The sequence below is a fragment of the Megalops cyprinoides genome, chromosome 5 (assembly GCF_013368585.1).
Source record: "Megalops cyprinoides isolate fMegCyp1 chromosome 5, fMegCyp1.pri, whole genome shotgun sequence".
Lineage (NCBI taxonomy): Eukaryota > Metazoa > Chordata > Actinopteri > Elopiformes > Megalopidae > Megalops > Megalops cyprinoides.
In genome coordinates this window covers 6,247,745-6,319,833 of record NC_050587.1, presented here as the reverse complement: position 1 = coordinate 6,319,833, position 72,089 = coordinate 6,247,745, and the positions used below count along the sequence as shown (strand labels likewise).

General features: G+C 42.0%; 2 protein-coding genes and 1 long non-coding RNA gene across 4 annotated transcripts; 2 read left to right on the top strand and 1 right to left on the bottom strand.

The window, feature by feature from the left end:
• Nucleotides 1-18,109: 18,109 nt before the first annotated feature.
• Nucleotides 18,110-23,724, bottom strand: LOC118778221 (PR domain zinc finger protein 8-like). Of its 2 annotated transcripts, XM_036529644.1 has the most exons (4): nucleotides 23,496-23,724; nucleotides 21,546-21,767; nucleotides 20,235-20,466; nucleotides 18,110-19,512 (listed from the first exon to the last, which is right to left on the bottom strand). In XM_036529644.1, exons 2-4 carry the CDS (start codon nucleotides 21,765-21,767, stop codon nucleotides 18,341-18,343), a joined length of 1,626 nt encoding a protein of 541 aa, XP_036385537.1. In that variant the 5' UTR covers nucleotides 23,496-23,724; the 3' UTR covers nucleotides 18,110-18,340. The 2 variants fall into 2 exon arrangements, with proteins under 2 accessions (XP_036385537.1, XP_036385536.1); XM_036529643.1 differs by lacking the exon at nucleotides 23,496-23,724 and having other exon boundaries at nucleotides 21,546-21,773.
• An 8,876-nt stretch (nucleotides 23,725-32,600) lies between these two features.
• LOC118777384 lies at nucleotides 32,601-34,042 on the top strand. Its single transcript, XR_005004961.1, has 3 exons — nucleotides 32,601-32,684; nucleotides 33,248-33,336; nucleotides 33,591-34,042. It is a non-coding gene; the product is annotated as an uncharacterized LOC118777384 (long non-coding RNA).
• A 1,687-nt stretch (nucleotides 34,043-35,729) lies between these two features.
• On the top strand, nucleotides 35,730-68,329 carry LOC118777819 (anthrax toxin receptor 2-like). The gene is made up of 17 exons (XM_036528993.1): nucleotides 35,730-36,205; nucleotides 37,770-37,841; nucleotides 38,607-38,678; nucleotides 38,934-39,015; nucleotides 40,189-40,293; nucleotides 40,396-40,464; nucleotides 41,057-41,137; nucleotides 43,843-43,903; nucleotides 44,002-44,097; nucleotides 46,592-46,661; nucleotides 50,041-50,119; nucleotides 50,265-50,360; nucleotides 53,704-53,748; nucleotides 54,182-54,277; nucleotides 56,154-56,321; nucleotides 56,525-56,605; nucleotides 68,135-68,329. The coding sequence occupies exons 1-17, from the start codon at nucleotides 36,060-36,062 to the stop codon at nucleotides 68,171-68,173; spliced, it is 1,458 nt and encodes a 485-aa protein (XP_036384886.1). The 5' UTR covers nucleotides 35,730-36,059; the 3' UTR covers nucleotides 68,174-68,329.
• The last annotated feature ends 3,760 nt before the right edge of the window (nucleotides 68,330-72,089 follow it).

Sequence of the window (72,089 nt, the reverse complement as noted above, 5' to 3'; positions counted from 1 at the left end):
GATGAGAAAACAGGTGTGCAGGATGGGCTGCAGGTGGTGGGCGTGGCAGCTGGGCAGATAGGCGGGACGGGAGGTGGAGCGATGGGCTGAAAACAAAGCAAAAGCACATGCACAAACAAAAGACACAGCCACACTGACAGACAGGAAGACAGAAGCAATACAAGCAGGACATCACGCCTAAGTACTGACAAAATACAAAGGCTATTTTGATTTAATTAAGCAATAGTCTTTACTATAGACTCAAGTAACACAGTACTGCTTTATTGGGAATTATGTTTCCACACTGCAACATGTCATTTTCCTGGACAGGTGGTTGTCATCTAAATAAGTTACTATTTGTTTGCTTATCCAGAGGGGAATTTAGCTTTGCCCATTATCCATTTGTACAACTAGATATTTACTGACTACCTTTTACTGGATATCTACTAACTACCTTGTACTATCTACTAACTACCTTGTACTGCATATTTACTGAGTACCTTGTACTGGATATTTACTGGGTACTGTGTACCAGATACTTACTGTGCTACGCTGTCATGGTAATTTCTGACTTTCAGATTATCTTCAGGAAGTGTAGTAATGGTGAAACAGTGCTTTGTGGTATTAGGTTTCATGAGAATGCTTAGTGAATGTGTCCTGTCTGAGGCACTCTCTGGGTCTAAGAGAGAAGGTCAATGATCAGACCCCCCCCCGGAGTGAGAGCTGATGATCAGAAAGTGCATCAGGATTCTCCCACTCTCTGTGGCATTCCAGGGCTCATTAGACAAATCCAGCTGTCCGCTTTGGTTATTCTGCCTGAGCCTGCCATACCTTTGTGCTCTTTCCAAATGGGCTCAGAAACAGCATCCAGGCAGGAATCTGGGCTGTGTGCAGGGCAATTAGTCAAATCACCATTTTCTCCCCGATATATGATTTCCCTGGAGGCTAGCGCTGTCATGAGGCTCCATGGCCGTCATCTCACAAACACAAAATAGGGACGGATACAGTTTGTCATAGACACAGCTTAGTATAGATTCAGGTGTGTTAATGTGCCCGTTCATGTGAATGGGAACTCAAGTGCTCATTTTTTTCAGTTTATATCTATTGATATTGAGTGTCCAGGAACTGTCTTGAAGCTGCAGTGGGTGTAAAGTCATTGTATGGTGGAATCATTTCCCTCGTCTCAGTATGATATTATTTTGAGGGTTTTCAATCAGGACATTATTTGAGAGAATTTTGACAGGTTTTGACAGGATTTTTCACTAATTCCTCAGTCACTATCCATTCAAGCCCTGTATCAAACAAAACAAATAAACATCTCAATAATAAGCAGGGGACCAGCTGCTAATGAATGGTTGTGTACCTATAGTTTCTGATTGGCAAATGGGCTCAACATTCTGATGCCATCTTAGCCCAAGCATGGTTAGACCTGAAGCAGGAAGGAGTTTCTGACACATTCAGTGAGGGGAAATGGCCCATAGTGCAGTAAATAATTGCAAGCTATTGTTAAATTGTGCTCTCACTCTCACACCATGCAGACACTGTAACAGATTCATCCTGTTCAGACAGGCCCGCTCTGAGCCCGCTGAGTCCCCAGCCAGGGCACCTCTCTGTGGTTTTGGGCTCCCTGCCGGCCCCCGTTAACCACGCTGATGCCCCACGGAGGCCCGTCTGTCTGCTGACCTGCTTTTCACCCGTGGCTTTGGTGCTGGCCTCCCACAGTAGCCCACCCCCCACAATGCACACACACGCACACACACACAAACAGCAGTTTACATAAGGAGGGAGAGAGAGACACAGAGAGAGAGATAGAGAGAGAGAGAGAGAGAGAGAGAGAGAGAGGAGACAGACAGAGATGGAGACAGAAATGGAGAGAGAAAGCAAAAGAGACACTGAGTGAGCGAGCGATTGATCCACCATGCCAATCATGCTCTGACAGGGACCTCATCAATCTTAGACTCTCTGCGACAGTGACTGCTCACAGATTCCCACAGCCGCAGACAACCTGAAAGCAGTGGGAAGAAGATAAATCAGTCACACCAAGAAGTTCCAACAGGGCCCAGTACTCCTGTCTCAATGATCAGAGCTCATTGATGCTTGTTAGTGTATGCCACTTTACGCATTCAATTTGTATATTTTAAAGTTTGTTAAAGACTTCAAAACATATATGATCCATCTCACTTTGAATCAAATTTAACTCTTAAAATGCCCACTCACTGTATCTAACACTTGTAGCAAGATCACGTTTGTTTGAAAATAGAGAGGCAAAAAGCACCAACCACCAACCAGGGCACAGCATTGAGTGGTGAGATTGTTGAGATGGTTGAGATGGAGTGGTTGAGATGAAGTCAATTGAAATGGCTGTTGTCTCATGATAGTCTGTTATGCCAGACCCATTACGGCAGACCCAGCATGGTTGATCTGGTATGCATGTTCACAGCCCAAATGACACACTGAAAGAACCTTAATTGATAGAGCAGAAGATTTCAGAGAGAATGGATTACGTAAATTTGGTGAACTGCATTAATTCTGCTCTGGAAATGAGAGTCATACCAAACACAAAGGGCACCTCTATTCACACTCCTGTAGTTAGTATTTTGTAATCCCTCTGAAGCCAGACACACACCTCATATAGGGTTCTACACATATGACCTGTCCTCACCCACAGTGAATTATAGAGCATTAGACATTACAACATAAACATTAAAATACATTCAATATATCATGGAGCACACTCAGATACAGCCAATATAGACAACTGCAAGCAACTACCTTAATACCGTAGAGCAGTATTAAACAGTTTAAAGCTTAAATACAAATGACAATGTCATTATGAATCACAGTTACCAACTGCTGACCATGGCTTACTGAACCTCACTGCAACAGGGTTCTGATGCAAGGTTAACGTTTGGCTTTTTTTCCCACAGAATTAGAGAAAAATAGCCATCACCTGTCTTAAAAACTGTTTAGTTGAAAATGATTTCATGAGATTGTTTAAATGTTTATTTTGTAATTATGTAACATGTTATTATGTAATATGTACTGAATCCTATGTTAATTTCCAGTTGCAGCTTTACCAGTTATTGAGCTCAATTAATCAGGTTCATCTTCAAACTGGTTAATGGCTAATGAGCCCCATCTGGCTGGTGTGGTGTGGCTGGCATGAGGTTAGTTGTTACCTTGCTGTGGCTTTACTCTAGCTGGTCTCTGTAGTTTGTGCTGAATTTTTAAAATATAAGTTTGCTTCAATTTATTAGTCAACAAGTACTAGTATATATGCATTGTACTGTGGGTAGATATCTAGACAGTCAAACCAAAAGAGGTGGGGGCAGAGCCTAGCTAGTGCTGGGAGAGGGGGAGAGAGATGGCACAGAAAAGATGTTCAAACAGCATGCTCAGTATGATCAGGTTAAATTTGAGAATTAAAACCCAAAATGATAAAAGGTGAACATACAGTACTACAGGTGTCTTTTTGAACAGAATATTTAACCTAAACATAAAAGGCTGGGAAGTGGGAGATTTTCAAGGAGCACTCATTTAAAATATAAATCAAAGGAAGAGCACTTCTGCAGGAATGGCATGCATTCAAATGAAAGAGGAGACTGCGGGAAGCATATGAATTAGTGTTCATCACTGAGGCAAAAAGACAAGGCTATTTTCATTAATGGAATCTCTACAAACTTCCCTCAAATGCCAGACAATTTGATTGTGTTGTAAAGATGCACTCTTTCATGTACCTCTCAGCCAATCAGCTCTAATGGATGAAACACAGGAGAAGGGAAGACACAGAGAGGGGTCAACCAAAGCCATGGGGAGTGGTTGAGTAGAAAGCCCCGTACGATTTCAGTCTTATTTGAGAAACTGTGGGCAACTGAACTGTGCTCATCCTTATAGTGAAGACTGCATACCCAAATTTCATAATTTCACTGCATACCCTAATGTTCGTACCATTGTAAAAGGTTGAAGCCTCCCCTTCCCTGGAAAAAATTGCTCAATGGGCACATTTAGCACATTAGGGCACAGTATCTGGCACCATGTACTGGCCACTGACCAGTTGCAGTAGTACAGCTCAGGACCCTGTGCTGCATAGCAAACATGCTATGGACATGAAATGCCCTAATTGGAGGTATACTAAAGGCAGTGTTAGTCTCCTCCTGGTTTTATTTCGATTCAACGCTTTCAGGTGCTTGCCTGGCAATTCAAGAGTATCATGCTTCAATTACAGGTAAAATTATTGGAATTGAAATACTCCCTTTAATTAATTATTATCATTTCATAGGAGAAAGAAATAAAGTAAAAAAAGAAGAATTAAAGCAAAAGAGGAACAAAGCAAAAGAGGATGGTTTTCAGCCTGGTCCAGACTGTTTCATATGTAAGAAACAAATCACTGTTTTTTTTTGGGGGGGGGGGGGGGGGTGTGCCCTTTTGAATTTTTTATATTGAGTGTTAGAGCACCTGTAGGACTAAACTGAAATATTATTTGGAGGGAGACTTAAATTTGATTAAATCTCAGGACAGAAAACAACTGTTGAGTCAAGCCTTCTTTTCCTGGCACTCCTTTAGAGAAACGCATTCTCAGGGAATAGAGCAGTCTGGTAGTGCATTAGATACACCTGAGCAATGCTGCAGTAAAAACCTGCTGTTATCACACACCTGTTTGCTGTGGCTCAATACAAATCAGCTGGAATGGCTCTCCTAGGTAATCAAAAGCACAACTCTCCATCCATCTTATTCGGTTCAGAGAGGATAACTGCACATGCTCATCAAATTCTGTTTTGTTCCCCCCTAGCTGTGTAAAGACAGGAAGCGACAGACCAATTGTGTTCAAAGCAAGCATGGCAACTGTGTGTAGCAGAGAGAAAGGTAATTAAAGGTGATAACTTGGAGAATGCCAGAGTAAGCTGCATTGTAAAATATGCAGCTAAAAAGTTCACTATGACACGCAAGCGCAAACTACTATCACACCTGGTACTCCTGTGAAGTGTGAAGCAACCCTGCAAAATGCCGCCGTGTCAGCTCCTTTGGGAACATCTTTACATCAGGAAACCTCTCAGTAACAACCTACTACACAGGACAACCCAGGCTGCACAAAGCATTTACAGTAACAGGCCTGAACCAGGAGAAGCCACATACTTATACTGCAGGGAGCTGACACACACTCTCTAACCACACTGCGCTGGAGAGGATATTCAGTTACCCGTGAGGCCGGCACCAGAACCACACGCTCTGGCAGTTGTGTGTTGTGATTGGTCAGCTTTGCCTCTTTAACTAGTCACAGTGCAGAATATCATTCCCACATGGATGTCACTCTCAGAGGGAACGATAACGAGGGCTGTGTGCTAAAATGTGTGCCTGAAATATTGTTCACTGGTGGAATACAATATCAGCTCTTGTATTCATTCTACTGTACATTCCTCATTCAGCTGTGTGATGCTAAACTTCTGCCTCCAAATTACTGTCTCATACTGCATATGGTAATGATTTTGAGTGTGATGTAATGCGATACAGACAAGGGAGTTGTGTGATTTCTCAAGCAACTCTTAATTTTCTGACATATTGAAAAGAAAAACTAGCACGCCACACGGCACTTTATTAGGCCTGTGTGTGCATCTTGACCCACAGTCATGACAAGCAATGTCTGCATGGCAATGTCAATGCCACTGACTTTACACCCTGAGCCTTGCTGTGGCCATTGGGAAACTGCTTTTGTAAGAGGCTGTAGCAGACCATTTAAGTGAGGTGTAGCTGGCATCACATGAATGACTGAATTCATCTCTACTGTGAGCTCTGCTTGTTTCCTGTTCCGATAGCAGATTCATCGTACTGAAACTCAGCATATGCTTTTTTTCTGTATTGGACAGAAAAGGACAGCTGATGTTTTACAGTGCTGATGAACAAATTGGTTTCCATAGCTCTCCTCTCCCCCTGAAACTGCTCTGACTGCAGGTTGAAGTCTCACTCTCTCATTTACGTAGTGTAGTGATTGTTAAAATTATCATTTCTTTTATCATTTATAAAAAAAACATATCATTCACAACTGATTTTTTATTTTAAGATTGTTTTATGAATATGTTCCATATAAAGATATTCTTTGCAGTAACATGATTCAGTGGGTATGAAATTTAATACAATAAGTTGCCAATGAGTATATAGGGCTTGAAGTCTGAGGAAGTGGTCCCCCCCTTTGGGAGGATGGCACGTGTTTATTGATTGTGCAGGGATTGTCAAAAAATTCTCCTCCCTAATCTTTGTTTGGAACTTCAATAGCATATGAAGGATGCCAATTTCAGTATATTACAAAGAAGAGACAGCCTGGCTGCTATCAACATCTGAAAAGGCAGTGATTGACAGTGATAAATGGCTGAAATGGAGTACACACATTCCATATTTCACTAAGACACCAAGAGCCTTCAAAAGCCTACACAATTAATTTCCACTTTCACACACAACATTCCACCCCTGCATTAGTGATAAAGCATGCTCTGTAGTCTCAAAAAATATCCAACAAACATTTCCATTCTTTTAAAATGCCACTTTCAAAAAGTTTCAATTTACACAGACTGAAATACCAAACTTGCAGAAAACATTCCAGAACGAGCCACATTCCACTGGCCTGTGTCAAAATTAGATACACACAAAGAATAAACCAGCCCTGCATCTTTCATAATGAATAACTTTATAAAATATAGATATGACAGGCTTGGAAGCTTTTTACTTCTTCAGTGAGGGGACATTCAATCCTTTCAAACATGCTGTGTTTTCAGGCCTACATGTGTCTCCCACAATGCTTTGGAAAAAATACAATTCAAAAGCAACATTAAATTGCACATCATGTTTGGAGATATACTATGGATGTAAGTTAATAGAGCATTCTCTTCAAAGTAGCCTATTTGTTTAGCAGATATGCATATTTCATTTAACAAGGCTTTGTGGTAAAGACACTATAAGTGACATTTTATAAATTTAGCAATTGCAACAGTATTCACAATTTCTGACATACCGTAATATTGCTGAAGCAGTTTAGTGTTAAGAGTTGATAAAAATATTCCAGATTGGTCGGTGGTCACTTTATTAGTTGGATGTCAGGAGGGCCGGCCTGACTCATAAGTGAACTAAGCGCCTGCGTAAGGCCCCTGTGGCCATCAGAGGGCCCCCAAGATGGAATGGAATAATAAATGGAATAGCATTGGTATGATGTAAGCAGCTACGACAAATAAAATTGATAATGGGTGTGTTAGATTTACAGTAGGTGTGCGAATAATTAAGAATTGACAATAGTCAATAGTACTGGCAGCGCCAAGGCGGTGGGGGGCCCCCAAATCAAATTCTGCTTAGGGCCCCAGTTTCTAAAAAACATCATTGTGATGCACTGGGATACATCCTCAGTGATGTGCCTGGGGTCATGGGGGGTTTCGGGTCTTTCAACATCCGACCCCCTCACCTAGGTGACCCAGCCGGGGTTGATCAAGTCCCGGCTTGCATCCCAGCAGCAACAAGCCATGGGTCTCCCCTCTTCAACCACAGTCACCTTGTGGCTCTTTCTGTGGCTTCAGTGATGGCGCGTATGGCTCCCCGCTTTGCTGCTCCGTTCACCCCCAGCACCGTCAGTGCCTTGCAGAGGGAGTGACCCAAGAAGATGTTGGTACTTGGTCAGTTTCCTCTTATGGGCTTCCTCCATGTGTTCTTCCCATGGCACAGTGAGTTCCCGCATGATGACTTGTTTGGTGGAGTCTGAGAAAATGACCATATCGGGTAGGAGTGTGGTGTGGGTGATGTGCTCTGGGAATCTGAGCTGCTTGCCGAGATCCACCCCCAGCTGCCAGTCTGGGGCTGTGGAGAGCAGGCACAGTCTCGTTTGTCGTGGTGGGGGGTCCTCGCCAGCTTTAAGGAAGGAGATGGCACTCTTCTCAGGGTGGAATTTGCTGGCTTTGATGGCTGTGCTAACCGCTTCTGCAACCGCCTTGAGCACCTGGTCATGGCGCCAGCGATAGCGACCGTCGGCCAGGGCCTTAGGACAGCTACTCAGAAGGTGCTGCAGGGTTCCTCTACCAAGACATTGAGGGCAGGCAGGTGACTCAGCCTTTCCCCACGTATGGAGATTCGTGGGGCTTGGTAGGGTTTCATAGACAGCCTGGATCAGGAAACTGATGCGATGGAAGTCAGACCGCCAGGCTTGGGCATAAAGGCTTGGGCTGGCCCTGATGTTGGTATTCTTGGCTTGGATTGCACCATTAAGGGGCAAAGAAACCCAGGCACACCCTGAAGAAAAGAGGAAGAATGGAGGGAGAGACATGCTGGTAGAGGGAGGCAGGACACAGGACGCAGGGAGAGACTGTGCTGGCAGAGAGAGGCAGGATGCAGGGAGAGACTGCGCTGGCAGAGAGAGACAGGATGCAGGGAGAGACTGCGCTGGCAGAGAGAGACAGGATGCAGGGAGAGACTGCGCTGGCAGAGGGAGGCAGGACGCAGGGAGAGACTGCGCTGGCAGAGAGAGGCAGGATGCAGGGAGAGACTGCGCTGGCAGAGAGAGGCAGGATGCAGGGAGAGACTGCGCTGGCAGAGAGAGACAGGATGCAGGGAGAGACTGCGCTGGCAGAGGGAGGCAGGACGCAGGGAGAGACTGCGCTGGCAGAGGGAGGCAGGACGCAGGGAGAGACTGCGCTGGCAGAGGGAGGCAGGACGCAGGGAGAGACTGCGCTGGCAGAGGGAGGCAGGACGCAGGGAGAGACTGCGCTGGCAGAGAGAGGCAGGACGCAGGGAGAGACTGCGCTGGCAGAGAGAGGCAGGATGCAGGGAGAGACTGCGCTGGCAGAGAGAGACAGGACGCAGGGAGAGACTGCGCTGGCAGAGGGAGGCAGGGCGCAGGGAGAGACTGCGCTGGCAGAGAGAGACAGGACACAGGGAGAGACTGTGCTGGCAGAGAGAGGCAGGCACGGATGGGATTGAGGTTCACTGGGGCCTGGGACAGTGAGGGTCAGGTCTAGGCAGAGGGCTGCAGCAGAGCTGTGGAGAGTTAGCAGCTGGGAGCCGTGCTGCACTGCAGAGTCTGACGCTGTGCGCTGTGTTTGGGAGGAAAGCAGAGGAGCTGAAGAGAGGGAGGAGTGTGGGGACAAGACGGGAAGAAAGTGACCAGGCCGGAATCAAGTTCTGCATGAGCTGGATGGGTTGGAATGTATTCACGAGGAGGCTAGCCGCAATGGACTTGGGATGGTCCAAGTGGGAGAGCCATGTGGCCTACATCAGTAGATGGGTGGGTTAGGTGCTAAGAAGAGAGCCAAAAGGAGGGGGAGGTCAATGCAAAGTTGGATTTTCTATGATAGTACGATACAGTTAGTTGTTTCCTCTATGATAACACTGAAAGAGGGACCCTCTGGATATGGAGATTGTGTGCATGGGGTAATGGGTGGCTGGCCGTTCATATTCATGATGACTAATCACTCGAGAGCCTCTCTCCACCCAGTTCCCCATAGCTTTGCCATGGTTACCAGGGAAAGCCCTCCTTCTGCAGCAACAAAGGGGTCCGCCCTCTAAGTACAGATCCACATTATTCCTGATTCATATTCACAGTCACACCCACGGCACTGCCAGTGAGGGTGAAGAGGAGTGAAGGGCTTTGGGGGACACGCACTGAAGTGAAAAGAATAAGCTATCAAAGTAAAAGTGTGATCAAATTACAGCAGTCAGAATACAAACCTACATCAAATGCACTGCGGCTGAGTGATGAGGAATTCATCACTCCAGGGCCTTTGAGGGGCCCATACAGGACAGAGAGAGCATCGGTATTGTAGCATTCTGCCAGGGCTCAGTCTCCATCCACAGTCATGAGATCAATACCATGCTAACATGTAGGACTTTTGTACACTACTTATATTTCCCAGGCAGGAAGACCACACTATGACTGTTGTTGCAAGATGCTGCTGTTACTACATATATTCATTGATTAGCCTCTGTTAGAGAGGGGCCCATTACCATGAAGCCTACTACATTTGTGTTATTAAGCTGAATAGCTTAGACAGAGACTGAGGTGTCAGAAAGGTGTCAGATTCTTTGTATGTGCCTTACACTGTACTTACATGGTTTTAACAACTGTGGCAACTGCTGTCTTTAAAGCTTGCATATAGCATTTAAACTATAAATTAGTTCATTTATTTTGCTTTCCATGTCTGTATCTGCAGCAGTAATATACAGATAAATGTACACATATACTGTCTCAATAATATGAACAGAGCTCCACCTGAAAAAAAAAAAATCAAAAGGTGCAGTGATAAATGCGCATCCCCAGAACTCAATCTCAAGACAAGTCAAAAAAGAACAAATACTGTATGAACTGAATATGAAGTACGTTATTTATACTGAATATGAAGTAAGTTATTTTTCTACAGCTTACCACAGTGTCCTTATTACATCTGAGCTGTACTGCAGACTATAACCATAGTGTTACAGGACACAGAGCGCTAATGAAACAGTCAGTCATGCTGTTCTGATTCTGTATTTACATCCACAGCCACAGCTACAGTGCAGCCACTCTTATGTAAGACAGGCATTCTGCCCTCTTTGAGCTGAGATCACTTCTGGGTGGCAGAGCGCTTCAGCCTGACTGACTCATGGTAAATAATGGGTTGGTTGTAAGTATGTTACATCATACTGAACCACATACTTGGATCTGTGTGCTGAACTGTGGCCCTTCATCTGTGTGCACCTCGTCACAGTGCATTGCATTAACCGAATCACAGCCGGCTTCGAGAAATTCCTTTCCCTTTCATTTGGCTAGTCATGTGAGGCTTTGTGGGGAAAAATATGTACAATAGACTATGATTTAAGTAAATATTGTTCTCCAGGTCTTATAAATACATAGTCAACTTGTGACTGTTGGTGGCTGTCCCGTTATTACTTTACAGCCCAATCAAACACATTCTTCCCGTACTGGCCTTCTCTGAAGCGTAGTTATACCCGGCTTATGCTGAGCATTTTTGTGTTGTTTTGCATGTGATACAGTGGAAATGTGAGCATATGTGTAGACATTTAGCTTTCTATGTAACAGTGTATCATATAGCGTCTGTTTAACTACTTGGTATGTATGTTGAGAAGATGCACTTATTCCCAACCCCCTCCCAGTTGGGCTCGCTGTCCTGGAGAAGGAGCCCTACAAATTCTCCATGTCCCCACCTGCAGCTGTAACCTGTCCCTGCTGATTGTTCATGTCCTACAGGTTCACGTGTAGCTTTAAGCTGTCCCTGCTACAGGTAGACCTGTATTCCCCACTCAGAGTACCTGCACTCTGTCCTCACTTCAGTAGCCTACTCCCCACTGCCTGTCACATAGCTGAATAAGAGCAAGCCTCAGTTCAAGCTGTACAGCAGGCTGTGTCAGTATGATAAAGCAGTCTTAGGAGTACTTCATTCTCCAGCAAATACTGTCCATTTATGGAAGAAAAGATAAAAGGAATATATATTTTTAACATCTCAAAATATGCATCATGTTGGTACGCACTCATTGTGGACACTCAGTGTCTGCCTGTTTTACCTGATTATGAATCCTCTTTCAGGTGCCACTGAGACTGGGACTCAGAGGAAAGTGCTGCAGTTCAGACTGTGTGTTGATGTGCCAGAAATTGGCCAGTGTGAAGCTGGTACACTCATTGTGTACTCATTGTGTGAAGTCAGTCAGTCTGTACTCTGGCTCCTTTATGAGAAACATTGTCATTTTAACAGAGCTTTACTTATTATTTCTAAATACAGTTTATACACATCTTTTTTCTTTGAATGACTCTGTATTTTAATATTAGTATTTCAGATACAGTTGCCAGACTTCTAAGGCCCAGCACTTTTAAAGGTACTGCAAGGCTATATATGATTGATGAGCTGTTGGCTGGCTGCATAGCTCCCTGGTCAATAGCGATACAGTGGTTGCCAACATAGTGTCTCTTAATGTAACTTAAGAACAGGTTGGATATGGCCCTATTGGCCTGAGTGGGAATAGTTATTCTGGAAACAATAAAAGCAGACTGTGTTTCTGAACAGGATGAGGCTGATTCCAAACATGCCCACAACACTGGCCTCTGCGATACCCCTCAACTGGCTCTGTTTGCCTTAACATAATAGCTTTCCTGCTTGGTTTCAAATGTAATGAGATACTGAGCAATGAATCATGAACATGTCTGACTGAATCATGCAGAATAATTTTGTCTGTATTCTGGTTACTGGCTGTCAACTTAGCTGGTTTGCAGGCTAACTTCCAATCTTGGTAAACATATCCAGTATTAAAAGAGCCATGTATCCAAGAGATGAGTGTCATCAGGAATCATGAGTTCTCATGACCAGAACTGAAAATCACAGTTCTAATGCCATTGATGTGATTTGACTTGATTTCACTTATTTAATAGGATTATGTTTTACAATGAAAAAAGAATCATTTTTCAAGTCCGTTGTAGGTCATGATGTTCTTAATATTACTCGTTATTAAAATCTGAACAGAGAGGACATTTAATCCCTACAATCTCCACAATCCCATCATGTCTGTCATTAAACAATTCACATCACAGTAAGATTATTTTTATGTAACTTTCTGGGGAAAAGGGGGATGTGGATGAAATGAGCTGATGTGCACATGACATAAAAGGAAATTCATATTAATAACACCAAAATAAAACCTCCAAACACCCAAATGAAATAAAAGCTTATACATTTTATGGAATAAACTACCTTATACTATAAAATGATTGAATTTGTATCATCATCCAATCAGTTTTAACAAAAATGTCAATGTTTATTCACAAATAATGTCACAGCTCCAAATCTGACATTTATTTTCACCTAGTCCAGTTAAAAGAATAACCCAGGATTGATTGTCATGTGATCAAAGGCATGAGCATTGCCCTAACCCACACCTACTAGCACTAGAGGACGAGTCTGTGGCTGGAGTCCAGAGTTATCCCATAATCCCTTAAGCACTTCGGAATGACATCCCTCAAACTGGTGATAGGATAAGTGAAGCTTTTCAAAGCAATAACCACGCAATTGCTTTGAAAAGATGTGGCGTTCTGGGCGATTGAAAGCCTCGCTCTCCACAGAGATGTCTGGGAGTCATGACAACAGCTGTAGCTCTGTAGCTGCTCAAGGCAAGCGTACAATAGCAATGTTTTTCCATTTATATTCTGGATGTGTGTTTTAGCCACCTCTCTGCTCTGCTCTCAGGAGGTTACATATTACTCCATGTACCACTTTAATGGTAATGTACTGCTTTTCCTAAAAAGCTCCCAAATTGCCTTTTATTATTTCAGAGTATCTTTACCTAATACATTCTGTAACTCCCCATTTTAAAAATAATGGATTAATTAAATAAAAAAAAAAAACCTTCTTACTTTTATGTTAGAATGGAGTCCATTGAGTGTAAAGTCATCTCTGCAAGGAATATGGCTGGGATTTGGGTGCACCCTCCATTTTATAGTATATGCTGTCATCATTGCCATTGTGTTTTTCTATTCTGAAGTCATGAATCAATCACATGCATCACCCACACGCCCCTGGGATTACCATGTCACATGTATGCTATACAGGATGAATCGAGGGGAGCTGATGTACACTTATTCAAGACTGTGAAGCTGCTAGCCAATGCTTCTCACAAAACAAAAGAACAGAAGGACCAAACTTACAAAACAAACAAAAAAAAAAAATCTACATACATACATACATACATACATACATACATACATACATACATACATACATACATACATACATACATACTCAGCCTTAGCCACAAGCACCACAAACTGCTCACAAGTCTCCTAGCAGTACCGACACACCTGTATTTAATGTGCTTCTGATTAGGCAGGTGTAGTCAATTAACCAATGGCTGGCTTCACATGCAGACAGGTAACTACAAAGACAAACAGTTATACAATCAACAATGAACAAATTTGGATGCAATTGATGAAATGTGATTTGCTATTGGTAGATTTGAATTGAATTGAAGACAAAGGGCCCTTGAGCATTTAACATTTTAACAATCAACAAAAGCTAACAATTAACATGCATTCAGCTTCTAGGGGAGGTGAAGGTTCTCCTTCACAAGGAATAATCGTTTCTTTTTGAGTATGAGTCAATGAATTCACTTGAAGTGAACCCAGGTGATACTCATAATGTCTGTTTTACATGAAGTAAAGAAACCAAAATTACTGTTGCTTCCATAACCCTCATAATTTAATAAAAAGGCATACAAGAGGATGCAAACACTTGCTGCATTTAAAACTGTAGTTTCATGAACAAAAACAAACTAAAAGTCACCCTTTTGTTTGTGACAGACCAAAGCCTGGCAGCCTGTATGGGTCATTGTACTGACTAGTGCTAATAAGTGACAGTGACTACTCTGCCAGAGTTGTGCAGGTTGAGATGCGTGGCTAGCATTGTAGTCTCCGGAGTCTGCACAGCATCTGAGATATATGTGAGTAGCCTCCGAGCAGCATCTGAGCAGTCTCTCAGCAGTGTCTGTACAGTGCCATGCTTAGGTTTATCCCTGGAACCGCTCAGGCACTCCTCACACCAATTAGAACAAACACATTAATGACTTGTGACCTTAGAGTCACATCAAGATAGTTCTGCCTTCCTCCCCAAGATAATCTGCTGAGTATTAAGATAAATTCATGAAAATTTCTCAGACAAGAAAAAAACAATGTTCCTGCATACCATTATGATATATTTTATGAATTGTACTACTAATAATGCCAGCAAAATACAGCTTTTCTTGATTCGTAATCGATGTCTTTATTAAACAACATGGAACATTTAGTACAGGATAGTATCTTTTACTGTAGAAAGCTGAAAGATGCTCTGCCCCAATAACACATACTTACTACTTAAGAGCATTTTTTATGTAGTGTTGCCATCTAGTGGTGTTATGTGGAATTGTGGGAAAACTGAAATGACTAATTAACTGTCCATTACCCTTACAATGCAGCCATATTAAGTGCAGTTCCATAGTCTCATATTAATATACCCCATTTAAATTCTAGACATAAATGTCTGCTCTCTGCAGTTTTTATTGCAGTGATTCATTGAAATTAATCTGAACCAGAACCAGTAAAATCTTTACATGATCGACTAATTTTGATTTCATGAATTAAACTTCAAGACATGCCACTCAGTCTCTGAGAGAAGTTTATTCATTTCATGTTTTGTGCTCATCCCTCAGATCCATACATTTAAAGCTTATCTTTAAAGACCAAGCAGGAATCCCTTAGTATTCATTTCTGTTTGCAATGTATTTCTCTCGTGACTAAAATCAGATGCACATCTGATGGTTGAGTCCAGATGCTGTACTGATTTCTATAAAAGGATATTTTTGATACTGAAACTATTCATGCTATAATGGTGTCCAGTTTTGGATGTGATGTAAGGAATCACTATGGTCTTGCGTGAAGCCATGTGAAAATACATTTTTAAAAGAGAGAGAGAGAGAGAGAGAGAGAGAGAGAGAGAGAGGGAGTGTGTGTGTGTGTGTGTGTGCATGCATGTATGTTTGTTGGAAGTCAGGGTAATTACACAGAGATAACATTTCATAGTCAGCTGGGTGGGTGGAACATGCCATTTAGACAATCTATGAAACAAATCATGAGCACTAAACAGATTAAGCAACTGAGTTTGTGAGTTTGTGAAAGGAAACAAGCATGCAGGATTCAAGTCTTAGAAATTAGATTAACCAAATGAGTGTAGAAACGCAACTTTCCGCTACTGTGAAGTCATGAGTGATCCTTAAAGACATCACCCAAGGGAGACAAGATGGCTTTGTGGTGAGTATGATCCCTGCCGAACATTTATGTGTCTCCTGAGATGATGGCTGTCATATCAGATTGATAGAGTCACATACACAATTGGATAATGTAAATGAATGATGTCACTGTAGGCTCAGTCAGGTCTTCATGCTTTACTGATGTAAAAAGAATAAGTTTCATACATTTCGGTATATTTTTATTTCCTTTAAATAACATTTATTTTTGTAGTACAATACATACAATAAATTCTTATAAAATGTTGTTTATTATTTAATGTGAAATGTTTGTGTGTGCATGTGTTAGGAGCACCATAATAGCCAAACACAGTAAGTGTTCAGTGAGAAGCCAGCAGGAGAGGGAATTACAGCACAAAGGACTGAACTGCACACTTCTGCCCACAAGGGGTGCTGTGTAGCTGTTTTACACAGCGGTTTCATACCACTGATCTTCACAGTCAATGCATCTGCGTTTACAGGTACAGCAGGGCAGTTACTGTGTATTGATCAGTGATGTAAGAATACTAAAGGAAATTGTTTGTGTACTGTTGTAATATTCTGGATAAGAACATCTGCTGGATGTCATAATATAAATGTAACATTAAATGCACTCACATCTTTCACGTCAAAGTGTCTACTGAGTGACAAAAATGTAATTGTTATGAATTTGAGATGCTTTAAATACAGTGTCCCAGTGATTGACTACAGTGAAAGTTGTTTTATTAACTGTTTTAAACAATGCTTTTCATTGCTTTTGTCATCACATTGTACAGTATATAAATAGTTTTTCCTTCATCTGCACTATAATGTTAATGCTCCACAACAATGACGCAAAAGAAAGGATGTGAAAATGCATGGAAATATTCAGTGGCAATACACATGATGGTATTTCTAAATTGGCGTTCTACTGGAAACATTTGGAAATGTTAATTTAATGTTGTTTAAATGATTTTTAATGAACGATGTATTCATTAATTGCAGGCCAGTCTGCCTGATTAAAATTTGAAAGGCTGCTAATTAAAACAGCTCCATTGTTTTCTGCTTGAGTGAGGAAACTCAGGTGCCTTTGAATTTCACTGGAAGAGCCCTAGGGGCAGTATTTCACTATCAAGAGCGGGATGTAAAGATTTAGCTACCCGATTATTACTGCTGTCATGGGGTTAGGAAAGATTTACTGCAGAACATGGATCATTACAAGTGCATCTCATTATATTTAAGGCTTTAATCTACTCCAGGAGGTTCATTAATAAGTCCAAGGTATTTGATGACATATTATTCTTTTAAAATATGAATTGTGCAGTAAATGTGCAACTCTACTGAGACAATACAACATGGCGCTAAATAATGTCCCATATTTTTAAAATTCTATTTAAAATCCTGAGCCGCCACCTTGTTCTTGGGTAAAGACACGTAAGCTATTTGCACACAGACATCAAGAGCTTATAGAGTCACCACACCTGATTTATCACATCTTTATTAGCATTATTAGCTTATCAGTTTTCATTCAACATCAGTGGTAGTTAGGTCTCTGTGTCAAAATGTGTTGTGTAAATTGGGTGACCTCCTAAAAAACTCTGTGGTCTCTGTAAATTCCCTTAGCTTAAATGAGCAGGGCACAAAACTGTTTAAAGTATCCATTCATATGCACAAGTATTTCAAAATGCAAATGTTTAAGCAAGCGCTGATAGTGTTTCAGCGCTCATCAGGACACGTGTATATTTAACTTGACAATCTTTCTGCTATTCATATATCATAACTGGTTGTGACCTTTTGACCAATGTTGACAAATGTAGACCAATGGTAATACCTAGATTGCTCTTATCGATCAGATATGCAGCCCTGGTCACAGAGTGCCATGGGCATCTGCTAACATGTTCCAGCAGGGTATACATGGACATCTGATCACATAATAAATAACTGTCAACTGAACCAATTTAGCTTCCCTCCTGAGTTTAAAAATGCTGTAGAAATGTATACCTGACAATCCAGCAGGATTATTTCTGAGACAGGGCATGTCTAAACCAATGTGTACAAACCACTTCACCCATACTGAAAACAGAGGTAACACAAGAGCAATGGAGCACACACCTGGGTGAAAATAAAGCTGCTTTACTGGCAAGTATCCAGACACACCAATGCTATTCCTCACTGACTCAGAATATGCCACTTTGTATTGAACCAAAACTGCTATTTACACTTTACATTACAGGCTGAATTACATAGGCCCATTATGTAACATGCACTTTCAATATCATCATTCAAGATCAGAATGCTGTTTGGTTTCAACACATAACTTTTTCACATAAAAAACATACTGAAACTAAAGTAACAAGATTATTCATTTTGTCTGTAATATATTCCCACATTTACATACACCATTGTCCCTTATTTATTTCAACAAATTATAAGTGCTTCATCTTAGAAATAGATTTGTTTTGCATACCTTAAAACATGATACTTCTTGGAACAAAAAGTCTTGTTTGTGAAAGCATGTGCAATCCTGTTGTATATCCAGTTTTGAAACAATCTGGATGCAAGACACACAAGAAGAATCCATCCAAAGCCCACCCCCTCCGCGCTCCCACCTGCCCTGCAGTCAGTTGTGGGAGGTCATGTGACGAGAGAGGTGATGCCGCTCCCTGAAGGACTCGTTGCAGATGGGACACCTGAGTTTCTCCTCTCTCCGCCTCTTCACCAGAGGCTCCAGGGCCAGCTCCTTTTTGTGGTGGGACCGCATGTGGTACACCAGGTCAGAGGTCATGCGGAAGGAGGCATTGCACTTGGCGCACCAGTTCTGTGCTGGCAGGCCCAGTGAAGTGAGGGAGGGGGGCAGGAGCGTCAGGGCGGGTGGCACCTGCATGTGGACGGCGGCTGCCGCTTTGGGCCAGAAGGCCGTGGTGTAGAGGAAGGGACTGTGCTTGGCGGCCTGCAGTAGCTCCACGCTCGGCGGCTTGGCGGCCAGGTGGCCAGCCGGGTAGAGCCTGCCAGGGTCCCCCAGGGCAGGGGGGCAGTCCGTCGGGCGCAGGAGCTTGGGGGTGATGGTGAGGGGCGGCGGCTGAACAGCGGAGCGGCCTGGCTGGCTGAAGGCGCTCTTCCTGTCGGCGGAGCCGGCATGTCGGGGGACAGAGCTGAAGGCACTGCCTGCGGAGGGGCCCTCCATGTGCCGCTGCGGCTGCGTCTCACTCAGCACCTGCTCTGCCGCGCCACAAAGCCGCATGCTCCCCCGGTTCTCCACACCAGGACTCAGCTCGCCGCTCTGTTTCAGGCCGGCCAACGTCTTCTTCACCTCTGTGAATGCGCTCTTCTTGCTCTCTATGGGCTCGGAGCCAGGGGGCGAAAAGGACCGCCTGCCCTCCCCCAAACCGAAGGCCTGTCTGTACTGGGGGGCTGCGCTCACTGAGTCCTCCTGGGCCGTGGGGGACAAGCTCCTGCTCCTGTTCTCCTCCTCACAGAACTTCCTCTTGTTCCTGCTTCGGATCTCCGCGTCCCTGTCGCTGGCTGGACATGTCCTGCTGTTCTCTAGGTCCCTGGCTAAATTGTGAAAGTCAGTGGCAGGTTTGCTGTCCTGTGAGGGGGAGTGCCCCTCTGATTTGACCATCTTAGGGCTGGAGCTTACAGGAGCCTGATTGACACGGTCACCCTCACCATCCTCATCAGCACCGTTAATGCTCTGCAGTCTCCTGGCACAGCAGAACCTCAAATGGGCCAGAAAAGGGAACTCAAACTGGAAATGCTGGTTGCAGTCCGGACACAAATAAGGGGGTTCCCCTAGACCAGACACAAAAGGTTATGAGATTATCCTCAAATTGAGTGAATTTTTAAAAACTACGACTAAAAGTGAAATGACATACAGTATTATAATTCACACTCTTACGTATATTTTACTAGAACTTCAGTTGTAAGTATGTAACGCAATTCATCGACAGCTTTGTCTTCATGGTGAATTCTGTATAATCTTTAATGAATCAATGGTTTATTTCTTTTTATCTGCAAGAGCACGGAAAAATACCAAAGATATTGTCTAAGGAGTTTACATTCAAAGAAAGATACATCACATGCCAAGTGGTGATGACTATTATTTTCAATCAGACTTTTATCATGTTCAATCACATCAACGTCTCATCACAAAACAGCCTGCCCATTATTTTCAATTAATCATTTAATAAATCATCAAATACATTTAGTTTCTATATTTCTGCTATTTCTCACACATCTTGTATGTTTTAGTTGAACTGGAATTCAGTAGTAATTATGTAGGAAAAATGAAAAAATTGTGTAGGAAATGAAAAAAGTAACACTTCCTAAACTATTACTCATTTTACAGTTGGACCAATCCCTACGTAAATGAGCCCAGAGGTTTCTTTCCAATGACGAAATGGGAAACTATCACATCACTGAGATACACAGCAGACATGTGATCAAGGCAGGCCCAGGGAATGATTGACCTTTAATGCAATATGAACTGGTCAGAGAGTCATGTGGCTTCATACCCTTGTTTTTTCCCAGCCCTCTGCTGGAGCGCAGCAGCAGTAACGCGCTTAGGTCTCTCCCATACCAGACCAGCAGCTCCTCATCCTTCTCGATCCTCCTCAGCGATCTGTAGAAGAGCTGTCCGTTCTTCACGTAAGCCTCCAGGTTCTGCTCCTCGCTGTCCCTGGCAGGCTGGACCAGCCGGAGCCACAGCCGGCCCTCCGAGGACCCACACGTTGCCGAGGTGTCCACCTGCGCAGCCGCAAACACCAATCAGACTAACCACTGCACCTGTATCACACTGACCACTGCACAGACCACTGCACCTGTATCACACTGACCACTGCACCTGTATCACACTGATCACAGCACTGACCACTGCACCTGTATCACACTGACCACTGCACTGACCACTGCACCTGTATCACACTGACCACTGCACTGACCACTGCACCTGTATCACACTGACCACTGCACAGACCACTGCACCTGTATCACACTGACCACTGCACCTGCACCACACTGAACACAGCACTGACCACTGCACCCACACCAGACTGAACACTGCATTGACCATTGCACCTGTATCACACTTACCGCTGCACCTGTATCACACTGACCACTGCACCTGCATCACACTGACTACAGCACTGACCACTGCACCTGTATCACACTGAACTCAGCACCTGCCTCACATGCATATGTCGGTTCTCTTTTCATATTGCACAGCTTTGCGACACTGGATTAGTACATGTCATATTGAATACATATTGTATATGTTATGTCATATTACACAATGGGCAGCAGTGTCGGGCTTGTGTCCCAAAGTTTGCCAGTTCAGCTACCTGGTTGGGCACTGCTGCTGTACCCTTGAGCAAGGTACCTAACACAAACTGATCATGAAGATATACAGCTGTTTAAATGACTAACATGCAAAAATTAAAGCTTTGTAAGTCACCCTGGTTGAAACCACTAGGCACCTGCAATCTAATTCAAGTAATGCAGTTTAAATTTACGTTCATGCTAGTCTTGAGAGCTAACACCAGTAAGAACATTATATCGCGTATTAATTAAAGTAGTAACGGTATTTGTTCGCTTTTCCATTTCACATTTTAGCCATGTGCAGACTGTTTCCTTGAACAGCAGTTGAAAATGAAGCTGGAGATTGAAGAAAGGTAAGCAAAAAAGCTCTTTCAAAAATCAATTATACTGTAATTGTGAATTTTGAAATATTGCGGTCTACAGTTTAAGCAGGAGTTGGGGTTTTGTGTTATTGGTCGAATGCAATAACCTTTTAGACTAAGTAACGGCTATTTACTGAACATTCTTACTCTGAAGATGTAAGGCGCCGTTCGCTTGTCCTTGGATTTTAAAGCGATGAAAGCAATGCTGTCGTACAAGGACGTATGGCTCAAAACGCAGGGTCCGAAAATAGCATTTTCGGGAATGTCACAAGTGGTGAAGACGCTGGTGAACATATCCGTCAGGCACTGCTGCATCGCCTTGGCGTCCCCTTCCCACAGCAGTTTGGCGGAAATGGGAGCCTCCATCATCTGCATTTAAAAGAGACATCATTAGGTGGGTAAAAGCTCTTGACAAGTGGAAAGCAATCAGAAAGAGGCGTGAAATGCATCTTGTTTTGGGTCGTTCTTGTCCAGGTAAATTAAAAGAGCCTTATTGTTCAGCCTGAGAAAGGTCTATTTAATTGCTGAATAGGCAAAGTTTAAAATGTTTTTCGTTTATGCTTAAGCCAAATAATGTCAGACTTGGAAAAGTTTAGTTTAACATTCACCATTGTCATTTTAGGCCTTATATTAGTAATAAATATTTTCAGTAGTAGTAGTGTTTATAGTAGTGATTATAATACTTCAACATTGGATGAATGTGTTATAATGTAAATGTTCGACGTGGCTCTGGGTTCGTTGAAAAATAATGATCAATGGACGCAGACCCGACAAATCTATCATTACACGTCCTGGGGTCCTCTGCAAAATGAGAGAAGATGTCGAGTTTACTTTAAGGTGACTTTAAAAGTCCATTTTCAATGATTTAGGCACCTACAAGATGGAAAATAAAGGCATGCTCATTTCCATAATCCAGCTCTTTTCCTTGGAGACTAATTAAGGCGAAATGCTAAGATTTTCCTCCCCTCATTTTACACAAGGATAATGGATGCATTTGTTAAATAAAACGTTATGTGGTTTACACACACGCGTGCCGAATGTCTACTGTTTCATTTAGCTGCATGTTTAATTACTTGTTGGAAATAAATTTGAGTCGGTCTGAAGAAAGGAGAATTAACCCATTGGTTTTCTCTCGGTATACGAATTTGCTGTAATAACTAAATTATTAACGCACTTATATTTCTTTCCTTCATTCATTTATAAACACATTTATATTTCATTAACCAGGTTTACTATCTCACACACCTATGGTTCTCCTGTGTTCAAATTAAAGTGTATGCTTATACGAGTCGCCCAGTGCAGTAAAACTCATTATGCTACTTTAATAAGTGAAATATTAGGGCACTATAAATATGTATGCATATTTGTGTTATGGATGTGAACACTGCTCATTTTACTCACTTACTGGTAACCACAATAAACGACTATTAATCTACATGTAAAATATTTGGATGTAAAATCATTATTTGCACTATTACTAGTAGATCGAATCGATATGTGCCGAAATTGTACTGGATTATACTGAATTGTATTTCAATACCATTGTTTTGGTATTGAAATTGTCCTTTTCGATTTGTTGCCTGATTTTTCTGATTATGCGCAATGTATAAAACATTAAATTAATGCCTCTGCCGCTGCGCAGGTACATGAAGAGTTCCAACTTGGAGTAGTCTGTAAGGAAAATTTAAACGTTAGAGTTGTCTTTCAGAAAGTAATCCCCTCCAACTCCACCCCACTCCCCAACTGGGCCCCCTCATTGTATTAAAGGTCGAAGTCTCAATTCGGCGAGCGAACCAAGCGGTTCAATGAATATGCATTTCAAGTAATTCTAATAATAGAACTCTAAATGCATGTGCACCCCATTAAACGGGGGAAATGCATTCGTTATTGCAGCGTTTACTGAGGTGTCGTAAGAGAAAATAAATCATAAAACCAATCAGTGAATACAGCATGCATTTAGTTACTGGTAAATTGCACCTGATTATAATACGCCGAACTCTAATTTCTGTATAGAAGCGCGTACGGCACTAAGTCTACAGCTGGCTGTAGCGAATGTTCATTATAAATTGATCTACGAAGAAAAACAAAAACGGTTACCTTCTGGGCAAAGCAATGTAATCCACAACAACCAGGTGACGCTGGATTCAGTGCGATCCAGAGTGGCTGCAAAAACCAGACTTTTTCCCCCCCGTTTAGTCAGTGCATCCCACTGTCATCGGACAGTGACAGCGCTCGCTAACTCCCGTGTGTTCCGCGAGCTGGGAGAGTGGCGCTGATAAGGTCGCGCTGCGCGGGCTGCACTGGCACACAAACGCGCGCACTTTTGTTTGCTGCTCATAATCTGCCCAATGAGGCGTGCCAAGGTCTGTCTCCTCTGGTTAACTCTTCACTGGCCGACGCTATTTAAGTGACATTTACCTCAGCTTTACACAACGTCATCGTCGTATTCTCATATCCTAATTTGCAATAGCAGCAGCTAACATCCACTCTTTTGACGGACTTGAGTCAAATTCCAGGGTCGTTCTGCATAAAATATTAAACAGAACGAAGAAGTGCAATTATGCAGTTAGGCCTACAACAAAAGACTACATAATGCTAACAAAACTATGGCAACACATTGGATAACAAAAATTATGTAAATGCGCAAATTATGGCTGTGTGTTTCTTGTTCTTCATTCCAAATTTTATACACATTGTTCTGTTTGATCAGTTGACTATGTCAAACTCTGCCCACAACCACCCTGTGAGGTTTATGAATAATACAGTACTTATGTTTGTGTGTGTTTTCCTTCATACAAAACAAAAGAGATCAACGAATCAGATGAAATAGCATGTCCTGGAGTTAATTAGGTAGTTAACCCTTGAATGAACTTTGGAGCGCTCATTAATCCCATCAGTGCAAAACCTATCAAGGTGATCTTGTACTGCTTCATCAGCCTGGTTTCCTCTTTGCAGTGCTCTGTATTTCAGATAAATGATTTCAGGTGAGGTTTGAGGCCATTTCAAATTCTCAAATTAAGTAAATGAAGTATTTCAAAAATAGAACAGATGCCAAAGAATGCTACAGAGTACAACACACCATCTCATTTAGTATTACAATTTTTATTACAATGTCAAATGACATTGGTCTGATAATGACTACAGTTAATTAGGTCTACAACTATAACTACTGTGGTAAAAGATCAATGTCATCACTGTATATTGATAATCTCTACCTGCTTCCTCTGAGTTTCTAAATACGTCATTTATTACCACAGACCTTGATTTTGGAATTCTGTCACAGTACTGCATTAATCATCTTACACCATCCATGTTGTCTCTCTCTCTCTCTCTCTCTCTATATATATATATATATATCTGTTTGATCAAATTTATCTCTCACTGGATAATTGTCTGCCTTTTATTGGTTATTGGAGCAACACCTGCTTAATCAGCAGTACTTAAACACAGGTGAGTTGAGCAGTTGGTTTTGTTATGATTTGGTTGGTTCTTAAGTTTTTTATGTTCTGTGGCACATGTGGTAATTATTTTCTGATAATACTTATGGTGATGATATTAATGGTATTTAATTACTCAACTGGCACCATGTTAGTAACTTTAAAATTGCTTGTGTAACCAGTAATCCCAGAAGTGATATGTGTCTTTATTCTGGTAAATTTTGGATAACATTTTTCAAGGCTTCATAATTTCAAACCTGCTTCAGTATATTGCTTCTATTCTGATAGACTTTACAGCTAGAATTCAAATGCTACAATAAAAAATGTAGCTCACAGATGCAATTTTTAGTGGTGGAATTTGCACATCTTAATCATGAACAAATATGTATTTCTCTTTTCTATTATTAAAATATTTCATTTCTGAGGTGAAACATTATATACACTCACCCTGACATGTTTAAGATGAGAAAATGTAAATTTCTGTATTTGCTAAGAAAGACTTACTTTACATGAAGTTCTCTGTTCTGAAGCTTCTAAAAGTGGAACTCTTAGCAGTACCCCCCCCCCCCCCCCCCTTCTTTCTCTCATGTCTGTTCAAGCCTCATCAGGGCCTTCTCCATACAGTACTTTGAATTAAAACCACAAACCTCAGCCAATCAGGGGCCACCTGCTTCACTCTAATGCAGCTCTTAGTAGCAGACAGAGGTCACACAGACAGAATAGATGTCCTTTCATTGTTCTGCAACAAAAGCCGTATAAAGGATAATGCTTTGAGCAGCCTTGCTGATTTCTTATGTATACCATACACTGAACTGTTGTAAAACGGTGTGAAAGAGAACTGGAGTGTAAGCAGAACATTGCTGAGTGACTCAGTTGGCTAATTGTCCAGTATAATATGTGGAACACACTGTATGCAGTACATAGCCATCTGTTATAAAGGTAACTGAGACTTAAAAACTTGAAATAATGAAAAAAAGTAGTCATTTGTTCCTTCTATATTACAAAAAGGAAAATGTATTGCTAGACTACAGATTTCATAGTAGATTTGTAGTTTTTGTTGCTTGTTTAAAAATAACAGTCCAGCATATGTAAAAATGCAATTATGTAGTACTGTTCTATGTGGACTAAATCTGTCTATTCTGCATGTATACTATATGTTAATGTAATCTTGAGCTGAGTGCTGCTATCCTTAATGTACACGGATCATTCATTCATCCCGATTCATTTCTATTGACTCTGGTCGCTTCTTTGCTGCTTTTTGTCCTCCAAACATCGATCTCTCTATTCAGGTTACGGAAAGTTACTGACGAATCAAAGACGGGCCTTAAACTCAGATTTTCTTCTTCCCATAAAATGCAAAGTAAAGTTTAGAAATATTATATAAGCATAATATTATACATTATATCAAAACAAGTCTGTTAGGGCCAAATCAAATACTATTATTCTCTTTCAGCAGTCTTCTTCAAAAATCAAAAATTTATCAAACCATTGCTTACACCATGTGTGTGTGTGTGTGTGTGTGTGTGTGTGTGTGTGTGTGTGTGTGTGCGTGTGTGTGTGTGTGTGTGTGAGTGTGTGCGTACGCGTGTGTGTGTGTGTGTGTGTGTGTGTGTGTTTGTGTGAGAGTGTGTGCGTACGCGTGTGTGTGTGTGTGAGTGTGTGAGTGTGGTGAGAATAGGTGAATCACTGTGCAGTACTGCTGCTGTACTCTGCTGCAGCTTCCGTGTTCTTTCCGATGGAGGGCAGAAGAGGAAAGAGAGAAACAGCAGGAGAGGAGCTGAGCATGTGTCTGAGAGAGGCCTGTCCCAGTCGCTGCCTGCCTGCCTCCTCCCTCCCTGCCCTCTCTCCCTCCCTCTCTCCTCTCTCTGTCTGCCTCTCTCCTTCCCTGTTCACAGACAGTCCTGCTGCAGTACTTGGACATACATCACCACATTCTCATAATGTTACCTTCCAAACTTTACCCTGGTCAGTCTCTGCTCAAACAGATAGCATTGCATTACTGGCAGTCAATCTTCTGCTGATAAAGTTTAAGGTATGAATCATTTATGATAATAATTATAATACACTTTATTGTATAGTACCTTTCTAACATTTAACAGAAGACATGCTTATACAAATGGAAGTGACAGCAAGACAAATATATGCATACATACATACGCATGTACATACATAAATCTGTCTGGCATATAGCTCTTTGGATGCCATATGTTCCAGTTTCATTTGACTGGCACCTAGGCATATGGTGTCACCTGTATAAGTGCTGTATATGGTCACCTCAGTGTCTGCACTGAAGTTCCTCTGTGCAGCCCCTCCTGCTGTATAGTACAGGTACAATGCAGGGTGCAAACAGAAGATTTCAGTTTGATAAAAATCAAGGAGATAGGTAGAACAGATTAAAATGCATGTGCATGCATATTACTTTCTTTGGCTGATTTCATTCTTTGGAGCAACAATAACTACCAAATTAATGCAAACAAAAACAACTGTGCCTGGCAAACTCTACCTTCCCAGAAACACCCCTTTGATTATTTTCAGAGTGCTGCACTGTAGAAATAAAGAAATACCCTCCTAGCAAAAACAGTTTTGAAATGATTTCGTGCAAATTTGCTGGCAGCATTTACGTGTACTTTTGAAAAAAATGTCAGTATTACTCTTGGAAAAGAACTCATGCTTAACTCTGAGTTGCTTTTGATATGACCCTTGGACCAGGTTTGCACATATTGTTTGTTCTTCAGCAGGTGTCTGAAGTGGTGTTTACATGAGCTATGCTGATTTTGGCTTGTTCAGTTTCTGAACTCAACAGCAAACAACCCAGTGCTCTTACTCCTTTAAAGCCCTGTAACAGTGTTCGTTAACAGACCGCAGTGGATCCTCTCCTGTATTAGTCGTCTCCCTGCCAGGCTGCCAGACAAGATCAGGGTCATGTGCCACACTGAACCAGCATGGTACGGCTTCATCTTCCTCTGCCCCACGGCTGTCTGACTCAGGGAGTGGAACTGTATCTGGCAGGGTTGGACTCCATTCCCCCTCTCAGAGTCAGTATCACCATCTCCTACAGCCAGACTCCGTTCCCCTCTCTTACAGACTCAATATCACAATCTCACGGGTAACAACTACATTTTACACACTCTGCTATTTCAACCATGTTTCTTTGACCCTCTGTACTGCTAGCAAGTCAGTCATTCCCATTGTGTTGTAGCTAAAGGACTGGTATCAATAGGAATGATATCAGGGTTACTTTACATGCTCAGTTCTCAGAGCTGGAGGATGGTAGCTTCTACATTATTGGTGTTAATGGAGGCAAGCACCCAAGGCTCTTGTAAAATATTAAGATTATTCTTACCATTTTTCACAATTTTAGAAGCAAAGGGGGAATTTTTTTTTTCTGTAGGCACGCACTCATGTTACCAAACTGCCCTGTGTATGTATGCATGATATAGTGTATTAAATGCACCGTGGGAACCCTAGCATTTGCTTTTCATGTGATAAGTGCAGATTTTTGAACTATTTGTTTTCAGCTGTTTTGGTGAAGAAGCAATAACAAGTAACAGAAAGAGTCTCAAGAAGATCTGTAAGTGCCATGTGTTACTCCAACCACAGCTAAAGACCACAGCTCAAACACAATCACTCTGGGGTATTACATGAGATGGTTTTTATGGTGATGGTGAAGCCTCTGACCACACATACTCTCTCTCCAATATTCTCTCATGTATGCATGCTTAAGAAAAAACAAAGGGTTGTGAGGCTCATTTCTCTGCAGTAGTTTATCAAAGCTGATAACACTCTCAATCTGACTGTGTTTATGAAAAAAGCTGTCATAACATAGTGGCTGAATGAAACCAAAATTTATGAAATCTGAGTTTTGAAAGTTGACAGTTGAAATTTCTCCATCAACAATCTTCCTTTCAGAACATGGAACAGGTCCTGTAGATGATTAAGCAATTGACCAAAGTTTCATGTGTGCCATAGCTTGGATAGTACAAGTTGTGAATACTGCTTTTCAGTGACTTCTTTGCAATTATTAACAATTTTAAGGTGTGGTCCCTGAAAGCAGCCACAGCAGAGTGGCATGATGGGAGCATGGGTACCCTGTCTGATCTGAGTCTGAGATTGTTTTTGTGTTACAGAGGGTATAATATTACAGGACATTCTTTTCAGGGTGGAGGGAGCCATGCTAACGAATTCCAGACAGTGAAAACATATCCGTCTAACCACGCAATAAATATTGATAAAACAATGATTCATCTTTTATTGCAGGGAATCCCAAAAGACATCAAACAGACTACACAGTGTGCAGTGTTATGTTCTACAACCCTTCAGTAATTTATGATTTGTGGTTGGCACATATAGGGGCAAAAAGCCCTCGTTCTCTTGCAATTCTGCAGGGATTGCTAACGTGGTATTCGATAAGTGCTAGCACCTTCTATCCTGTCAAGAAAAGAGCACCACAACAACAAACCAACTACTAATAGGTCAGATTCTATCCACTATTAGCTTCTCAAAGATGCTCATGACAGATCTGCATGTTTTTATATGTTTAGTATTCCTCTGTAATACTCTATTGGTATCACTGGGGTAACAGTCATTTGTTGAGTAGGTTTCTAAAGTGCCTTAACAATATTATTGCCATAACACGCTGAAAATACGCTGAAAGTGTAGATTACAGAGATATGTTACATGTGAAATAACATCCTGCACTATAGGGTTTATATTTAATTAACTATGTGTGAAGTACAGCACACATGCATCTTCTTTTTCTAACAAAAAACTTGTTATTCCCCAAATGTTTTAATGCTGGGAAAACTGCTGCCCTTCTTTTTTCTTTAGTATGATGTGTCTGGACTCAACTGATTGCCCTCATATTTCTTTGGTATGATGTGGCTGGCTAAACTACTTGTCTACCTGTTCCCTGGGTAAATGGCGGTGTAAGATGCTGTGCTGATGCAGGCTTTTGGGAAAAATGTAAATTACACAACCAGTAAGCTTCCTCTTACTGCTGATTCAAGGCTTTTTAATCAATGTCATATTTTTGGCCCTGGGAAACACTTCCTTTTACACAACTATCAAAAGGTTGGGTGGATTTAAACAGTCAGCAATCTCCAGCTGCCCACTCAAGCATGCATCTTTGAGCATGCATCCCGGTGGCCTGTCTCGCAGTCAAGTACAATCAAACTTCCAATGAGCTGCTCCTCCCATTCCCCATGACTGTGTCCATGGTACTCAGCATTAGCCTGAAATGGTCTGACATGCCCTACAGCACAGCCTCCAGTAAAATTTTACTAATACCAGCCAGCACTTACTGGTGTCATTCAGCACAGGGTGGTTTAGAGGCTGGAAAACATCCATGAGAACTTCGGCCATCATCTGCCCGAGAAGAACAACTCATCATCTGAGCTCATTATCTCAACTAATCACATTAATCATTCAAACAATCAGTAAGAAAAAAGAGTGTCACATGTTGCCCTTTCTCTGAGGAATCTCACAGCCCTAGATCTAATACAGAGACAAATTCTTGACTGAGGCAATATTTAATCCCATCAGTATAATGCATTTTTACTATGTCTAGCATTCAGACCAAGCTTTGAGCTACCTGACACTATAAAATTACAAGGCCAACACACATAGAGGTCTGAGTTTCAGGTTTGCCCTGATGCCCCCTCAATCACAAAACAACTGCAAGGTGCATGGAATGATCCAATAGCATAATGCACTGTATGCATGTCATCTACACATCTTACAAATCACCAACCTCATTTTTCATGAATTGCTCCAGGACAGTGCAAGCAGTGCACCTTAGTGGCTTTTAAATGATTTTATTATGCAGTCTCAATTGCCTCTGAGGTTCAGAAACATTCAGTTTGAGGAAAAACAAAATCTAGAACACTGACAGGTATATAAACATATTTGGCCCAGGATGTGAAATTTGGCGGACAGAACCTCTGCAGCTGCCTGTCATGCAGGGAATAGAAATGGATCCAAAAACAAGGAAAAACAGCCTCATAAAGTGGCATATTTTCCTTTAGTTCACTGTACAGGGCTAATTTGCTAATGACCTATAAGGTGTTACAGTGTGCACTGTTATATTTCATCATACAAACCTCCTTCAGCTGAATACAGATGAAACATCTCCCTCAGACGCATTAATGAAGTCTGCAATACATCACTATCCATATTTGTTTTTTGCTTGTAGTTGTGCCAATCAGCAAGCCTAACTAGATGATACTCTGAAATATATGTATTTTCATCTGTCATTGTTGGAATGTGAGGACACCCATTAGTGTACTGCTGTCATCTCTAGGTTTCCAATAACCAAGCAAAAAGGTTTAAATACTTTTCCAAAGCAGTGATATTTACTCATATTTCTCTGCTTTTTCTGGATATATTGACTGACTTGGAGTGAAGTGCCGCTTTAACAGACAAGCCTTTCCTGTTAAGTCAATCTTAGCGTGAGGAGTCCGAGCCTGGACTCTGGTGGTGTGGGATGCGGGGTGGGGGGTGTGAATGCCACACACCAGTCAAGAGCGGCCTCTCCTAACTGCTCTAATGAGAGCTCTTTACAGGTCAGGCTTCCTGAATGCAGATCTGTCCGCTTCGATTTCCACCAGGCCTATACCAGCGTGCTTACTGGAGGCTGTTTGTGCTGAGGGTGGGGGGAAGCTCAGTAGACTGCTCTCATTAACTCGACAGGCTTGGCCATGCAAACAACGACCTCTGTCCAGCCTCGCTTGTCTCTGTCACAGATGCATTTACTGCATAACTGAGAGGGACAACAACTGATGTCACTGAAGGACTTTTTCTGTTATCTTGAGGTCAGTCACTTGTTTTTGGTTGTTTGTTTTGTGGGGGGTTTTTTTGTTTGTTTGTTTTTTGGCCAGATGTTTCCCAGAATTACAATACATTTCCCAAAAAGGCAGAATATTTAATTTTCCATCAAGAAGGAATATGTAACAACTTGTTTTAGCTGTCATCTCCCTTGGCTTACACATTAAAGATGTGGGTTTACTGTGTTGTACTGTGTATTTAACCTTACAGGCAAGGACAAAGCAAACTTCGCTGTGCTTACATAGCCACAACTGGGAATGTGGGAGGTTCTTACCCCTGACCAAAGTATCTTAGGTATAACTGTGGTCACGTTCTCTGGCTCCTGATTGGAACTTGTCTGTTTGGTTCTTCTTCGTTCCTGCTGCAGTGGTAGTTACCATGTATGACACACAGACTCACTGGTGAATTATTAGAGGCGGTTAAACCTCCCATGACCTGTGCTGGTATCTGGGCAAGGCCTCCTATTGCACTGCATTCCTTTCGTGACACATGGTGTGAGGTGGAAAACGCTGTGAGACCGGAGAGCCCAGGATGATAGATTACTGTGCTGTGGGTGTTCAGAGGCAGCCAGGTTCATGTGAGTGTACCAATGCCTCCAGCGTCCACAGTGGGGTCTCACTGTCCACTTGTGAGCTTTTGGTGTGTTTGCGAATACTGTCACATCTTGTGATATTCATCCTTGTAAAAATAGCTGCCATTGTCAAAAGCATTTAATTCTTTAAATATGTTGTTTAAACAATAAAACACACTGAATCCAATATATTAGGACACAGAAACAAAGTGTTTTGAAATCTGCAGACATCAGAACAGTCTTTTCTCAATCAGTGATTTACTGTCAAATCAAAACTGTAAGGAAATGTTCATTATCTGACAGTGTAGATCAGAGCAAACAACTACCAGGTTCAAGTTAAAAATCAGCCAATGAAAGCTTGGTGTAAACAAGAGAAGTATGTGGAGCCCCAGCTGTTTGCATTTGGCGTGTTTCATTCCCTCTGCTATTCCCTAATCCCTGACAGCTCTCTCACAGGTAATAAATTAAACTCTGCCTTCTGTCCTGGAATTTATTTCTTAATATGTTTATCAAGCTCAGTGGCTTTCCTGCTACCTGTGCTGGTGTAAGAGTCAGGTTGGATACATTCTTTTATCGTCTATTTATTGGTTAACAAGACAATCAATTTATTGAAATAAAGCGTGTTCTTGGTTTGTTGCATTGTAAAATACATTGCTGTAATCAGTTAATCAAAAGCTTACTAGTCCAACACACACTTTTCTGAAATGCATAGTAAGATATGCCATTTATGGTCATCAAGCAATATAACAACTAATTATGATTTGCTCAACTATTTATATATTTTTTTCTGATTCACTGAATAATTGTACTCTGCATACCAGCCTTTTCAAATTTCCATGTGTGGTGAGGTTTGGTTATTTCGTAATGCAATATTGTATGCTGCTGGTGGAGATTTTGCACACATTGCACTCATTAGGTTTTTTGTTCATTGCAGTTTTAGTTTACAACAAATTTTTACAAGCTTTTCACTTGCCACAAGTTTTTAGTTGTCCTGACCATGTTCTCCTCTACCCTCCGAGATGGGTCCATCACCCTGGACAGCACTATGTTGTCCGCCTTACAGACTGCCATGAGCCTCAGGGTGACACAGGACAGGAGGCTGACCATGGTAAGCAGAGCCTCCAGATTCTTCCTTACCAGAGTTTAAGAATCCACCCCTTCCTCATCACCCACTCAGATCAAAGCCATATCCTGTCCTGCCTGGACCACCATAGCTCCCTCCAGGCTGTCTCCCTGCCTGCAGCTCATCCAGAATGCTGCTGTTCAGCTGATCTAGAACATTACAAAGTACTCTCACCTCTGTTAGTCTTCCTTCACTGGCTACCAGTAACGGCTTTTATCTTTTTCCACATGTTGTTGCAGGGCTACCAAGCAGCAAGAGGGGTAGCTCCACCACACAGTCATGCAATCATCAGACCATGCGCACTGGCCAGACCGCCCTGCTCTGCAGCTTGTGCTTGGGCCTCCCTCCCCTGTTGGGTCACACTTCCTGCTCAGGTCTCCTGTCCCGTCTGGCTTTTACACGGCAGTATGAGCTTCCTGCAGTGATCCAGACAGTGGGGTCACTGGCCATTTGCTGCTGCTGACTGCAGACCCACCTCTTCAGGCTTGCTCCCCTAACTGTTATAACTCGTAAGTCTTGCTTCTTTGTATATCAATTTTACATAGGTGTGTTATGCTTTTCTGAGAGCTGAACATGGGGAATTGTCTCAGATTATGAATTCAGCATCTAGCCAGTCCAAATCAAGCTAGACTCTGCATTATCATTTCTTTCATCCTACGCAGTCTTTCTCAGAATGTATTGTACTGACTTCTGCAATTACATGTGCTACTATGTGTGCATCTTATGCTCATTAAACAAAATACCATGTCAGATTAAACATTTGGTTTTGTTTTATGTTGTTTGATGATATGCTTATCGAAGGCCTTCCAGTCATTTCTCTGCAGAGTGCTGTCCTGGTATGATAGGCCACCAACAGTGCTGTTTCCTCTTTGGGTTTGGCACTGCGTCAGAGACTGTATTGTTCTTGTTTAGATTTATCAAGATCTCACCATACTGCAGCTGTTCATATTGAATGGCTTCAATTCATATTTTTCTGAGAATGCGTGGGGTCAGGGAATTTAAATCAAAGTCTGATACCACTGGCCAGCACATAAGAATAATTCAAAACAATTACACATAAACAAATTGTGTCCATTATGATTGTGATACTTCGACATGAAATACTTTCCTTCAGGAAGTGAGTCAGTGCCATTAGCACTGCAACTGTGGATGTCCTTCTGTATCATCACGGTGTGAAATCACCAGGTGCTTCTGTCTGTCTTTAGGCAATGTTCAACAAAACCCACATACCTCAGGATATGACATATGTGCACAGTATGTATAGGTAGGGGCTTGCGAATGTAGAGCTCTTAAAGGAAACGCATCACTTGTGTGGCTGTCACCTTCATCTTGTAGCCCCATTGTAACTGCTCCAGTTGAAGTATGTTTCCATATTTTACCAGATATCCTGTTTCCACCATTTGTGCTGTATTTTAAAAGGGCTGTGAGGGAGAAGGGAGATGAAACTGATAACAACTGATAACAATAACTACAGAGACATTCTTTGTGCTGTTTACTCACTCCCAGTAATTAACAGCAGGAGTATTACAAATTACAACACTCAAGGTTATCAATAATACTAAACAGAGAAATGACTGCATATATTCTTGATTCTAAAAGGTTTATTGGTTATTTACTAATGTCATTGTGGCTTCTGGAGAGAACAACCAATGATGGTCTGTTTACCTGCTGGTGAGACCTTATCTTCCAAGCTACATGAAAACTAGAGAACCATACAGTACATATGATAACCATTCAGTATATATTGAGTACTTTTTCCACAAAGGCTGCCCTCATCCCAGACCCGTGTACAGGAGACAGGTGCAGCAGAAAGCTCATGTTATAATCAATTGATGTAGAACCACAGAGATTTACTCAGCTGCTAAAACTGCTGGGTGATTCAACAGCTATGCTCAGTGGAATAGTCAGAGATTTTGGCAGGGTAGCAGGTTACACCTCTGTTTGTGATAAGGGCTGTGGGACCTCTGCTGACCCCAGACAGCCAAGCCCTGGGCCCACTGCCTCCTCTGATAGACTGTTGTGTTGCACAAATAGAGATGAAAGGGAGAGCTCACCACTGGTGAAGACTAGGTTTACATTTTGAATATGTGCTTCTTTCCTTAGGACAATGTACATATACAATACCATTTCTCAACCATTTGTTCTCAACCTCAAAAATTGTTATTCTTTTTTTACTGTTATTCTGTTATTCTCATTGTTAATTTGTTAATAAAACCTGCATTGGCAAGTCGTCGCTCTCAATCGTGTTCCCTCTACGACCGCGGAAACTGCCACCGGCTGCTTATCTGTTCGCTGCTGGCGCAGGCTCGTTACACAGAAAGTCAGAATACAGCTCTTCTGAGAATGTGGGTGTTTCGCTGGCGCTCCGGGGGAAAAGTTGGAAATTTGTGCGCCCACTTTATCCTCTTGACAGAAGAAGGAACTGACCAACATGAGATTACAGCTGTGGGGTAAACATAGAAGATGTGTAGAAATCATGTCGGTGACGTCAGCTCCGTGATTTCCTTTATTTCGTAGGAAACGTTGTAAAATTTTTTTTATTTTTGTTTGTAGACAGCGTTGGACATGTGCGTAACTGGGCGGTACAGCTGTGTTGCCGCTCTCATGGTGCACTGAATTATAAAGCACTCGCTTGGTCTCTGCGTGTAACTACTTGGCTTTGCGTGTCATTGCTACAAACCAGTGAACTACTGACAAGGTTAACCGTTATGAGTCAGAAGAAACGTATTGAGAAGAAACACTGGACTTCAGCGGCGTTGGTCCTGCTGCTAGTGGCGTTATTAAATGTGTCGCTTTGTACAGCGGAAGATGCATCTTGCCACGGCGCCTTTGATCTGTATTTTGTATTGGACAGGTAAGTACGCGATCAACATGTTGCTTTGTCAAACTTAAACCGCTCGCTTTGCTGTATCGTATTGAGATGAATCAGTGTGGATGATATGTGCAGATATAGGCATTTTTGTCAGTGGCAGTATTGCTGCCAGCAGTGCAGAAATCGTTTTCTCGCGTGTTGTTGTCTGTGTCAGCATTGAAAAGGTTAAGTTTTTACAGCACAGACTTCCAGATGCCCGGATCTGCCGGCTCAATTCAATTAAATGTTCAATACACCATTATCTAAATGGATGACAGCGCAAATGCCAAGTTCACGTTGGGGCAAAAAGCAGAGCGGTACTATTCAATCAAAACCTTGCAACAAACCATAAAACTTTTCAGGCAGTTTGCGGTTTTAAGAAGAGATTTCACGTGAGATTAAGGGGAGAGGGTTGTGAACCTTTTGTACAGTATGTCATTCTGGAGTATAAATATTTTTAAACCGGGATTAAACAGTTAAATAAAACAAATAAACTCAATACTGTGTTGTGGCTCCATGAACGCTACCTCTGCAGCCCATCTCCTGATACGAGCCCTCCACCCAGCTACTAATTGTCCATTTACCAGATGATCCATGAGATACACTGTGCTGATATCCTGCAGCAGCCTCCATTATCTAAAACATGCGTTTTTTCAGTAATAATAGCAAGTACACCTCTCCCAAAGGCCCCCTTAGGATTACAGTGGATGTGAGAGAGACTCAGGGCTGTGAATAAACTCGGACGACTCCTTCGGGCGCTACACTTAGTATAGTGGAAGTACTAACTATACTGAGGGAGAAGAGTATTATTGTTCCACTCATATCTTGTCTCAGAAAATGCAGATAACAGTACTCAGTTTCAAAGAGATATGCACAGGAAAGGAGAATGAGATAGCCAAAATCCCTAGGTCTTGAACTTTCAGTGTAACCTCTTGCTTTTCAACTAGAGAAGAAAGTTTATTTTGTGCAAGGTAGGACAGATTAGCTTAAAAGAAATATTATCCTAATGGCTGACTTCTGTTTTATGTCCCCTGTACGTACAGTTGACCATAATTATTCATTTAATTAACCTTTGAGTCATTACATCAAGGGCATGTTTTATACACAATGTCCTGTTAGCACTGTGTGAGTAATGGGGTTCTGAGTCTGACAAACTCATTCACAGCCCTCTGTCTGGCTGTGGAGATTATAGCATTACCTCATGGATAGTCAGATTTTTTTTTTAAATTGTATTTACTCAGGGTTTCACTGATGAGTAGGAAGAATTTGTAGTTGGAGCTTAGGTGCATGTGTGTATTTATGTCTTTTCAGTTTCTGTTTTGGGATCCATAAGTAAAGAAAGTTCATTTCAGGGGAATTATGCTCGTTATCTAAAAATATTGAAATAAATGATGGCATACTACCCTCAAGAAAGAACGTTTATCACAGGCTTAAGGTAGAAAAAACATTACAGTCTGAATGAATCTGAGCCTTATTGTTGTTGAAAAACAAAAACTTTGATCATGAATATGTTTATGATGAAATGCAGTCTTTTTTCCTACTGACTGCATGCTTCTCTGTGTTTTAGGTCTGGAAGTGTCTTAAATAACTGGGGTGAGATTTATGGATTTGTTGAGCAGCTCACCAATCGGTTTGTAAGGTAAGCATCTTATAGTTTTAAAGTGAGTTCACGGTTCAGTTGTATGCATATTCAAAACCAAGAACCATTCTCATAGCAACAAATTGACCATTTCTTTTCAGTTTTTCCTTGCTGTGACTTTAGTGTGCAGCAGTCACTGGTAGTGAAGCCTGCACAATGAATGGGTTTTACAACAATTCCCAGCAACAAGTCTGTTTTGTCAGATCTTTGTGTGAGCCTTCAGAGCCTGTACAGTTTAATTATTTATTTTTCCATTGGAATCTTTTATTAAGTTTAAATGGAGTGTGCTCCGTCTTACTCTGTACCTTGTTGCCTGCAGTTCCTGGAATTCCCTGTGAACATTCCATCACACAGCTCATGAAGGACATGTAAAATGTGTCTGTAAGTGAGGAGTTACTAGAAGTAAAAAGAAGAACGTATTAGTACAGCTGTGTCCAAATGTCCCCTAAAGTTGAGAGAATTTAAAAAGGTTACCACAGTAACCAAGTTGGGTTGTGAGCTACTGGCCTTCATTTCTACAGCAGGAAACACAGGCTCAATCTGCATGCAGGTTTTTGGAAACTGGTGAAAGGTAACTGCCAATCTCAGCATTGCTGAGGTCAGTCCTGTAGAGGGATGCTGCTGCTTTCAAGCTTTCACATTGACACTTTTCAGGCTTCATGGCTATGGAGATCATGTGATGTGCTGATCAGGTGTGTGTGTGTGTGTGTGTGTGTGTGTGTGTGTGTGTGTGTGTGTGTGTGTGTGTTTGTGTTTGTGTTCCAGCCCCAGGATGAGGGTGTCCTTCATAGTTTTCTCTGCTAAAGCTGAGGTGAAACTTCCTCTTACAGGAGACAGGTACAGCTATTTCCCTTGTGTGGTCTGATGATGCTGTAAGATTTGATCATCTGTCTAATTATCAGTTTCATGAATAATGTAAAGTAATGAGAATAAACACCCTGTGCAAAAGATTGTCTCAATGTCTAAGGAATGCTGCATGACACATTTTAGGTGTAAATAGTCATGTACATAAATCCCATTAGCCATTGGCTGTTTAAGTGCACTGTAGCCTGTGCTAATGCTTATGCTACACACTGATACCTTTAATCACAGGGCTAAAATAGAAGAAGGCCTGAAGCGACTGAGTGAAGTGAGACCGTCAGGCGAAACGTTCATGCACGAAGGACTTAAGAAGGTAAGAAGGGCACAGGGCAAACGGGTTTGTGGGTGTACAGTTCTTGTCTAAAAGCTTATTTAAGACAATTACTTTTTTCATGTTGTTTCTCAGTTGCAAATGGCACACATAAGCTATTACTTCTTTTAGTTCTATCAATAGGTTGTTTTTGAGATAAAGCTTGTAGCGGAGTTGCAATCAAGGTGATATGTGGTCACAATTCACTCTTTGCGTTTCCACTCCTCAGTTAGATTTTTCAATGCACCACTTTTCTGTACTGGCCCTGTATATATTTACTCATTTATATAGTTGCTGAATTGATGTATACATTCTAGGTTGTTACTATCAATTACCTTTGCTGGTATGGCCTTCAAATTGTGTTATCATTCTCCAGTAATTTACCAGGTGCTTATTAATTGTGGAAATTAAATCACTTTCATTTATTCAGACTTCCTGCCTTAGTCCTCATTGGTTTCACCATCTTCCTGCAGATTCCTGCAATGGTGTATAGAGCATTAATTGTGTTACCTATACCTTACCCATGCCAAGGGAAATATATAGGTACATGTGTATAATGGTGGGTATACACTGTGCAATGTTGGGCTGTCCCAGACGAAAGATGACCAATGTGAAAGAAATGTGGTGATATCTTTGGTTGTGGCTCCGAAACGGTGGTCCTACGCCACACTGTGAGAGAGGTTCAAAGACGGCTGTTGTCACGGTCTTGCGACCAAAGATAGCCTGGGACAAAATTCTGACAGTGTCAGAAATTTAGGATGACCATCTCACAATGTGACTGTTGCTACAACCTACGTCTACTAAACAACCAATAGGAATGCAGCATGAAATGACGCACTGATCAACTTGATTCTTGTATATTAACTTGTGTCGTAGTGTATGATTCAGTAGGTGTTATCATCGTACAGTCTACATACATCAAACTTGATGTTGTACCCAAATATGTTAGATCCATGTCACACAGTGTGGCTTGCAAAAAACTTAAAAGATTGCTGAAAGCTCACAGTCTGTAGGCGCCATAAGGAGTGCAGTATTTTTAGCCAGCAGTGGACCTTATGCAGGTGCCTGACTGGAAGGTACAGTGGGAGTACACACCTGATACTATTTCTGGTTAAAAGGCTTTGTTGAATATGTCACACTGCTGTAACACCGCTGTTGAACATGCTTCCTTTTCAGGCTACTGAGCAAATGAAAGAGCAGACCTCGAGGTCATCGAGTATCATCATAGCGCTGACTGATGGGAAGTTGAGCGCCTTCCCCTTCCAGTACGCAGTTAGGGAGGTGAGAGTGCGCTTACCTGAGCCACCCAAGTCCAGTCAGAGCTGGAGCAGAGAATAGCACTTAACTGTTTCTGATCTTTCATTCGTCTTGTATTTACTACAGGCAGATGTTGCAAGAAAGTATGGTGCAAGAGTGTACTGTGTCGGGGTTCAGGACTTTGATGAGAAACAGGTAAGCATCTTTCCAGGCCTATCAGGGTACATTACTCTGTGGTAGATTGCTCTCTTCTGCCTCCTTCCTCTGTGTGCTCTTCAACAAGTTCAACAATCCAGAGTATTGATCACTGTATTTTAATTCTGCTTAGACAATGAGAATTATGTAGCATTTCATATTCCTGCATGATGTTGCTGAAGCTTGTTGCCCTCTGTGAAGGTCTTACTGTGAAACAAACCACAGAAAATAGCTGTTTTGTCATAGATGTTAATAAACCAACCATCACTTCATGATAGGATGCAGTTAGGAGTATAAGAGGATATTGCATCTGTAAATAGGAGAGGAAGTACAATCAACTGCTTTTGTAGAATGAGCATCTCCAGTCCCTGGAAAAAAACATTGGCACGGTTGTTTAACTGGCTACTAGTGGCTACACTTCCTGTGCTTGCTGCATTCATGGATGATGAAAGCCTGAGCTTCCAGACAGGAAATTGTAACTGAGATTATAGAACAGTAAACGAGGCAGCAAACGTGCTGTAGGCAGCCTCGGATGCTGTAGCGTTTACCCTTATTAGGATGTAATGACTGCATGGTTTGTATTTCCCAACAGCTTGCTGAAATTGCTGACAATAAAGATCAAGTCTTCCCTGTTTTAGGAGGTTTTCAGGCTCTCAAAGACATAGTGAATTCGGTAAGGATGAATATCTCTGTCTGTATGACTGTCAGGTTCTTGATTTCCTGAAGTGAACACTGATCAGTTGCTGAGCTGGGGAGGCATTCGTGTGACGTCTTGCATGCTGTTATATACTGTTGGGAAAATGAGTAATATTATTTTGCTTAAATGTGTTCTCCACAATCACTCAGACTGAAAGTAATCTGAACCTCTGGAGCTGATTTTGTTTGTCTGATGCACTTACAATTATAAATAGGTCTTAAGCATACAGTAGTATAATCACCATTAAAAATTAATAACTATCCTTGAGAAGACAACCTCAGTGCAAGGTGTCTTACAATTTTGGCTTCAGAGTTGATGAGTTCAGAGATGTTGTTAAGTGAACAAAGCCTTTGACCTCCCTGGCCTTTGCCCTGTCCTGTCCTTGTGCAGCTTTTGAGTGCAAAATTTTCTCTTCACATCAGCTGTGTCTGCCTGAAAATATAGTTCTAAGGCTCTCTTTTGCTCAGTAACTAGCATTGCAAAGGCATTGCCTGACCTGTTCAGTGATTTATATAAGGAAATGATTCATTTGCAGTTGTAAAGTGGGGTGACCACTCCTATCACTGGGTTGTTTGTGATGTGTCAGAGCAGTGTAACTTATAAAGGGAAACATTGACCTTCCCAGTAATCAGACACGATTAATGGTACTGTTGGCATCTGTTTAAATTATGATAAGCTTTTGGCTCTACTCAGCCATCATTGCCACCTAATTTCAGTTTTTTTTAATTAAGTCCATTGGCCTTTTTGTGTAGTTGGTTATGAGACATAGTTACCTTATTAATATCCTCCTGCATTTTAAGGTTACTTCCATGACATAGGAATACAAATTTATTTTCATGCTCTTGCGCAGGACTATGGTTAAGCCCTTTGTTTGCGCAGAGTAGTGGCATGGTTTTCATATTGACATATTTAAATGCATGGAAATGAACACAAACTATGCTCCTGAAGTATCTAAGTGGCCAGCTTCATTTTCAGTTTTATTTTCTTATCTTTGATTACAGTTGACTAGATATGTGACAAAGGTGCAAACAGACTATTCCTCAAAATAGGCATTCATGTTTCTGTTAATATTGTTTATGCAGCCATTTACCAAATTCATGCCCAAATGACCATCATAAGGAACATTACACTAAATATCCCTTTGACCTATGTTGGCAAACACTGCACTGAAAACCCAGCAAGTATTACAAAGGACTGGCATGCAGTACACATAACAGATTGTGTGATTTGGAGGTTACTAGGGATAGATTTTAGGAACTGTCTCATTGAGCTCTCCAAGGAGGATTTCAGGGGATCAAGAGCTGAAGCCACAGACATGTTGCCAAAGCAGTGACTTCCTACATGAAACACTGGCCAAATTGCATGCGATACTTTCCATTCACTAAACCTTGAGAATTTTTAAATGGTTTCTTCCCAGGAATTTATTGTGCACGTTAATATTTTTGTATTTGGATTGATAGAAGCAAAGCAGGATTGATGAGTGCTGCTTGCTGGAATTAGGTCTGCACTTGAAGGTCCCTCCCCCTTCGTATGCCCCTGCTCTTGTTGAGGATAGCTGTGTGGGGATATTGTTCTGTTTTGGCAGAGCTATACTGAAGCCATTCAAATCGCTGTGGTTAAACTGCTGCTCCGATTCTTCAGGTTGCTAGGCTACTTATTTTTATGCGCGAGGATTACATTGATCTGAACCCTGGTTGGGCCCGTGTCTTTTTTCTTGAAAGTTCTTTATCAAAGCATTTGCTTAATTTTGGGGGAGACATGACGCCCCAGTAAGTCCTGGTGCAAAGACGTTTTGTTTTATCTTTGCGTGCCACAGAAAATGAACTTAATGTTTTTAAATTTTTGTTAAACTTGTCATATCAGATTGTAGTGTTTTTGTAACGGCTGCAATATTGTCATGAAGTAGTGAAAATTTAACACCCAAATGCATTATGGTATGATTGATTATCAGCATGATTTGACGGTATTACAAGCATTTCTAGTCACAAGTTAGAACCATAGAACCTAATTGATCAATGTTGGTTGGCCTTAATATTGAGTAACTGATTTAAAGGTTTGTGATACTTATGCTTATTTTTTTTTAATCATAATATGAAAAAGTTTTGACATCTTCATCAAACTGATGTACATTTTGATTAACAAAAATAGAGAAATGGATATAATGTATTTATTCATCTCTCGCAGCTGAGATCATGCATATTCAGTCAATAGGAGCAAACTTGTTGACCCTGATTCAGAAAGTGAGTTCTGCAGTTAGGTTACCTGATTAGGGCTAAAAAGAGGGATCTGTAATTGTGTCCCCCGGAGAACTTGGCATTGCCTCCCCTCCTGTTTGGATATTCAGGATTTAAAATCCAAACTGCAACTTAATCAAAAGGGATATAAGGACAAATGTAACACTTAACATATTTATTCTCCAGTTTTGTGTGTGTGTGTGTGTGGGGGGGGGGGGGGGGGGGAATCCTGTGTCCTGTTGCTTGTCTGTTTTTAATTAGGCTTTGTTTGCAGATTGTTCTGGTTTATTAGTTCTGGACTGGAATTATTTCTTAAACGGCTCAGATCTCTTGAGATTTGACTGACCCATACCCAATGCATTCATACATTTTTTAAACAGCTAAGACTGCTGCTGCTGTTTTAGGCTGCCTGATGTTTCAATAGTCTCTGTGTTTCTGCTCTCACAGATTTTAAAGAAGTCTTGCATAGAAATCTTAAAAGTGGAGCCTTCCAGTGTCTGTGTGAATGGTATGTTAACGAAGATGTAATGCTTTTCATGCTGTTTGTATTCCCTGAGCTCAATAGATGCTGAACGTCTTGTGCATTACTGCGTTCTTGTCCTGCAGAAACCTTTGACATTGTGTTGAGAGGAAATGGGTTCACACTGGGCAGAAGTACAGAGGGAGTGGTGTGCAGTTTCATCATCAACGAACAGACCTACCGTAAGCAAGCATAAAAGCCTGCTGTCTACTGCACAGCCAATCAAAGCCTGCTCTGTACTGCACAGCCAATCACAGCCTGCTCTCCACTGCACAGCCAATCAAAGCCTGCTCTCTACTGCACAGCCAGTCAAAGCCTGCTCTCTACTGCACAGCCCAATAGACAAAGCCTGCTCTCTGCTGCACAGGAAATCAAAGCATGCTCTCTGCTGCACGGGTCAGATTCAACCTTAGCCTTGAGTGCCTGTCCCTTTTATTCAACAGAATCACTGGATGAATGTAAGGTTAGTCAGTTAGCTAGTCTACATAAACTAAGAGGAGAGACTGAAATTAGCTATTTTTATTTACTTATTTAGTTTATTTAGTTCAGTTGGTAAAGTTCCTAACATTATCTTCATAATTGTAATAAGCTTGGTAACTATTTACCAAGGCAGAATGTTGTTTCAGTAACAAAATAGCTATAATTGATTACACTTATTAAATTTGTTATCTCTTCCTACTTTATGTAGCAAAATAGTTAAGCCCACCATGGATCTGTTTGATAAAAGCATTGTGGTACCCATGGTATATCACAGGTTCTTGTGCCATAAGGCTGTTTTACCTAGAATGATCCAATTGAGACTCAAATCTCTTTTACAAGAAGTCCTGGCCAAGACAGCAGTAAAACAGGCACAGTGTTAGCAGTGGACAATCAATATATCAAAATAATAGAGATAAAATCTGAATTGGAATGAAGATAGTAGAAGCACGTAAACAAAGCACAATCGTCTGGCTAGAAGCAAGAATAATCAGTAACTAGTTCATCCTTAATCAGTTTATAATAATTTTAGTCATCCAGAGGTATTGAACAGTCTCGATGGGTTTTGTTTTGTGGTTGCAAAAAGTAAGTATCTAAATGCTTTCTCAGCAAAGACAGTATGGGTTTGTGGAATGTTGTAGAAAATAGCTACTAAATTAAGATATTTGAACTCCACTCTAAGCTGTCTGCCTCTGGTGATGATCATGCATGTAAATTATCCAATGGTTTAGGGCAGTGCCAGGTTATATTCAGTTGGATATATAGTATTTAGTTTCCACCTGCCAGATTGTGATCATGTGGTCTATACATAGCACTTGCTGCAGTCAGTCAAAAACACAATGGAGAACCATTACCATAGTGATTAAAAATGAGAACAAAATGGCACTACAGTGAACATTGCTAAAAGCCATATATACAAAGTTAATATATCTGCATGTCGTAGTACAGCTGCACATCCACAGAACCCTGGCAGTGAAACCATGGCCCAGTTCATGTGGTACAGACAGAACCAGAATAAACCTAGGGCAAACCCCACACCAAGAGACAGATATTACAAGCAGGAAGCCTGTGGTGAGCCCACAGTGTAATTCACAGCACATATCTGTCCTACTGAAGCATTTCAAAGGTACAGGATGCACGTTTTTTTCTTTTCTTTTAAATAATGGACAGAGAACTTCAAAGTTAGATCCAATCTGGGCCTAAGACAGGAAGTCATGATATTTGGAATAGCTAAGTTGTACACATTGGGAACTTACCCATGCAGGCCTGCTCCATGAAAGGGAACTCTTTTACTCTTCGTGTAATCATGTTTAATATGTTTAATCTCCAGACATCTCTCGTGAGCCAGGCAACAGTAATCTGATCCTATTTTAAACTCTAACATGAGAAAAATGCAAACATGGTATTATCGCTTGTAGCACAACAAGATGATTCAGGTACTTGTTTGTTTAGAACACCAGTTCCTGGTTAGATATGAAGCATATACTGAGCGCTCAAATGTTATATAGAGACTTTTGTAAAAAAATACCACCAAATTTTTGAAAGCTCTTACATGCGTGAGATTTACTCAGAGGTTACAGAATCAGGATTGTTTCATCTCTGCATAATAACTGGTGCCTCAAAAGGCTACTGTATTTTTACAGTTAGCAATTAGAGTCTTTTTATTGAACTGAAAATAGCCTGGTCTGAATCTATTTAAATAGAGGTCCATCTGAAACAGGATTATTGACCCAGATGTTTTGCTGCTCCTATTTTGTGGTGCAGCCATCTATAGTTACGAGGCTAAAAACAGCCTGACTGTACCCACATGGTTGTTAGCATGTCCCTGGGCTTCTGCATAAGAGTGCACCTTGTAATTGTGGACTGGCATAACTACTTTAGCACAATTTTAAAAAATCCCCACATCTGTGCAGCTCAAGCTTCCATCCTGTCCAGGAACCATTCCTTGAAAGTTCCTACTGTCTTTGGTGCTGGTGAAGGTGATGTTCACGTGGATGCAAGGATATTCTCATGGTGTTAATGAACACACTTGTTCTCTCCTGGAGCACGCTCACTAGTTCGATTATGCACGCCTGCGCTGCATCGGGATTGGCCACCTGTTGCTAGTGACTTTGGACGCCTCACATCTGGAATCGCATTCATTCTCTGACTCATTAAGCAGTGCAGTGCAGTGAACTAATGCCCTGTCTCATTTTCCAGATGAGAAGCCAAGCGTGATACGGGACAATTACCTGCTCTGTCCAGCCCCTGTGCTCACAGAAGTCGGACAGTAAGTACCCATCGCCAGCCTGGCACCCATAGCTGCGAGCGAATAGCTGGCTACAGTGGCTGAATGTTATGGAGCAGGCCGGGGTGGCAGCGTGTCTGGACCTCATGATCCGATCTTCTTCCTCTGATGGGTCACCACGTGCACCGCTTTGCGCTGAACTGCAGCGTGACGTGGAAGGGGACTATAATGGGAGCATTGAAGCCTTCAAACAGACACTTTTTTCATTACACATCCTATCAAATATGTGACCTTTTTTCAGTCTGTGCTGTGCTGTGGTGTATTTACCCCTCAAGCTAAGCTGGGGAGTGTGGGGAGGGGAGTCGGACAGGGGCTGCTTCACATACTTGCTGCCCCCATTTGGTGCAGCATCAGTAGTGGAAAGTGAGGTGGCGGTGGAGGTGGATTGACTGTTTTCTCTCTTTAACTTTCCCTTGATCTTACCTTTTGGCACAGGACAACCTGCATTAGCTTTGTCAGTAATTACACTGGCATTGACCTACCTGTGGTCAGGCATCACTAAACTGATTCTTTCATTTCCTATATTGGACTGTTATGCAGATAGAGTTGCTTTTTGAAGGATGAAAGCATTGATCCCCTTCCTTAGTTGTTCCAGTTCGAGCCTTCCTGGGGGGTTGGGGAGAAAAGACTTTAGAGAGATGCTACAAAATGGTGTTTGCTTGTGTAGATGAATCCTGGCCCATTGGATGAGGGTATTTAAAGGATGTGAGACAGATGTGACTGTTATTTTTACTGTTGCCCTGTTTAAAGACTTCCCAGGCACACTGTTGGCACCCACGTAACGCCTGAGCCAAGGACATCTGTGTCCTGTCTGTCCATCTGTCTGTCTCTGTGCAGTTACTGCTGTCACATCCTGACAGTATGACTGGAGGGCTCATTGATAACATCATCCATTCTGGTTCTGCTCACTGTTGGCCAGGCCAACCCAGATACCGTGCATTCACACACTTGCCATAGTCATTCCCTCATTCCCTCATACAGTGGTTTCATTTCAGTGCATCAGCTGAGCAGGGACGCACTCAGATATACAGTATGAATGATCCAGTGACTCACTGAGAGGTCCACTGTGAATGATCCTGGCACTCATTCAGATGTATACTATGATTGGCCCAGGGTCTCACTGAGAGGTCCACTATGAATGGCCCAGGATCAGGTTGTTGATGTGTGAGCATCACAGGGCGTCAGCTGCACTGACAGCTACTGAATCGATCAGGAGCCTCTGCATCTATGACAGGCTCTGGTAGTAATCCCTGTGCCCCTGGTCCAGGGGTGTAAAAGTTCAGCCTCTTCACTCTCGTCTCATGTCCTTGCCTGCGTTTTTGCAGCAGTGGTGGGAAAGTTAAGAAGACTGCATGTGACGTGAAGCTCATTGGTCAGCGAGCATGACTTTGTTCATCACTTCTGTCCATCTGCTCCCATTGCTGCAGTGGAATGAAGATAATTGTGTGAGCGAACAGTGTGCTTATTTTTATATATTGATGTATTCTAGTGTGACAATAGGGAAGCGGTAGCGTTTATTGGCATATTGCCTGTCCAACCCAAGGTCCCCTCCTAATTTGATTTAGTTCTCGGATTTGAGATTGGAACTCGATACACAAACAGTATGACAGTTGAGGTGTTGACAGTGTGGCTGATCTTTTTTTGTATCATATATGTCCAAATATAAAAAGAGTAGAAAGCTATTAATTAAGACATTATTAATTAAGGAGAAATTCAAACTGTGTCTTGTACATTCCTATAAGACTGAAAGCAACTTTTGTCTAATGACTGTAAAACTGAAGCTCTTCCTGTGTGTTTTCTTTGGTTCAGACTGTTGCCACACTGTTATGTTTCTGCTTTAATATATTTCATCCCCTGATATAACACTATCATAACTGAACACTCTTCCGATTCTGAATCTGAATAATTCCACTTAAGGGAGTGTCAGTGGACACAGCTATCAGCGCTGACAGGCTATGGAGTCTCTAATGCTCCAGGGAGTGCTGATAAAGTAGGTGTTAGCTATTCCAGAGACCGTGTGCAAGGTCACTAAATGCCTTCTGTGTCACTGCCAACTTTTAAAATTTGTTTTTTATGGGATTTGGAACTGATTCCTCTTAAATGTCTGTCCTTGGCCTGTCCCCCTCACTCATCATATATTCATATTTAACTGCTGAAATATCATTTGTAGCACAAAGTCATGCTGTAGAGAGGATAAAGAAGGTGGGTGACTTTTCACAACACATGTGTTTTGTCTTATACTCTGAAACAGAATTCAGGCTGATTTCCTGAAGGTGAAGGCTGAAAGTTTTCTTTGACAATAGGATTTTAGTGGGACGGATGTAGCAGCCAGTTGCTTTGTCAGGGTTAGCATGCCAATGTGGATGTTGCAGCACGCTGACCTTCCAGGGCCCAGTTTTGCAGTGGTGGTGGTGCTCTGATGTCACTATGTGCAGAGTTGGCTGACCCCAGACCAGCGCCTGACCTTGGTGCGCCATGCTCTGTGCATGGCAGTTTGTCATAGACCCTCTGCAATATGAACTTCATGTCCGCATGAGATGGGGCTGTACACTCTCCACTGATGGCTGGTTCTTCTGTGTGTCACACTCTGTGTGCTTCTCGGCTGTTTTATAAGTCACTGCTAATAGCTTCTCATTGCCAGCGTGGGAAAGTTACCGTTTCTCAGAGCCTTTGTCCATATCATCATGCTTAAATTGCAAGGCATGGGCTTGTCCTTAACCTGCAGTATTTAGTATTTTGCAAAGTGGTGATTCATTTACGAAAAATCCATAAACTGTAATGTCAGTGATGCAGGCAAGATCCTAGTATTACGTGCACAGCATTGCCTAGCATCTCTGCCTCATGTTGGGAACCAGACGCTGAGTAACCACAGCACTGACAAAGCCTGAAGTCCTAAGAAGAACACTTCCTCTTTCTGTCATGAACAGTATTTACTTTTGTGGTTCACAAAACTAATTATGTTCAAATAATATTAAAAACTGCTTGCATAATAGTACACTTTTACAGTAAGAAATGTCTAAAATGTTCCAGGTAGTTTTCTCATGCAGAAAGCTGAGCTTTCACCAATGTATGTGTAAGCTTAAGGGATGTCTGACAACGAATAAAGTTAGGAGTTACCTCTATTCCAGATCAGCCCACATAAACAGCCTCAGTCTCTTGCACTGAATGCAGGGATCCATTACCTATTTCTAAATGCTGGGCTACCCAAGAGCTATGAACTGATAAGTCAGTGTGGTATACGATGACACCTGCTGTATCAGTATCACTGATGTGATGGTCTTGCTCTACAGTGTTTCTCTTGTCTTTGTTTTACAGTAGCTGTAATGAAACAAGATGGCTGCACTTTTCCCTTTCTCAACAGGTCGATTGATGTGCTGATCAGCTTTAACAATGGGCAATCCTTCATTACAAGTCCTGTCACTGTTTCTGCCACTACATGCGTGAGTGTGATCAATGACTCCGGTATGATAGAGATTAAATACGCTGAAGAAACAGTCTCATCCTCTGCTCCCTATTAGTTGGTACATTACAGGCATGGTGTGCAGGCTGTGATGTAAGAGTCTGTCTGTCTGTCTCCTGTGTCAGTCGGACGGGATGGTGGTGGCCATCGTGCTGCTGGTGCTGCTCCTGCTGGTGGCCCTGGCCCTCATGTGGTGGTTCTGGCCGCTGTGCTGCACTGTGGTGAGTGAGTCGCTCGGACAGGGGTGGGGTGACTGTGGCTCCGCCCTCACCTCTCCGGCTCCTCCCTGTGCCCATGTTCTCCATGGCTAGGTGGTGCCCACTGCATTTCCTTCTGTTATTATGTTAACATCTGCTATAAGTTCCTTCCTCTTTTCGAATGCATTTCCTTCCTTTCCTTGATGTTTGGGCTCGTTTTCTAGATGAGTATAATTACACTCATACACCAGCAGATGTAAGGTGGTGAACACCATACATGGCTCCTAACTGCACTCACAGCTGTGAACAGGAAGGGAAGTATGTTACACATTGTGGTTTTATTAATCTGATGAAAGTATTTCAAGAGAAAAAGAACACATTTTCTCATGAACTTTTTTGTTTCCTTTTTTTACTATTGACATTTCATCAATTCAAACCTTGGCTGCATGAGGCTTGGATTTGCCTTTTCTCTCTCAATAAAGGACTTCACAACCATCCATTTCACTGATACTTTAACAAGATGGTTTATGTTTGTAATGCTGTTCCTGGGCCATTTCTGTATAGACATCACATGCTTACTTCTCTAGGTAAAAGTAGCCATATACGCATTGTTTTAACATTTATGAGACAGAATTACATATTTTTATTTTATTTTTATTTTTGTGAATTTTCAATGATGATGGATTGACAGTTCAGACACATATCTCCAGATGATATCTGATGCTCAAATGACTACTAAATTCCAGCCCTGGCAATGATATGTTTTGGATCTTGCCACAGAACCTGGGATAAGCTGGAGCTGCTTCAGCTGTAAAGGCTAGCCCATTGCACGGAATTACAAATAAATGGCACTGTCTGGATTTGATCATGTGCAAAGTATATATTATGATAACACCTAAGCTAGACCACATTAAGAGTCCCCAAGGTACAGAACTTGCCAATGTTAGCTAATTGAAAATAAAGACTTTGGATGACAAACTTACTGTTAAGCATGGGGTTTACCAGACTTAACGAAATGCTTGTATTTTGTTGATTTTCACTTCTCTCTTAAAAATCAGAAACTGCATGTATGTTGTGTGTTGTAATTATGCACTTGTGCCAAGTTTGCTTTTGGCAGAATAGAATGTATTTGGCCTGAACACATTGATACAGTGAACTCCAGCAGAGTCCTTTTGTTGCTGAATGAAATTCTTTAAAGGAAAAGGGCTGTCCAGGGTGCACACAAGGACAGACTTGAAGGGGGGGCATAGCAACCCCCCTTGTTTACTGTACTTTAATTTTATTTAAAGTTGAAGTTGGATTCCCTGATAAAAGAATTTCAAAGCTAAAGCTGCTCTTGGTGGGAAAAGTAATATGTGTGAGTCACTGATAAATGATATCATGTCATGTTTTCTCATTAAGGTTATCCCAGGCAAAGCTTAACACAATGTTACTGTATCACTGCTGTTTTAACTCAAAATATTCTACTGTATCTGACTGCTGTGTTTGGCTTGACACAACATCATGTGTTAAGGACAAAAACCAGCAGGGATTTTTGAGAGTGATGGATAGTAATGGAGTAGCCATAAGAATGCTCTCTGATTGTGTGGCTCTGCTGGTGAAATGAGAGCTTAAAGGCTAATGCTAACGTCAGATGGTCTAGTGCCATGCATAGCTCTGTGACAGGCAGGATGTTTGCCACCTCTGTGTGTCGGGTAATTAGGAAAGGAAACATGTAATTTAGATAATGCTTTATTTATCCCAACATATGTCCTGCAGCTATAAATCTGCTGTTTAATTATTTAATAAAAGAGCCACTGTTTCAGCATTACTGCCGGCTGTCTGAAATGGTGTTAATCATCAAGACCGTACTAATAATTGTAGCAGGATTTACCAAGAGTCAGCTACAAGTCAGATTAATTCATTAATGCTAAGTGATTATGTTCTATTATGATAATGACATCTATATATTGAAAGTTTGACAGTATCACTGTTCTTTAAAGGGAACGAAACAGCTGTTCTGCCTATGATATGTGCCCGTTCTCCGCCAGTTTTAAGGAACTAATTTGGTAAATGCATGCCCCAAGCTGATGGCATATTCATCTTTCACAAGTAAAGGTCTGCCTCTCGTTTGGGAGTGCTGTTCTGGAAAGTCAGGAGATCAAAAGACATCACTAAGCAATCTATATCAGAGGCAATTCTGTTGAATGTAGCAGTCTGCTGCAGTATAAATCCTGGGGTTAAGTGTGCTGAGCATATAACATTAGTAAGTTTAATAATTAATTTGTTCATTTCTCCTCCTTAAATCAAAGTCCTTATCTTTACCCTCACCTGACCGTGCCTTAGTTCTTTGTGGAAGCAGGAATTAGTGTGATGTTGTTATTAAGGGACTGGGAGTTCTTTGTGTAAGTCAAGGTCTCAAGCAGGAATACCAACAGGGCAGCTTTGATCTGTTTTGGCCTGCCAGAAACAGTAATAGTGATCAGTTTATGTAGAATATTTATAAAATGTTTAGTTTATTTAGAACTTCATAGTGGATTGGAGTAAACACATTGTGAGCAATTCTAGTAAGGTGACAGATACAGCATAAGGTATATATTATTCTGAATAACTGGATGTAGTGTTGGCTGGCCTCTCTGGTTACTTACTGTATCTCTCTCACCGCACCATGCCTGCAGACAGTCCCTCCTCTGGAGGCTGAAGCCATAACACTCTGTAGGACTGTATGACTGGGGACTGTGTGTAAGCGCTGAACCACGTCCAGTTAATTAAGAGATTAAGCCATGCTGCGCAGCTTGCCCTAAACATTGCGCATCAGAAAATGATTGTCAGTATGTTTCGTTTTTAACCAGTGACGGTACATTAACTCTGCCTAATCTACAGCGAGGAGATCATCCATGCTGTTGTATCAGTAGTCTTTCCTCTTGGGAAATGGCACGGCCCCACACAGGTTTTAGCAGCATCATTAAAATGACCAGAGAACACAGAAAAAGATTGTACATTTGTTCAATGAGTTTGCACGCAGTCATATCTGTCCACTTGCACACTGATCTTCCATCAGACAGCTACATGCATGTGCACAGTGGAAATCAGGGTGACCATGACTTTAAGGTTTACAGGACAGGAAAACCCTTCCACAAGAGATACTGTAAATCTTTATAGAGGCACAGATTCGCATCCTTTAGCAGTTTATTTTAAATGTTCTTCACACGGTGCAGACTGGATTTTCATTTAAATTCAGAAACATTTTTGAAAAGTGATGGCATGAAAAGGACTTAGGAAGTCACGCAGGAGACGTCAAATGCAGACTTCCGCTCCGTGCTCTGTGCCTTGTGGCCTCAGTTATTCGCTGTTGCGTGATCACTGATCCTGCTTCTCTCTATTTCAGATTATCAAGGACCCACCTCCGCCACCTCCGCCTGCTCCCGAGCCTGTGAGTAGTTTGGAGTTCCAGTTTTCCGAGCGCAGCTGGGGCCTGTCAATGAGATCTCTTTTTTGTGCTTCCTCTGCTGTTGACTTCAACTTTTTGTGGGATAAAAATACTTAAATCTCCATACCCCCATTGTGCATGACTTATAGCTTTTTCCATTAGTCACACAAGGCAGCTATTCATCTCCCAGACTCATCTCACATCATCTGAGGCAGCCTTGACAGCCGGAGCTCAGATGGCTTTCATGGGCCTCATGAGGAGAAACCCGCACTGAGACATTACTGCAGTCCTCTGCTTATTTCACAGCAGGTCACTGCAGTGTTAGCGCTCCTCTGGCTGATCACTACACACATCACATAGCTCTCCACCCTCATTGTGAGTATGTGCGGACGACCGTATGTCTCTAAGACTGACGCCTCTTTGTTCCTTACTGAAGGAGCCTGAGCCTGACGCCCTGCCGAAGAAGAAATGGCCCACAGTGGACGCCTCCTACTACGGGGGAAGAGGAGCTGGAGGCATCAGGCGCATGGAGGTGACCCTCCTCGACGTTTTCACCTTCTGATCTTTTACCATTCCTGGGTTTGATACTGAAGCCAGCGGGGTCCTCATGCTTGGCCTGATCAAGCTCAGTGTACTCAGTACTGTGGATGAATTTAAGAACTTCTGATTATTAATCATATCTTAGACATTGTGTTACTCCTGGGGTTGTGAGTACACACACTGTTACATCCCAGATGGGTAATGGCATCCAGGGGTACGTATGCGGGACGCAACACAAAAGGAAACAACCAGCCCCCGCTGGCTTGGACAGTGCAGGGGGGGGGGCAAAGAAAGCACAGACACGGGAGCAATGTAGGGGAGCACGATATATTTACAGTATTTACAAGACAATATACAATGACAAACATTCACAGGAAAAGGGGGGGAGGACAACAGGCGGTGCCAAAGAAAAGAACAAAACAAAACAAAACCCAACCCTACGTACCTATACAAATCCAACTGAATACAAAAAACAAAAAGGGTGGCAGAGCCAAACAAAGACCTACCTACTCTAACTTAACCAAAAATACACGGAAGCAGCACCCGCCTCTAACCTAATCCTAACACAGCGAACCCTCACACGGGGATCCCCCAGCTTACCTGTCCTCCTCCTACGACAACCGAATGCAACCAAAACCGAGACAGGATCCACAATCGAAGTCAATAAATGATGCAAAATCAAAAACACGGTACAGGCAAGTTTGTAAGTAAATGATGAACATGCCGGATCAAAACAGTGAGCGGGGCGCCCCGTTTCTGGTTGGCTGAGCCGGAACGAGGAGGCGGGGCGCAGCGCCGCGGGATACCTGCGTCAGGAGAGAGAGCGGGAGAGGAGTGGGGGGGGACCACGACGCAGGCGACCCAGACTACACATGCCCAGTGCGCCGCACGTAACACACACCATGCCACTTACCTGTTCTATCCACTTCTGAAGCACTATGGTTAACTTCTGCTGTCAGCTGAAAATACAAAAACTCCAAAACAATTGACTTTTTTCCACTTGGGTTGATTGCAGAGAAACGAGTATTGAGAATTCCCATTAGGCCTGAGAGCTGTAGTTGGACAGTTTTAACATGCCAGCAGCCTATTGTACAATCCAGAAAAAAAGATCCAGGTCAGAAGAAAGCCCTGTCTTGCCACACTATAATAGGTGCTGACAGGCAGATCCATACCTGTGTTTCAAAGCAGTGCTGACGTAGCCATATTTCTTTGACAGAGTGAGATGCCGACAGCTTTGAAGTGATGTGTGACACTACCCGAGCTGTTGTGCTAAGTCACAATGGGAGTGTAGAACTGAGCCCTGCAGCTTAATGTGTTCAGCTGAGAACTTCCCGATGGTCCCTAACTCAGCTAACTCTGCTGACAGCGGGCCACAGACAGCGTTAGATCTAAGGAGCTGCTCGCTTCACTGATCTGCTCCTCGGACCTAATGCTGTCGCAGGTACTTTTGGGGCCTTGAACAAAGTTGCGGCTGACTTTTCCTCTTACTGTTTGTGTGCATAGAGCTTTGGTGTACAGCTGCCTCTTTGTCCAGACAGCTCATCTACAGTTTCATTATTACTGTTAGAATGGGCAAACCTGCAGCTTTGAGACGATATTCATTCATCACTTTTACTTTTTAAGCACTACTGGATTCAGCATAAACAATGAATGAAATAAGAACATGTACATGTCTTTAACCTCATACCACGTAAGGGCTACATGAATGAGATTTGAAAAATATTGCACAGTAATGCATATGATTTTGTAAGCAGTTTCTCTGGCATGCTTGTGAGCATTTTAAACAGGCATCGACATTGTTACTGACTTCTGTTTCAGCAGTGGTATCTGTTCTGATCTTTTCTGGCTCCCCATGTTGCTATTTGCAGGTCCGCTGGGGAGAAAAAGGATCCACTGAAGAAGGGGCAAGACTAGAGAAAGCCAAAAATGCCATTGTCACTGTGCCAGAGGAGGTGGAGGAGCCTATGATAAGAACACCTCCTAAACCGACACCTACCTACCAACATCAGGAGTCCAAATGGTACACTCCTATTAAGGTGAGTCCAAATGGTGCACTTCTCCTGAGGAAATTACAAAGGTACAATCCCACTGAGATGAGTTAAATTGTTAAAAAAGTTCAATCTTGTCTTCCAGACATACTCACTGGAGACAGTAAAATATCATCTTAAAGTTCACATAGGAAGCACATCCGTGTTTCTGGAGCAGTTGGCCAATGACTCCTTTGCTTGTTGGTGTTCAGGGTCGTCTGGATGCACTGTGGGCCTTGCTGAAACGACAGTATGACCGCGTTTCAGTTATGCGACCAGTAGGAACAGACAAGGTAGGATACAGCAAAAACCTGGAATTTCCTCCCACACAACACACACACACACACACACACACGCACACACACACAAACACAGGCAATAAAGCACACGTACATACACACATATACATATTATTAGTACTAAGTATTTATTAACACCATTGTTAACACCATTATTATTAATTCAGGTACATGTTTCTACATAACACAGCACAAAGTCTTGTAGAGCTGAAGTACATTTCACATGTCTATAGTGGAGTATAGAGTAGGAGAATATAATTGCCATGTGCCACTGTAGAGTTTTGCCATGCTTATATAATTCTCTTTCAACAAGTGATCCTTGGACCAGCAGCTGGGGAGGCTAAAAACATGGTGTGACAGGCAGGCCTAATGAGAGGCTAAGCGTCCAGCCCTCAGTATAGCCAGATGTGAAAACTCAAGCCTCTGCCAGTGCAGCGTGAGGCAGAGGGAGCCAAAGTAATGTAAAAATGGATGTTTAAGGCTTTATATTACCCTTTTCTTTGGGGTGACTGTGATGGATTCAGCAGACAGATAAAATTCTCTTGTGCATTTGAAGGCCTGTCCTTTTTCATGATCACATAATCTCCTGACAGTGCGGTGCTTTCCATTACAGTACAATCCATCTATCATACTTTCTACACCTCCATTTAGCAGCCGACACATAGCTCTCTGTGACAGGCTGGAATTGTGCGAGAGTAATCAAACTGAGCGAGAGATGACTGTACACTACAGTACATACACAGTATCCACCTCTGTCACAATACACAGAAAGTGTTGAGCTGTCACCAGATGTTTAAACAGAATAAATCTCTATTTCTGTAGAAGGTGATTATCCAAACCATTTCTTCTAAAATTACATTTTTTTGGTATTGGCAGGGGTTAGATGCTCAAACCACAGATCATGTAGTTTGAGTTTCTGTGTAGAAAGAAAGTTTGAGGTCTTTTTAAGAGAGGATAATGGAAATGTTTGTAGTATGTAATGCATGGTTTACTGGTCTTCAAAGATTTTACATGAACATTAATAAAGAGGAGAAATATTGATGGTAGGAGGATACATTACATTAGATGGTAGGAGGATGCTGTTTTCCTATTGTAAGACTGAAAGGCAGATATTGTGGGGTAATCTTCTGGGGAATATATCCTTTGTTCAGCATTTTGGGCAGTTTGATTGATGCCATCACCCTACAGAAATACACATGGACCCCCTGTATTAGCTTGACATCTTGTGTTCAAATGAAACTGAAAGTGCAGACTCAGAGGTCCTTGAGAAAGTAATCCCAGCACAGGCACACAGAGCCAGAGTCCTGCTGGTCCCAGCAGCTGAAGCGGCGAAAGCTGCACGCTCCGCTGGAGGGCCCTCTGATGGTGGAGGCCCCTCGGGGGTCATGAATATTTCAGCGGCACACCCGCGACGCTAGCAGAGCTCATACAGGTGGAAGGGAGGCAGGCTGTCAGACATCTGTTCTGCACGAAGTCGCAGGGTCTCCACGCAGCCATCACAAGACCATTGGAGTGTCAGCAGATGTGGTCTAAATCAGGTGGTGGGGCTGGCACTCTTAAGCTCACATTTTCCACTCAATGGGCTTCTACACCGAAGGCAGAGTGGGGGGGGGGGCGGCGCAGATGCACAGCCAAACTTGCCCAAGGTGTAGATGAAGAGAGCCAGGGAGCTGTGATGGTGTTGCTGGGGGGAGTTGCTAGAGGAGTGAGGACCACTCCAGAGCCAGCCTGGTGAGGCAGCATCTGCTGCAGCCTCCCTGGACGCGTCTGTGGTCAGCAGGTAGAGACGGTGGTGGCAGGGGGACTGATGCGCTCCACAGGATGCTGCACTGCTCGTCCAAAGCAGCCGAGCGCAGAGTGCGCTAATAAGCTCATTTATGAATGATGCATTATCGTACGGTCACCCACTGCGCCTCTGTCTGAAAGCAGGCAGAGGAAATGGGGTGTAGCACGGGTGCTCACGAGTGGCCGAATTGGAGTTTCTGCTAGCGCCGGCAGTTAAGTGTTTTACAGGGAAGGTGTGGGCTCTGTGTGTGGCTCGCTGACATCATCTGAGCTCCCTGTGCAAAAGATCAGTGCCAAATCTAGCATACTCCCGTAGCTGGGTCACAGCTGGAAACAAATGGGACAGACTCAAACAAAGAATAACTACAGTAATCAAATTGATAAAGCAAACAAATAAAAAGGAGCTGCCCAGGACAGTACAGTTTTACTGTTAACTTTTCACACTCCATTCCTTTAATATAATTTAGGAAATGATGCTATACCCTGATTCTATGAAAATGTAGGAATTGTAATTGTAGGCCTTTTGGACACTTTCAGGGTGTAGTGGTGTTGTAAAAACATTCTCCATGAGGCATTACAGGATGTAGACGTTGTGTAGACATTAAGGTTAGGGATTCAGACTTGTTTTCAGGAAGTATTTGCTCTGCATTTTATCATCTGATAGTGTGGGTGTGGAACAGTCTGAGTGCAGCAGGTCATAAACATTGCAGTCTCTGTTAGGACGTATGTGAAGGTTGTGTAACCTGGGAATTGGACTTTAGACAATGGCAACCTTAATAGAGGGGGTTGTTCATTGAGATGTTTGTTGTCCTGATCCACACAGAGAGAGCAAATGTTATAGCAATCTTTGCAGCCCATGAAAGACCCATGAGGCTGAGTCACCGGCACATGGGAGCAGTGTTATAATGAGGTGGATGTATTTCTGCCTGCTGGGAATTCCCTGTCTGGGTAAAGAGAGCAGGTCAGCAGAAGCCTTGGGGCTTTCAGACCTGTGGTTTTATTGACTCCACAGATTTAAAGGCGAGTTTGTCGTCTGCCTGACACGCACTGCAGTAGGCAGTGAGGGCGTGGCTCCACACCGACATGCTGAGTAGCACATCGGCAGGAGGTGATGGGTGCCAGAGCTGGGGTTTATGAGGTGGCGATAGAAGGGCCTGGCGGCCTGACCCATTTCCACAGAAGGTCACCTGGTGTCAACAGCATTTAAAAATGGCTTATACAGAATATATGTTAACCATATACAGCACCTTCCCTTCAGTCTTCCTGTTTTTCATTTTCATTTTGCATGTCAGACATTGTAGGAGCCAGTGAATGCCAGAGAAAATCTCAGTATTGTTTTTATTGCAGAGCTGGATGAAAGATAAAGATGGCAGTGTGTTTTCTGTACCTCATTACTAAAGGTCATACCAAAAATATAGTCTAAACATCGCCCTGCTTCTGTTTCAGCAGAAGCTGTTACTGACAGGAAGAGCCATAAATCTATGTGTGAGGCATATTTGAACATGTCAGACAAGCCTAACACTCCATTTAGGTTTATTTGTGTCCACATTGCAGCTCCTTTTCAGCTTTTATGAGATCTGGAACAAGTTAAAAGCAGATACTTTCTTCCTTTGGTTTCGCATGAGCTGTGTGGGCTGTCTGGGCACGCTCCACTCACTGCTACCAGGACCATCCCTCTCCCTAAAATGGGCCATAGAGTGACCAATCCTGAACACAGCCATAGAAGAACAAGTCACCAGATGTCCTGGAGTGACTGCTCAAGAATGTATCTGCAGATAAAAATTTTCCTTTTTTGAAATATACATGTAATATTTCATTTACTATTTAAAAATCCTGTCTGAATGTTACCAACCTGATAAACAGAATAAAGCAAAATTCAGATCAGAGAGTATTCTGAAAATTCAGATCAGAAGGGCTTATATTGATTGTGATGCACAGTTTCTGGTATTGTCCCTTGTGTAGATAAAGAGAAGGTTGACTATAATGACCGGGGATAAAAAGGTTTTTTGAAAGGAGAGAGAGTGGGTCCTCTGGTGATTGCTGGCTGAAAGCTGCTTGTGTTCAGCCAGCCCTCAGTACCTTGTGGGGTCGATCGGCAGGAGGGCTCAAGTCCTGACGGGTCAGGGCAGTACTCTCCCTCTTGAGGAGACACAACTTTAGGAGACAGATCTTTAACAGTCATCACCCAGATTTATGCAGTGGCCCTGTGCTCTTAACCAGATTGGTTTCCTTTATATTAGCTGCTGAGAGCCATACAGATGTCTGTGTGCCTGCCTGTAAATTTCATAATTCCACTGTGTTAAGCTGTCAGACTCCGCTCAAAGCCAGGAAAGCTACGAGCAGGTTATGACTGGGGCCTTGTGTGTTCTCTCAGTGAGCAGGACAGTGGCACTGAGCTTGTAACAGGTTATGATTGGAGACTCCTCTGTGCTCTCAGTGGTGCTGAGGACATGGAAGCTGGGGTTAGGGCAGTAAGTGTAGGGTCAGGAGGAGTGAGGTCAGAGTGGAGTATCTGCCGTGCTGTGCTTACAGTGGTCTTTAATTAGACATTTAGACCCTGAACACAGATCATTTGGAGTGGGGTTTACCTTGTTTTCATCAGAATTGCAAGTGATGGATTTTATTTTCATGAATAACTCATATGTTAGTATCTGTACAATCGGATGTCTGTTGTCCATGTAGATGCAGTATTAGTTGTACATCTAAAAAATCAGTCCGTGAAAGTTGTCTCTGAAATGCTTTACCCTATCCTGTTTGTTCTAGCTGTGAAACGTGGATGAAATTCTTGTTGCTGTAGACTTGTCTGTCCTATGTCTGTGCAATCAGTCATTATTGCTGGTACCTGCACTCTATCCAGGCGGGTTGTATGGGAGTATTCATATTCTCCTAGCTTTGTGATCACATGTGAGTTGACGTTTGACCGAGTGCTTTCCAGGGGCTTGAAACATTGTGGGTTGATTACATTAGGTTAATTTACTGTAAATATCAGCTTGGTGGTGCAATGTCAAAATGGTTTTAAGACCTGTCAGACTTGTAAAAAATCAACTTAATGATATAATATAGTTTAGGTTTGCCAACTTTTAAGTGACACAATGTGACAGGCAGTATCAATTGCAAGAAAAATAGTTGTCGTCATTTATAATTTTTGTAATTGATGTTAAATTTATCATTCCCTTTATTACATTAAAGCAAATTTATCTATGCAAAAAAGAATTAATTAATGTGACATGAAAGGTTTGATACATGGGAATATGGAAAGATACAACACTTTTTAAGCACACATAACATATACCGTAAATACTGAATGTATGTAGATGTGTTATTCAAAGTGATTTTAAAAAACATGGCTAGTGTACAAGTCCCTATATGTATTTAAAACAATCCATTTGTTTTTATATGGAAAAATGTATTGGCATTTACTTTTGTCTTGAAAACTGATTGAATTCTGAAATTTTTTTTATTACTTTTTGCTTTTTTTTTTCATGTTGGTCCAGTCATGGTCATTTTGTTGAGCTTTTCAAGGATTTTGAAATGCCATAAGAACTTTTGAAAATGGGAAGGATGAGTGAATGGACAGATTAGCACGTGAATCCATAGATAAGGTATGTCTCCTTATGTGTCCTGGTCAGTTACAGATAGGAGCTGCTCAGTGAGGGCAGCCCCGGGCAGGGGTGGTGCGGAAGAGCTGGGAGGAGCTGGTGTGCGCTGACTGCAGGGGGAGGAGCTAGTGTGCGTTGACTGCAGGGGGAGGAGCTAGTATGCGCTGACTGCAGGGGGAGGAGCTAGTGTGCCTTGACTGCAGGGGGAGGAGCTAGTGTGCGCTGACTGCAGAGGGGAGGAGCTAGTGTGCACTGACTGCAAGGGGAGAAGCTAGTATGTGCTGACTGCAGGGGGAGGAGCTAGTGTGCACTGACTGCAGGGGGAGGAGCTAGGATGCGCTGACTACAAGACTATGCTCTAACAGGGAGGGACAGTTTATATAGCTGCCTGCGGTGGTGACAGCATGAACAGTAGCCCAGAATGTTCATGGGGTTTGCCCTCAACAGTAAATAACTGTTTCACAACAACAGGTTGATGAACTGAAAAACCCAAACATGCAAGTGATTAGGTATGTTAGTGGAGGTCCTGGAGGTCTCACAGACAAAAAGTATAGTATGGAGTCTTTTATTTCCTCCCAGGACGGTGAATGTGGCTACGTGTGCCTTAAAAACCAGTCCCAGCACAGAAGTGAAATAAGGTAAAAGAGCAACAGTCCAGTGATGATGAGGGCTATTTAAAGTGCAGGCAAACTCCTGTGTTTGTCTCTTCATGGTCTTGAGAGGTACAAATCTCCAGATGCCCCAACCCAACTGAAGTGTCAGGTTTCTGTTGACCAAGCTGTGTGTTTAATTTCAGGAAAGTAGCCAAACAGTGAGATAGCGACAGCACTACAGCATATGTAAATGAGCCTTCTCTCCATCCCTCTGTCCTTCCAAAGTGCAGCAGATTCCCACGCTGGCAATCCTGCTCTTTGGGGTTACAGGATGTGGGAAGCAAGTTTTTCAGGGTTACAGTGTCAAACTGTGAGAAGTGACAGAGTGAAGTCAGTGATAACATGTGACATCATCACAGGGGGCGATGCAGAGTGCTGTTTAAGAGGGCAGTCAGAGGCCATGGAGGGTGGGACAGGAAGTGGGCAGCGCAGGGGAGGAAGCGGACAGTGGATGGGTTGGGGAGGAACACGTGGGAGAATTCACCTGTCTGGCTCACTATTCCCCCCCATGTGATACCTCAGTCCAGCTGCGTCTCTTTGGTACAGTCTATTATATTCCAGACTTATTACTCATCATAGGCCTCTCCCCAAACACAACTTGCTGTCAGGGGCATAAATGCATGAGTGGTTTGCTGGCTTATCACAGTATTGTTTCATTGCTAACTGTGGAGCCACTTTCCATGGATCACAGTTATTGTAACTATTGTTTCAGTAACTGTGCTCCATGGAAGTGATGAGAGTACCCTTTCTGATGCAGTAGAGAATTCCCTGCATGTTGCAGGTCTAGTACTTGGTTAGCTTTCTGTGCTCTGGGCTGTGGGAGGTGCAGGATGCTATTGCCACAGCAAGGCAGCTGCAGTATTGGCTCTGGGACAGAAAGATGCTCCTCAGTCTCATCCTCAGTAATGTCACCGTGTCTGGAGCCCTGCCCACACCGATTTTCAGAACACATTCCTGGGCTTAAAGATCACTGCCTGGTTCTCATAAACCCAAAATCGAATGCAGTGGGAAACAATGGCCCAGTGTGCATGCAGGCTGTGGCTTCGGCCAGGCATGTGCTTTCGGCTGTAAACCTTCTCACGTCTGGCCAGAAGCATTCCGTCTCAACCCAATACCAACAGATCGAACAGTCTTTAGTTTCTCCAACTATAACCACACCAGGACATAAGAGTGTGATGGAACTGCATTTGACTTTGATTATCACCATTGCCATCCCGTCCACAATGAATGTGTACCCTCAGCATAAAAACCCTGCTGCCCGTTTCCTTTTCAGATGGAACCAAAAAGAATGTAGTTGATGAGGCTGACAGTGGAAAATCCCACGCAGCTCCTCTGCATGGCTCATGAGAGGGGGGCTGGGGCCCCTCCCACATCTGTGGAGCTTCAGCCGCATTCTGTTTTGAGTTTAGACCCAAACCCCTCACTCTAATGGCCTGGAGCTGGATCACATTGGCTGTACTGTATTGCATATCCAGCCTGACTCTGTGAGGATCAGATTATTTACTGCCTGCATTTACATGTGGTTTGATAAGCATATTTCTTACAGTAAACATAACTACATGTTTTATGGCCAGGCTTTTCGCAGAGAGGTGTAGTGTGCAGCATGTGTACATTAATATGCCTACCTTTTACAGCCTATCATTTATAAAAGTTTTCTGTGTTGAACTTTCAAGCCTGAAATGTACCTTTTAAAGTATTCTGTTGCAATAAATCATAGGCCATCTGCAGAAAGAGGGAAGTGTGATTTTAATTTGGGAAATAAACTTGAATCCCTGACTCATGGTGCAGTATAAATCATGTGCTCAGTATAAAAGTGCACTAAATGTTAAGCTCTGTTTCTGTATAGCTTTTAGTGTTTTACCATTGGTATTCTGTATGAAGACCTGGGGCCAAATTTTTTCTCTGCAAAGGAAAAAAAATCCAGGCAAAACATTTATTCAATTTATACATTTATGTGCGAGTGGAAAGCATGTTGCAGCTGACATTCTTGGATATATTGGTAGAGTTGTGCTCCGCATTAATGATAAAGTAAGTGGGTATTTTGAAATGTTTTAAACTGCTCATATCAGTGACATAGCGATCCAGTGTAGATATATACAGTATACAGTATTAAACTTTTAACTGCTAAACCTGTCAGACTTTCCAAAATGAGGAAAATATTTTTACAGAACAAATGCTATCTAAATGTCAGGAAAACATGACATTTTCTTACTGAATGCAATACTGTAGTGATGTTTATACAGTATTAAATCAGGGCTTTGGTTACATTGTAGAGTGTGTCCTGTGCTCATGCTCTTATCTGAGTGTCTCTTAATGGTCCTTACTTCCACCTAAATGCATGGCTTTGCTGCATATGTTTTAAAAGGGCTGAGTTTGAGTGGCAGTCTGAGGGAAGGTGGAGCCTCAACCCTACCCACAGCTGTGCCCGTAAAGCAGTGTCTCAGACACGGCTTACTGCTCACCCTGTCACACGCTCAGATCTCCACAGCACTGAGATCACATCTGACCCTCCCTGGCGTCTGGCTGCTGCAGGCAGGGGTCTTACATGTGATCTCTATCTCTCTTTTTAACAACCTTCTACTATGGATAGATATTAAAGTGTCAAAAAACCTGGAAAAGTAAAATGTACAGTAAAAAAGTAAAGTCATTATGCCTTGGTAAATCATTAACGTCACTGCACAATTATTAATGTAGTGTATATATTGAGTAGGTGTTTAATGTGTCAGAGTTTGCCTTATCTTAGGTGTTTTCAATCGGCAGGTTTCAGGTGTTACTATAGTGACTGCCAGGTCTGTAGATAAAACCTTCTGAAAGGGGCCAAAGGAGTGGAAAGAGTTTCATAAGAAAGAGTTGAGTTTATACAGCATGGTCATGTAAAGCAAGTCTTGTTGCAGGAAATATAAGGTGCTTTAAAGTAGTTAAAGTGAGTAATATAAAGTCATTTGAAGTAGTCCTGCTTTACTCGGTTGGCCATCGGGCAGAAAGTGTATGCATAGCGTTACATTGTCTTTATTGGTGAATGGGTTTACTGATACTGATCTAAAACTGACCTTACAGAAAATAACTTTACCAGAGAAGGAAACCATTCACCAGCCATTTCAGTTCAATGTTCAACTGGATTACCTTTAACCATTGCTTAATATTAATGTTATGTGACATATAACATGAATTTAAAATGCTGGACATGGACTCATACAATCAAATCTATAACATGTGTACTGTTAATTCTGAAACCATGTTCTTGTTTTAGCTCATAAAAATGTCATACACAAATTGAGTTTCAAAATTCACAGCTAATAAGCTATTCCCATGTTAATGACAGCCATCCTAATGCTCTCTGAGATACAATGCATATGCTGTTGCAGACGTATTGCGTCTGACACTGATATTGTTATTCCCCTAGACAGCAGCAGGCAAAGAAACTCATGCCAGCTTCCACATGCTGCCTTTGACACAACACCTTACTGATGTAGCCTGTACCAGGCATGGCAGTGCATACATCTTCACTGTTAATGTGTAGAGAATAAACTGCCTCCCCCCTGGCTGCAGACAGCTGTTCCACCTGCAGTCATGAGGGGTTTACAGCGAGGTCTAGATTTAAAGCTACACTCTCCTGTCTGTAGCTGTCGTCGGTATTGGGAGCTTGACTGCCGATGATGTGTCACTGGGTTAGCCATGGACATGGTAAATTATGATTCTGAACAGACTGTGTGCTTTTAGTTTAAATTGATATTCATACTAAAATGTTGGATTTTTTTATTGTCTAATCTATTTCAATTAATAAATGGTGATCCTGCATTGACATGAAATAGAATGTGTATATTTTATACAATATAGATAATGGTCAAGGCAAGTTCTGCAGTAGCAGCAGTTATATGAGTATGTGCTTTAAAGAGAGCCAAAGTTAAGTGTTGCATACAGTGCTGCTCCATCTTCTTGACTGTGGAGCTCTCCAACACACCCAGTAACCTGCTGCTGACAAGTACACAGTGAGAAGCATTGTTCAGATTGATGACAGTTTTGATTGGTTCTGGAGGGGTCCAGATGGCGGTACTGTGTGAGGCTCAGAAGGCGGTGCTGTGCGTCTCATGTGAGGCCTATGGGCAGGCAGTATGCCAGGACTGCCGCTGCATAGTACAGTGCAGGTTTCTGGCAGCTGTTTACGCTCTGCCTTCCAGCAGCACCACAGTGCATTTGCAGCTGTGTTGTGACGTCAGTCCCAGCATCAGGTGTGTTCAAGCTAAACAAGTAACTACATGTCATAGAGTGCATCAAAGAGGCAAAGTTTTAACTCGTGAGAAGACATGGAGCTGATTATATTCTGATCATATTGGCTGTTCAGAGTGAGGGTGAACTGAATACATTCTGATTGTTTTGGCTATTCTGAGTGAGGATAGAACTGATAATATTCTGATCATATTGGCTATTCAGCGTTAAGATGAGTCAGCAGGGCCTCAAGTGGTCTTACCCGTCCTTCACTCTGAAACTCCTTTTTAGCTCATCCCAGGAGAGACCTGTAAAGTCACAGTTATCGCCTGTCAAATTAAGGTGTTTTAAAAGTCATTAGCCTTTGAATTATGTTTTTTTGCTCTGTCATCATTCCATCCTGTCAGACATACTGCACCCAAAGACATCATTGCTTCAAAGAACTTGCCTCATACCTGTGGTTTAGAGTTCATCTTTAAGAACCAGACTCCTAACTAAAGTGGGTCATTGACCCACTTTAATTACCTTTTACAGTTATTTCATTATTTGTCATTATTTCAAATCAAAGTGCTGGATTTAAGATGATTCCTTGTGCTCTTTGATCTTTAAAGCATTCATACAATTTTAAAATGTTGGTCTTATAAATGTTCAAAATTATTTTAGTGTTGTATTATGAAGATTTATGATTTTGTTGTTTTTTTTTGTTATCAAACATCGTCAGAAGCATGTTCCAAATAATACGATGCATTCTGGGACTTAAAACTTTTCTTTTGGGGGTAGAAATCTTTTTCTCTGATTGACCCCAGTTAAAAATGTCTCCTGTTAAACATAGGGTTGGGTATCGAAACCCGGTGCCAATATGGCACCGGTTCCTATACGACCGGTATCTACCGGACCGAATAGCAACGCAGATTCCATCCTTGGACGTAACAGTTTTGTATTTATTTATATTTGTATAGTTGAGTATACTGTAAACTGTTAACAGTTAATATATTTCAAGTTCAAATTTGCCTTAGCAATAAAAAAGCCATTCTTTAATGTCGTGGACCGTTGTTTTTTGTGCTTTTTTTTTAAGTATCGGTTCAGGTTCCGTTTAGGCTCTGGTAAAATTTTAAAAGTATCGCTTTACCACCGGAATCAGAAAAAACCCAGATGATACCCAACCCGAGTTAAACATAGTAAGACCAATTTGTCTGAAGCAGACTGCAAAGTGTACTTGTGTCATGCAGTTCTGAACACTGGTGTGATTATTTTGCATACTCTTTTGTTTTGTCTTTCAGGGACGATGTATTAACTTCAGCCGCGTTCCGAACCAGTAGACAAAATATACTTTGACCTTTTATCTACAAGAGTAACTACCTACTGATGACAACAGAAGAAATCCACGTTCAGGAAGATCTCACTGCTTTGCCTAACAACCACTACCATTGTATGTCTGTCCATTTTTATAGGCTCATGGAACCCCTTACCTCACAACACTGTGTTTTGTACTATAGTAGCATACTCTTAAACACATTCATTTCTATAAACTAACAAAAGAGAATATGAATTTGTTTTTTGTACTTATTGAAAATTAATGAATTTAAAGTACACTTTTTCAGTGTAGACCAGTGTTTCTCTGTAAGACAGCTTGTGATCAAAGATCTCCAGCAGGTTTTGACCAAAACCTAGAGGCTGGGTTTTTTTTAATTCTTGTGGCTGTTGGTGTCATTGCTGTTAATGTTATTGTTGTTGTTTAATCTGCTTTTATGTTCATTAATGTGTATCACATTGTAAAAGAATACAGCCATCTCAGTAGGTACACTTGAAATCTGCAGGGGTTCCTTTTAAGACCCCAGTAACTGTGCATGAGAATCTCAAAATGTAATAAGTGTAATTAAAGGGAACAATAAGCAGAACTTCATGTCAGTTTTCTGAGTCATTGACTTTCTGTCTTTTAACATCACATGACCCACTGCTATTTAAGTGTGCACAAATGAATGTAGCCTCTGTGGAGTGATCTCACCAGTAAGGTGTGATGGTGTTGCTAGGATTGGGCTTGGCAGAGGCTAACTGCAGTCTCCTTAATAGTACAGATGGGACGTCCTAGTTTGGTTGCTAACAGGAACCCAGCTCCACAGTATGACCCAAAAATAAGAGGTTTGGGTGTAGTGCACGCAGGAATGGCCAGGGGGTGCGAGGGCTCCCAGCTATGGAAGCATGTAGCGCAGAGGTGTGCTCAGAGATCCAGGGTAGACTGGAAGGCCTCACCATGAGTAGGTCCTTAGCTCTCACACACTGGGACAAAGGGCTTCTACTCCTGCTTCAGAGTACTCAAGGGGAGAAGTGTATTTAGCCACCCCTGCATCCTGTGGCCTCGTGGCTGTGTGTTACACTTTTTCCAGTACCATGTAATGCATATTTGTTTGGCTGTACAGGGCAGTGTATTTGTTTTAGTGAACAGATACTCCATTATAAGCCATTTCAACCCTCTTTGTGTTGTTTTCTAGTTTGGGTGCTGCTGTGCACATTATGTAGACTTATTCACGATAATTCACAGATAATCAGATTTTAAAAAGCTTAGCATACATACAGTAGCAGGTATAGAGCTGTTTAAATCTGCATCATATGCTTTTTGATCCATCTTTGAGAAGATATTTCAGCAAAGCGGTTTATCTGTCTATTTCCCTACTGTATTTCAGTATCATCTTCAGCCTTTGGATGGAACATGAAGCTCTTTTAAATACAATCTACATGACATTAAATGCTCTGCTTTATACTGTTGATAAAGGGGAAATATCAAATTATTCCCATTTCTGCATTGAAATATACCACCATTGATACATCTCTTGCACTTAACATAGTTTATATAACACCATTGTCAGGTCTTCTTCTCCCTGCAGAAAAATGATTCAGAGCAGAGTTGGTAAGCAGGAAAACACTGTAGACCTCACTCATACTGCAAAAGACATAGAACAACAGAGAACCAAAAGTTGAGATATGTAACAAATCTCTCAAGCAAATGCATGCATGCATGTTTATCTATATGACTAGGTAAACAACACAAGAGATGGGTAGTAACTAAATGAACATTTTTTAAAAATTACATTCAAACAGAAGATCATGGAAGTTTGAGAGAGTTTGCCCTAAACCTAAACTCAAGTACAGCAGTGGTGTGGATGAATGTGAAGTGAGTACTGACATGCAGCTCTTGTTCCTCACCAACTTTAGGCCAGTGATGCATTTATGCATCCCTACAATTTAGTTCCAAAATGCAAAATGGTCTCACCGGGTTTGCATCACACACCCAGGGGGGACTTTTCGATACATGGGGAAGTCTGCTTTGGGTGGCAGCGAGTATCGGCCCTCCACTCCATTCACAACTGAGAACAGAATGAGAAAACTTTTACCCAAGCTTTTGGACTTACTGAATGTCTTCACCTTTGTTTGCAGGAGGTCAAGGCAGATTAATTAGCATTGCAAATAATTCATTTTTCTTTCAGTCTTTCACTAATAAAAATGAAAAATGGAAACATTGTGAAGTACTGTGTCGGTCTTTAAAACTGTCATTAACTGGTAGAACAAGAGGCAGAGATTTGATCAGGGGCTGTGTATCATAGGGAGGATGAATGAAAAGTTTGGTGCATTAAATCTTATTATTTCCAATTCTGAGGGCCCCCGAGCCACATTACATTGAAAAGAGTTGGTGAATGATTACTTTGTGATGGATGGGCAGTTAAGGTTGCACATTGCTTTGGAAATTTGAGAACTTCACCCCAGCTTCACTGATGTGTTCACTGCCCTCTTTGAAAGGAAACATATTTCTCATGCATATTTCAAAGGCTATTTTTCAGCTTTTTTCTTTAGCAACACACATTTCATTCCAGGGTCCCACCAAGCAGCCAGCGGCCAGCTCCAGCCCTTGCTAGGTCACTGCTTGAATTCAGCCCACAGAGATTTTTTAAAACAGATGCTCTGAATTACAAATTGAACTGTTTGGATTTCACATGCAGTTTGGATCATAAAGAAAGCACCAAGTGACTCATGGCTCTAAATAATGTACTACCATTTGTATTTGTGATGGGTCAGTGCAATACAAGACAGCAAGCAGAGTACAGTTCAATGCAATCGGCCTGTGCACACATGCACAATTGGCACACACACGCCCATTCTATGGTCCACCCACTCTCTTTCCATGGAGAAGAGAGAAGGGTCCTATTTTCATTTTGTTGTTTTGGTTTTATTTCCTGTTTTTCTCCCTTTACTTCCATTTTGTTTTGTTTTGTTTTTTTTTTGGTACGTTTCAGTTTGGTTCATTTTGATTTGTTTTAGTTCATTTTTTGTTCATTCATTTGTGTCTTGGTTTGTTCGTTTGTATGTTTCATTCTGTTCAGGTCCTTTTCAGTTTGGTATGATTAGTTTCATCAGCTCCAGTGTTTCATGATGACCTTATATCGTTTCAATATAGATGAAGGAGTTTTTTCAGAAGCAGCGATTTATGATTTGTCCCATTTGGGAACCATCTGCAGTTTAGGATTTTTAACAGACAAAGATAGCCAATACTTTCCTACTTTCTGTAGCAATGACAATTAATCTACCATCCTTCACTAACTAAATGACTATGAAGCTTTTTAAATAATGAACTAATAATTAATTAATTATTTTAATTTTTATTGCTAGTGGAAAAAATACATTTTATAAACATGCATTAATAGAGTGTTGCACACAGGTAGCAACATGGCCTGTAAGAATGGTTTGATGAAGCCACCAGCTGGTCTGTGATAATGATGAAAATAATGATGATGGATGGAATATGTATAGTATGTTTCAAGGATCTCAAAGCACAATGAATGTGTGGCATCCACCTGAATGATGCAAAGCAGTCATTTTTGCACCAGTGCACTAACAACCCATCAGCTGTGGTCAGGAAAGCACACATTATTCAGCCAATTAAACTGGTGGATGAATAGATCGCCAAACTGATAAAGCCAGATTAGCCAATTTAGTCTAAATACCAGGAAACCCTCTATTTTTGAGCTACGCAAAGGTAAAAAGGGATCTTTGGTGACCAACCTGAGTCAGGTTTTGAATCTCAGGGTTAAGGTTAGGGTTAGGGTTAGTGTTAGGGATAAGGCTAGGGTTAGTGTTAGGGCTAGGGCTAGGGCTAGGGCTAGGGCTAGGGCTAGGGCTAGGGTAAGGGTTAGGGTAAGGGTAAGGGTTAGGGTTAGGGTTAGGGCTAGGGTGGGTTAGAGTTAG

Excerpts from the sequence above, each read along its gene's own strand:
- LOC118778221 (XM_036529643.1), bottom strand. The coding sequence starts at position 21,773 with ATGCAGATGATGGAGGCTCCCATTTCCGCCAAACTGCTGTGGGAAGGG. Across the intron at positions 20,467-21,545 it reads CGGCGCCTTACATCTTCAGA|GTGGACACCTCGGCAACGTG; the intron begins GTAAGAATGTTC and ends GCGGCTGCGCAG. Across the intron at positions 19,513-20,234 it reads AGGGCTGGGAAAAAACAAGG|GGGAACCCCCTTATTTGTGT; the intron begins GTATGAAGCCAC and ends TGTCTGGTCTAG.
- LOC118777819 (XM_036528993.1), top strand. The coding sequence starts at position 36,060 with ATGAGTCAGAAGAAACGTATTGAGAAGAAACACTGGACTTCAGCGGCG. Across the intron at positions 40,294-40,395 it reads TCCAGTACGCAGTTAGGGAG|GCAGATGTTGCAAGAAAGTA; the intron begins GTGAGAGTGCGC and ends TATTTACTACAG. Across the intron at positions 40,465-41,056 it reads AGGACTTTGATGAGAAACAG|CTTGCTGAAATTGCTGACAA; the intron begins GTAAGCATCTTT and ends ATTTCCCAACAG.